The 64,303-nt window shown below is 39.8% G+C and overlaps 1 protein-coding gene across 1 annotated transcript; it reads right to left on the bottom strand.

Annotated features, from left to right (window-relative positions):
• Positions 1-16,413: 16,413 nt before the first annotated feature.
• On the bottom strand, positions 16,414-32,541 carry LOC131230949 (uncharacterized). Its single transcript, XM_058226972.1, has 4 exons — positions 32,419-32,541; positions 17,748-17,962; positions 17,512-17,660; positions 16,414-16,692 (listed from the first exon to the last, which is right to left on the bottom strand). The coding sequence occupies exons 1-4, from the start codon at positions 32,465-32,467 to the stop codon at positions 16,605-16,607; spliced, it is 501 nt and encodes a 166-aa protein (XP_058082955.1). The 5' UTR covers positions 32,468-32,541; the 3' UTR covers positions 16,414-16,604.
• Positions 32,542-64,303: the final 31,762 nt, after the last annotated feature.

Raw genomic sequence — 64,303 nt, 5'->3', positions numbered from 1 at the left:
ACGGTGTCCCATACCACCATGCCCGGCTCATGAGTCTTAGCGGATCGAGGTACCATGGTTAACGGGATTGCACTGGTAAGTTTGGTACCCTTGATTCAAACAGTAGCGTCTATACATGGTGAACATTTACCGGGACAATCGAGTTACTTGACGAGCTCGACTAGCACGAGCGCACGTTGAGTTGAGTGACATGAAGTACGCAAACACTCCGTGTGGCCAAACCACTGCCGACAACCCTAATACGACTTGGGTTCGTCAAACACGTCCTACGTGACGAGAGCGGGCTCAGCCACGAACTCAAAGCTTGTTGCCGATTGCCTGGACCATAACGTGGCCCCATACACATTCAATTATAACAGATAATCATACAAGCCAATCAGAACAGTAATGGATCAACAATTCCATTCATACAAGCATGTGAGCATTTGATGGATTTCAACTTAAATATGAATTCACACATAAGTAGTGTCTAAGTAAAACAGTCAAAGAATGTAAGTTACATGGAGAAAATCATACACATCGTTAAGGTAGTTGAGAATCTCTTCTCAATGCCCACATAAAGTATAATATATTATACACTTGTTCATTCAGACATTTCTACAAACACTTAGACTACATATTCCAACATACATGACGTATGTTGATGATAGCACATATTAGGACAAATCCTTTCGCCAAAGAGTCGTTACACATACAACTAGTACAAACACATGACAATAAATCATGGCAAACACATGTTCATATTTCATACGTATACGATACTTTCTACATATACATGGAATACACTAATCTCAATATAGTTCATATATATCAGAAACGCAATACAAACAACGCATTTTGCATGTGAAATGACACCCACGTCAGTAATAAATCATTAACAGACATTGAAATCTTTGAAAACCATAACCTATACGAATATAGTCCGCACTTTAAACCAGAAATTGCGCAACGGATTCGATTTAGACGATAAGTCTTCGTCAACGGCGAATAGGTAACCTAAGGCATGAATTAGATTAGCTACTTCAACACTTAAACTATTCTAAGCTTCAAAACAGGTTAGAGTTTAATTGACTTACCCAAAAATGAGATTAAAATCGGCAGAATAACGATTCAGATGCGATGGATTATGTACGCAGGGTAACTAGAAAGAATTTCAAGATGATTCACCAACTTCTCTCTCACTTTCTCTCTCCTTTCCTCTCTCTCTCTCTTAGCTAGGGTTTAAAAAATTCGTATGAAATTTGAGAATGAGGGTTTAAGGTCTTTATATAGGCCTAAAATTGATGGAATTAGCCCCAGGGCCAAGGTATACTTAGGTTATAACCAAATCGGGTCTATTTCGATTCAATGGAGTGTTTCTGAAGGTCCTTTTTCTAAATGCGGTCGGACTTAAGCTCACTAATATTGGATCTTAAGCAAGTTAAGTTTTCAGTCCGATCGGGTTTCAAGATCGCTCATGGCGGACCAATTTCAATTCAACGGTCACCGAAACTCGATCAGGGCCACAAACACTTTGACATGTGTGGGCCATCTTCCTTGACCCGAGGGTGAATTTGGGTCAGAATCCAACGGTCAGAATGCTCATAATCGACGCGCAAGCAACACGACTCAGATTACTTAAATTCATATTTAATTTCTAAATAAATTCACCTTTCTCACACTCTTCACTTCGGACTCAAGCAAATCATCTCAGGACATCATCTGGACTTGATTTTCGAGATGATTGTCAAGCCCAACAAGATGGTCATAATTGTCTAAGTTTCGCTATAGGACTTTCAACGTGCGGTCCAGGTCTGTTACAAAGTTTTTAAGTACTCCCGAGAGCAACTGGGTTTAGCGTTGAATCCTAGATTTCAGGGTAACATAGCGCTAATGATTCTACAGGTTTTGGGTCTTACAGATCGTATTTAACGTGGTTGGTCCTAATTTTCACAAGTAATCAAGTTTAGCGCTAGTTAATCCACGTTTAATTTCTAAAGGATCGGGTCCTAAAAGAATTCTAGTTGAGGTGGTGCTCGGGTCTTTGTACGAAATTTTCCGGGATGTTACATCATACTTTCTCGATATCAGGGCAATTCATCGCTTCTAATATATTCTCGACTTGCTTAAGTCAATCTTTTGCTACCGAAGAATCTTAGCACCTTTGAACACCAGTGGCCGAAGTTTTATGAATTTCTTGAGTAAATCCACTTCACATGTCTGCTCGGTCCTAATTAGTAATGTCTGGTAATGAGCTTGAGGTGCTGGGCTTAGATTGGCCAATGTGTTCCATTGAATCGTAAATTACTCTTGTTGTTGCTTCATCATGGAAGCTATTTTATTTACTAATCCAAACGCAACATCCCATGACTGAGTGCTGGGTCTGGCGAAATTGGCACGCATTGCAAATGGGGACAAAGTTAATTGGGTGGTTGGTTCAGCCCCACCTTGATTTGTTGCAGGTGGAGGTACAGGATTCTGTGGTCCCTCTTCAACCTTGTCCCCTTCGACTACATTCTCATCATGTTCTCTATTCGTCATTTCACATTCTTCTAGAATAGTGGTGTCCACTACTAGGCTACAAGAAAGGGTAGCGCTAGTAGAAAGGACTCAGTCATGGATGCTACGTGTCTTTTTTGAGGCCATAGTTTTCCTATAAGAAAGGAATTTTGGGATTTAATAGGGATTATGGATTTTTAATTTTACTAAAAAAATATCTAAATAAAGTACTTCATATAAAATCATTAATTTAACCCAAGGTAATTATCAAAATGAAAGACACTGTTAGTGAAACCAACATGACACAAGTTTTGGGCAGATTCAATTTCTATTTGTCAAATGTGGTTATAATCATTGTTTAATGTACTTAGGAACTTCAAATTAAATTCAAATTCTTTTTAGAGATCATATTACAAGTCTATAGTATCTCTGTAAAATTTTAGCTTAACATTCCAACCACAAAATTTGTTTAAATTCATGCAGTTAGACTTGTCCAGAATTTGATGAATTCCGACCAGCCTGTACTAACTCCCTGAATCAGCATAGTGAATATCATATTCGAGTTTTTAAATTATTTTAATTTTAATTTAGACTTGTCTATCTTCGATCAGGCTTTGAATTGCCTTGATTGGAGTAGTACTTTTATAGTTACAAATTTTACAAGTGTGATTCTGGCTGCTCATTTTTGTCCAGCAAGACTTTGTGGACTAAATATCTTGAAAATTCATTACAGTTCAAATTAACCCATCTCAATATAAAATATACTCAAATCAGAGTGTACGTAGCATCCCACTTAATTTCTAAGGGTTTTTTTTTTTTTTTTTTTTTTTTACATATCAACAAATAGGGAACCCTAAATTTTATTTCTATATTCATTATTTCACACAACATTCAGATAGAAAATCCTAAGTGTTATATTCCTAATTCCAAGGGGGCCTACCAATTATGTATATGAGTTGGGAACATAACCTACAAGTCACACTAGGTTTTTTGATAAAGCCTCTCTTTGATACCATTCTGTCACGCCCTGAAATTTAGATCTGAGTTGCACCTCAGACCTGAGTTACAATGCATGACTGGTACACTCAGTGTACTTAAATCAGTAGTCATGTCATTTTAGTAAAGGCATAATATAATCTAAATTATATGTTCTTATTAATATCCATCAAAATGCTCATATTAACCATTTATCCATTCACAAACATTCACCGCCACACATCCATGACAATTAAGAATAAAATATAAAATATTTCTGTCCAGCCATTTGAGGTTTTATCTAAGTTATTATTCAGAATCATCAAGTTATTCAAAAAAAATTATAAAATCTAAATAAGAAGTTATTTCGAAATAGAAATGAGAATAATAATAGGAAACACATGTCTCATTTAATCATTCTACTGATCCAGCGAAGTAAGCTTGTCTTCGGTTAAATATGGCTATTGTTCTTGTGGATCATCCACTGGTTTGGTCTCATGTTCTTGCTCTTAAATCGTTGTATCTACTTCAATTTTATCTGTACAGTTTTTCCATCAGTACACCTTCAGCTAAACAGACCCTGTGAGTGAACCCATCATGGTTCATGCACGATAAAATTAAAATAATGCACACAAGTAAAGCATAATAGTTGAGCATAAAAAAATAAGAAATACAATGCAAATAGTGCAATTAATGCGAATGCTATGAATGTGTTGATGATGCATCAAGTGGGTATAAATATAAACCATCCACATGCTTGGATTGGATATCCATAACTCGCATCTGCACTCAACAAGATTCTACCATTGGTGGGCATGAGCAAGGCCCGCATCGCTCCTCCCCAATGGGTAGGCTTCCACATATAGTTTTCTTCTAGTGGGTACAATGGATTTTCCCAAAGTAATCATACAAGTGCGTTAACGATGCAACGCATAAATATTTTGATACATTAATAATCATATAAACTGTCATATACATCTCTCTATTTATAAGAAGCATTTCAAATGTTTATAATTTTAAGAATATCTCGGCACTGATCAGCCTGTAATTAATTCAATCTAATCATTTACAATCATAATTATAATAAAATTAACCATAGCAATACAACAATTTATTTTAATCAGATGGAGATGAAACATGTTGGGATCACTTACCTGATAATTTTGTGAGGAACGTTAGAGAGAAATCTGGTGGAACAAATCAGGAAAAACTTATAATCCATATACAGTGCACCACAATATTAACAATGAATGGATGACAAAAGATCAAGTTCATAAAGCCCTTGATTCGTTTTGATCACTCAGGCCATAAATGTGAGTGATTCTTAGGTTCTACCAAGTAATGTACCTAATGGATATGGTTTATCTAACCTATCCCAACCAAAAAGGCAGACTAGATATCTTATAGATGACCCACTACATAGATGTCTTGGATCTTGTAACAACATGATATGATGATACATATTATAGTATGTGGATGTGTTGTCCTATACACGCCTGTGTCTTGGATAAGTTTTACCATACAACCACGTATGGTAGAAATATATTATATAATATATATCTAACACATTTTTTCAATGTGGGTCCTACTACAAGGATCAAAACTGATTACATGGTTACCACCACTGTGGTGAACCTTGGGAAGAAATTTCACTCTAATTTGAAATATGTGGAAGCCACAATAACCTAGAAGATTATCGTATAACCACCATTGTTTTCTTACTGTATGAGCCACACAAATTTTGGATATGTCCTAAATTTATAATCCGAGCCCAAAGTGGCCTTCCAAACCAAATGGATGGGGTGTATACAACACATATATCACTTTGGGGTCCACAATCTTATGCCCCAAGATGGTATCCAATGTCTAGAAATCGCACTCGGTTTCCAACACTGGAACTTAATTTTTATTTTTATTTTTTATTTAATTTGAATAGGTCCTATGATAATTTAAGCCATGGGTGAGATGGGGAATCCCTATATAAGGGGTGAGCTTAAAAATTTCTTCAAAACAAAACTTCTATGGCCCAAATGAATGCTCAAAAGTAACTGTTCATTTTTCACCATTTAAGGCACTATGGTCCACCTAAGTTTTCTTTCGAGTAAAAATTTCAACCTCAAGTCTCTGATTAAGTGACAAGATCAATAGACGACCTAGATTTTTCACTCGCATAAAAACAACCCCACATAAATGACCCACTTATCAGGATCAATTTCGGTTCTATAAATACATAAATTTTGTTTTTGCAAGCCGTAGAGTTTTTAGTTTATATATTTTATATTTTTTCTAATGGTCCACACATAATGTATGTGTACTAAATCTATTACATTCACCCGTTTACCAACACCATTTTAGGACACTGGTAAAAAATTGAGCCAGATTAATGATTCTGGTGGACCGTATTATCATGAACAATGCAGACTATTCTTCCACCATTAAAACATATACCATCATTTTCTTCGGCCTTTCTAACTGTCTATCTGAGATCTGAGTAGTTCATTGGTTCATTGAATTGTTTTTAAAAGATTAAAAAAATTAGTATCTTCATTGGAAGTTGTTGTGACCCTGATAGATCTTCCAACATTGAATATATCCTTAATTCTATTTTGGATATTATGGCCCACCCAAATGTTGATTGGGCCTAATTTTTGAAGATTTTCCACGTTTTGATCATTGGAATCTAACAGACCGAATCGATCGGGCCCCACATGTACTAATAAGCCCAATATACAATCGAAAAATAAAAAAACAACTCTTTACGTGTTTACATTTCTTCTTTGTTTTACATGCGTGAAGTGCTCCAAGGTGCATCGTGCATATACACACTTATTGATATATGTGCACATGGGTTGCGACCATGATAAATCAACCTCATCCATCATGTAGGCCCAAAGTATAATAATATAAAAAATAATAAAATACCAGCCTTGCAAGCCTTTCTTCCCCTTTATCTATCTCTCTCCCTTATATTTTCTCTCTTATTTTTTTTTGCTTTATGCTTGGAAAGAACGTCCACCCTTATAAAGAGATAATGGTTCCTCAGATAAGATAAGTGTGATAATTGTTGCAACCAATTTGATATTTTTTTAAAAAAATAAAATTAAAAGTTTAAATTTTATCCTTTGTAAAAATTTTGGGTTGTTACACATATAGCATATATTACAAGGGTTATCGTATGATTATAAGCAAAATCAACATGATCGTTATATGTGAAGACTATCACAAAATAAAAAAATATCATAGGAAATCTTGAAGGGTAGATCCTCACCTTAGAAATGGAATCTCTCAATTTCGATGCAACCTATGCATTAAAAAATTGGGAAAAAAGTTCCGAACCATAAATTAATGGTGAATCTATCATTAATAACTTAGATTCTAACTTAATTAAACTTCTAATAAAGATTTAGGAGCTTACCTACCTCGATTTGAATGATTCCCAATTAGATTCGGCGAATGGAACCCGAGCTCAGCACAAAACCAAAGCTCACATGAAGCTGCAATCAATTACAACTCCCGGATGAGGATAGGCCGCATCTAATTGCTTATTGGGACCTTGAAAGCTAACATGAACAAACCCTAATATTTATATTTCTAAGATTCGGACGGATAAGAAGAATTTCTTACCCTATTTGCTTCAAATAACAAGAAATTGGTAGAAACGACACGCATGCATAGTTAGAGGACCTCTTACCTTTCTACCCAAAGATTATCCAGCCTGCGATTAAAAGTTTTCGACTAGTAAAGAAGCAGGACAACATGCATAGTGAGAACTTGGAGAGGAATGGTGTCACGCCCTGAAAATCGGCATTCGAGTATAGAGACTCCAATCCCAAGTTTCCGGGTGTGAACCTAACAAAAATGCACATGGGCAAATTCCCATGTGCCTGTACAATACAGTTAACTTTCACCCATAAACAGCAATCAGAGTAGCTTTAAATTAGTAACATCAAAAGTTAAGTAAAGATAACTAAACTCAGAAATAGATGGCTAATATTCAAAATGTACAATTTCAAAAGTAGTGTCCGCACAAATGGGGACTATACAAGACACAATAAACATTCTATGAAACAACTAATGGAGTCCACCAACATGGGGACTCCAAAATACATATCCTTAAAATGTACAAAAAGGAGAGAAGCGAGTTACTCCTACCAAACCCATCCAACAACTGGAAGTACGAAGTGCCATCAACAAGGTCCACCATGTCTCGTTTAATGTGTTGGTTTCAATAGTACCCGTATCAATAGTATTGTGTAGTTGGTGTTTTAAAACATCGTCCCAAGTAGGAGTAAGTAACTAACTCAATGGTTTCATTTTTTAAGTTACACATGTTATCAAAACAATCAAGTATAGGTAATGATAACATTACAAAATAAACAATCTAAGTTATAGTTAAATGCATTAATGACATGATGACATGCGCAATGATTGGTCCGCAACCCAACCCAACAATGTTTAGCATGATGAATGCCCGAGAACAAGACAGCCATAAACTTTTCCCATCAATGCTATTACTAGCGAGGACAGCAACATATGCGCAATGGTTGACCTGCATCACAACCCACCAATATAATGATATGCATGGTTAGCCAAGTAATTATTATTTTCAGTTCAAATAGCTGGTTAGTAAAGCTGGTATACCGTCATCATATCATGGGTCTCTACACAAATTGCATGGCTTGTTGCGATACTAGGAAACTCTTCACTAGTGTTCCTTGATCCAAAGTTGGGTTCATCACCCAGTAGTCTATATAACTTAATCATATTAATAGTAGAGCTCGTTGCTTAAGGACATTCACAACTCGGGGCGAAGGTCGTCACCCAAGCCCCGAATGTGGAGAAGACATGTCACACAAACCATTAATAATATAGAAGGCTCGTGACATTCATTGGTACTCAGTGGTCACTACAGGGAGGCTTGTCACCCAATGTTTTACTAACATGGCCAGCTTATCACTCAATGTTTTGCCTATGTGGTGGGTACGTCACCCCATTGTCAGCCGACAACTTGTACACAGTGTCTCATACCTCCATACCCGACCCTCAAGTCTTGTCAGATCATAATGCGTTAATAGTTATAAATGAACCTAACTATCTAATAACAGGGTATCCCAGATTCTGTATTATGTCATACAATCACTAAACATAAAAGGTGATCGAGATAGGCATTAGACTGATCTAAATGACCAAGGGATACCCCATTCCATGTAGTTCTGACTACTGTTGATTGCCCATATTCGCCTCGGTCAGCCACATAAATCGGCGATGGCCAACTATGGCGGTCATCCCTTGCTTTAACGATTAGCAAGGCTCGATCTCACTCCACGACAATTTAATTTTTAAAATGTACTTAAACAATAATATAACAATGTATTAACATTAATAAGCACATCAAACTTAAATCCATAAGAAGTATATAATATGTTCTAGGGTATGTCAAATAGAATCTACAAATGATCATCATCATGCCAAAACACAAGTGCATGAAATATGCCCAAAATACACTAAACACCATTTGCCGTCAACAATCATCACAAAACTCTAATGAGATAAATATTTTATTGAGCAAGCATTTCATCAAACATGTTAGCTAACAACTGAAATTGTGTGTGTTGGGCCCACAGGCTATGCGTGGAAGTTTGGCGGAGTTAAGGAATTATGGTTAACTTATGCCTTTTAAATCCAATTGTCTACTTAAACTAATATATAAATTAAACTAAGATAATTAACTCTAAGGCTTCCAAGCCAATAAAGAGTCCAATAAGATAGACTACAAAAAATGTGGCAATTAAGTAATTAGTCTATAAACATGATAGTGTACATGTGTATGTGGGATGTGCTACCTATCAACTCTCAGCATTCATCTAATGATGCACACATATAATTAAACATTCATCACATAAGCATAATTATACAAGTACTTAAATAACAATCCCAAACACAAGCATGTATAGTGGTTCGATTTTCCTATTCTACTCCCGGTGGATGCACTCAACCCATGAGTGTACCAGATTTTATTATCGAAGGTTTTAAATCAGGTTCACCTCTAACTTTTACAATCCTACACAAGGACCCTAGCAAACACTCCCGCTGGATGCTCTCGCAAGAGGCTTTAGTTGGTTTTCTATAGGTTAACCAACAACCTCAGTTCTAATCCAAGGACCTACTTTACTCTCCTTGGAGGCTCCCTCGAAAACTAACACGTATACACCTGTGTTTAGTGGCCTACACAAGGACTTAGATTTAGGCTCTATACAAGGGACAATGTCCTACACAAGAACCTAGATTTAGGCCTTACACAAGAGCTAAGATCCTACAAAAGAACCTAGTCGAGTCATGTTTTACTCGTTTTTGGTCAGACCAATGATCGGTTCGGTGGGATCGAATGTTGTTGAAATTGGGCAGTTTTCTCAACAACTCAAAACCTCTAAAGTCAATCTGAGGATGATTAATTTACGCTCCTATGGATTAAGGGATGATCAATAAAGGATTTACCTATTGGGTTTAAGATCATCTACAGGTTTAAGTTGTTTTGGGTCAAGGGTTAGGATCACCAAGGCACCGTATATACCCGTTCCCTATTCCTTAATGTTACACCTTCACTTGTGTCTTTGGTGTTCAACTTCTAAGGGCTCAACCAACTATATGATATAAGGACTCACGTGATTGATAAATATGATGATTAATTTAGTGCATTAACAACAACTTTAAATAACATTGAGACGTAATAATAAAGCAATTTAAATATCAATAATATACGAAATCCTAACGATAATAAGAATAATAATAATTTATTATCTAATAGTTTCAAAGGTTGATAAAAAGAAAATATAGAAAAATAGTGTGCACCTTAAAGGATTTCACGAGGTTTAATCATGCATAAGGTTAGGATTTCAACAGGAAAATACCGAATCTTAATCAAGGTCAAATGAAATCTTAGACATGGTTGTTTGATGCACCCTTTTAAAAAAGGCGGGGCAGACGATTCCAGTCCAAAGAGAATGACCACTGCCTTCTGTGGTGTGGTCCACTAGAGACTTGGATATGTTTCATTTTTAGAATAATGCCGAAAATGATATTGAAAAACTAGTGGACGGCGTAGATATATAACACATACATCAAGGTGGGTCCCACAATGAGGGAAACACCCACTACGGTCTTACCCGGCGCTCCCACTCCCGGAATCTTGCTGCGCACACGGCTCACAATATATTCGCCGTTAGCAGCGAGATTCTTCAATCGGATTCCGTGACCTTGTTTATTCCAACAAACGGAATGGGAATCCTACCTCCCACTAATTTGCGCCTGGTGGGCCTATGTTCCGGTGAAAAGCTTTTACTCAGGCAGAGTGTGGTGGTTGATGCGCTTGCACCATAAAAGTTCACACTTGACGTACAAATGACTTAAACTAAACCGTCCAAGGGGTGGATCACAACTTAAGTGGTGGATCAACCCAAAAAAAAAGAAAAAAGAAGGCTAATTTAATTTCTCAACTGTACGATTCTTGGACATTAAGCGATCCATCGAAAGATGAAATAATCAACAGTCCAAATTCGATAAAATATTCTTATTAATCTGAGTTTAGTATAAAATCATTTTATAATTTTGGAATAAACCTCTCTACAGCAATTCCCACAAATTTGGACGGTGTAGTTTTGAGGTAGTGTATGACACATGCTTGATTACTGAGTGCCGGTCCATCAACCATCACACTCTACCAGAATATTAAATTCCTCTCCTAATAGTCTATTATTAATAATCTCGCCTTAAATAATAGCTGGCTGTTGAAAATAATAGAATATTAGGAGAGGATTCTTCCAACTCATTAAGAAATTTTACTCCATGGGCCAAAGGCCATCCATAGAGAAGTATAAAATAACTATGCCATGATAAGGGCTAACCTCTTGAATCATCCTCGCATGACTACAAGAAGATCGCACTACAGTTCATTTGGGCTTTCAGACCTTATGATAAGGGCCACCCCACTGTAATCTAATCCATTGGTATAAATGGCCTCTCTGTGGATAACTATTTCTTTGCTGGGCACCAATAGAAGATTTTCGATGCATCGACCTTACAATGGGGCCATTAAAAATGCTTTGGATCACTGAAAAAGTGGGCCCCACTTGCATGAATGGAACCGGAAATGGTCTGATATTCACACATGACCAGTTAGAATGAGCACAACACCAACATGATAGGTTCATAACTTGAATCTGGGCCTTTCCGGGGTCCCTCCCATTGCAAGTGGGAATGCGGCACACATGTGAAAGATTTATGCAATCATTCGGTGGGTCCTACCTTGCAAGGACCCTTGTGAAAAAATCGAGGTCGATCTGCGTTGGAGTTAGTGCCCTAGAAAGCCCATGTATACCCTAATTCAATGGTTGTGTGGATGTAATAGGGTTGATATTGATTATCACGGTTCCTTAAAGGACATGTAGTATGGCCTTAGATGAATTTAGTGTTGCCTTAAACTTAAATAATATGGACTGTGTGAGGAGTACATTTTTAGGTCATTGGGAACTTGAGATTGGACGCATTGGTCACTGACTAGGAAGTTTCGTGTTGGATAGATTTCAGTACCCTAATGAGCTATAACCGATGCAGATGCTATTAGAAAACTCTAAGGGCTTTTTGGTCCATGAGATTAAATAGCATGGAATTGTATTAGATGGGATTAACACTATTATTATCCAATGATTGCTTGTCTAGAAATATTATGGTATTTGGGCCATTCAATCCCCACGTTTGGTATAAAATTCTTGCTATGAGGAAAATACTAGATTAAGCAAAACCCTGTTTGGTAGACCATGGAATTGTAATCGACGAACCAAATTCACAACAAATGTCAGTTACTTATACACATGTATTAACTAAAATGTCACATGTAAAGGGAATATATGGACGGATGGCATGGATAAAATACATGCATCAATGTGGGGCCACATGTATAGTGGATTTCAAAATCCACATAAATTCCACATGAGACCAAATGCAATTCCATCCCACATCAAATACCATGCGCCGAACACCCCCTAAGATATTGTATATTTGATACAAACCCTAAGTCAATTCATGAACTTAGAAAACCTCATTGGGATGTCGCACTTCTTGTGTTTTTTAGAATAAAATTAAAATTTTAAAATAAAGTTATTTTTAGAAAGTAAATAAATATATTAATTATTTAAACTTTTCATAAATAGTGTGTATAGCCAGTCGGTAAGAGAATGGGTTTTTGCTTATGCAACTAGGGTTCAAATCTCCTTGAGGACGGTGTGCGCGCGGGGCGTGGGCTGCTTGGGCACTTTTTGGCGCTTTATTAGGCACACTTAGCATTTCGCACGTGCGCATCATCGAAAGGAGCAAAAAGAGCCTTAGTCTTTTTGGCACATGGGTCAAACTTTTTGGGCCATGGTACAACTGGAATTGGATTAGGGTTTACCCTGATGATTTATTACCTTTTGTTGATTGAGAGTAATTATGACATGATTATACATGTAACACCTATGCCACGTGTCGCTTACGTGGATACAGTTTTTATTATTGGATAACTGTTTCTGTCTGAATAAGTACAAATAACTGCCATAGGACAAAGAGTCATGTCCTTTCATGAAAGGATATTGTTTGCTATGAATGAGTATGAATTTCTTTAAGAGACACCTTAACATCTCTTCAGGAAGAAATCCTGTATACTATAATCCCAAAAAAAAAAAAAAACTCTTAATTCTTAAAATTATATTATCTTCTGTACAATTACTCTCGATCTGACTTCTTGCTAAGTTTTTTTTGAACGTATTAAAGGCATATCGGTGTCAAAACTAGAGATCTGTTCAACACTTAAATGTGCAAATTTTCGTGTTGAAATTTGAATTGTGAGTTCATTGTATCCTGAAGACAATTTGCAGATTACCTTTATTTGCACTTGCTAGAACTTTCAGAAAAAGGGCAGCAAATCTGTCTTGAGAAATTGACTATTCAAGTCAAGCCTTGAACTCGATAGATCTGATCGTCTCGTTATCTTTTTTCTATCCTCCGTTGTGTACAAGAATCACTTACATTTTTAACAGCACTTCCTTTCCTTCATTTTCTCAAAGGGTTTCCAAGGCAAGGTTTACCCATGTCATCTTCTACATCCCTTCTCCTAAAAGGCTCCTGTGATTCTGATTGGGCTAGTTGTCCCGTGACTCAATGCTCTCTCACTGGTTATTGTATATTCCTTGGCAACTCTCTTCTTTCAAATAAAATAAAGAAGCAACAACAGCTTCTCGATCTTCTGCCAGGGTAGAATATTGCTCCATGGCTACTACAAGTTATGAATTAACATGGCTTCTCTATCTTCTTCACAACGTTCACGTTCGCAATGTTCACCCAACCGTTATGTTTTGTGACAACTAAGCTACTCTTCACGTTGCTGCTAAACTGGCCTTTCATGAAAGAACCAAACACACTAAACTTGAATGTCACACAAAAAAAAAAAAAAAAAAAAAACCAATGTAGTTTGATTCAACCATTTTATCTTCCATCACAACTCAACTCGCCAAGTTATTTACCAAAACCACCCAGGCAATGAGTCATTTCAATGGTTGAGTTCCAAGTTGGGGGTTCTTAGTGTTCACTCTCTAACTTAAAGGAGAGTATTAGATTGTTATTATGTAAGATTTGTGTAAATTGATTCTAGGATTTTATAGTTAATCTTTGATTAGGAGTTTACTAAATATACATTATAAATTTTCTATAAGAGGACTTCTCTCTTCTTACTGTAAATACAAGGAAAAAAAAAAATCAATCTTTTTAAATGCTTAGGATATATCGGTGGATATCATTCTTGAGATGTATGGTCATCCTGTATGAGGAGACTGACTTGGGTCAGGATTGAATGTCTCCACTATTGGGAATTGGCTTCGTGTTGGTTGTGCATTTTGCTCTTACCTTACAGAGGAGTGTGGGTGTAACATGGGTATCATGGATTTAAACCTTTGAACATTTATATTGGTGGATCAAAGTTCAAGTCAATAATCTAGAGGCCCACTAGCCTAAACTATAATCATTTAATTATGAATTGGTAGATTGAAGTTCAATTCAATAGTTTGGGAACCTACTAGCCTAAACTATGATCATTTAATTATGGACTTGATGATATACGTAAGTTGATCAATCTTTAGGCCTGAGGGCATGTAAGGATCTCTCGATCTTGACTGGGTAACTTTAGCTCACTTTACGAGACTTCTTAGAAGCTACTGAAAGTGGGTGATGTAGATTATGTCTATTAGGGTTTATTAATTCATGCACTAAGAGTATTCACTGAGTTTACCATTGAACTTGTTTATTGCATAGATTTGATTAGATTAAAAAAAATAAAAAATTAACAAGTGATTTTTCAACCAAACCCAGTATTCAAAAGGCTTTAAATAACTTTCTAAAAGGTTATCAAACATTAAAGTTCTGTTTTAACCGTTAAAACTTATTTTACCACACTTGATGGTGATCTGACAACTCAAATTTGATAGCTCACCTTTATAATCAACATAAGATCTAGATCTTAGGTAGATGACCTAGATAGTGAAGGAATTAGATCACAAGTATATGCATGTATGAGACAGATCAATTGACTTCCAACACAATAAGGTACACCAAAGTTTGTAAGGCGGTGGATTACCATAACGAGAATTCTCCACCATGACTAAAATTCTCCTAACACCCTAACCTCTCCTCTATATATAAATCTTATTGCAGAAGGGGAAAACCTTAGGAAGAGAGCAATTGAGTGTCACCCCCTTGGATGTCAACCTTTCATGAAGAGAGAAAAGTAAAAAAGAGAGAGTTCACCCTCCTCCCTCCATCATCATCATCCATTTAACTTGAGTGGACAAATTGTGTCATCCTTAGTGCCAACCAAAGGTTAGAGGTTCTCTCTTGAGATCTCTACCCTCTACGATAGATCGGAAAAAGACTTGTTAGGGAGATCCCCATCAACAAATCTTATAACTTAAATTTTATACGCAATCACGCAAATGTATGATGTAAACCAAACCTTTAGTTTGCATACTTCTAGAAATTTGACATTATGGCACACAGATTAATCTGGGAATGAATCCATTGTAAATCATAAAAATAATGTGTATCTTATTGGTCATTCCTTTTTACCATTATTTTTACAAGGGCAGGATTCTCTCTTTAGTTGCAAATAACAGTGTTTAAGTGCGTGTTTGGATGCATCATTGAGTCTAATTGCAATTACTAGCCACCAAAGTGGATATAACTAAAGAGGGCGTTTGGGAAGGGGAAGGTGGAAGACCTGGGAACTGAAATGGGGTTCCCTTTCCAAGCTTTTCATGGAAAATTACCCTTCGAAACAAAAAACAAAAATTGCTGTTGGAATCCGCAGTTCTCCACTTTCCACAGGAATCCTTGTTAGTTCACATTTCAAGCCTCCTCCAGTTCTACTTAGCATCCACAATTCCATAATGAGAATATGGGCTCTAAATTGCAATTACCTTACTTTCAAGTTGCACCTGAAAGAAACATGATCACAATTCAAGGCCCATTCCTCATCAAGAAGACTTGGAAAATTCATTAGGGTGTGTTTGGATGCCACCTATATTTGATTTTTCTTTAAATTTGCTCCATTCCCATGTTTTCGAAAAAATGGGGCTAGCGAGACCTTGCTTGACCACCCCTCAAACATCAAAATATGAGATGTTTTCAAAAATATGAACCGTTCATCAGACCGACTGTCACAGAAAAACACATTGATGCAATCTCATATTTTATTTTAGCCATTGGTATGACTCCAACAGTTGCCGGCACACCTGTCGAGAGAAAAAAAATGCATAAAAACAAGTTTTTAGTGGCATCCAAACATGCCCAGTTTTCTTAACTTCCTCGTGATCAAACTCAATGTTCTCAATTCGATTCACTTGAGCATCCAAACACAACCTATTTGAAACCATAGAAAGGTAAGAGTAAATATTCTCCTATCTTCAACATTTAAAGAGCCTTTCCATGGTAAAATTGCAATTACTTGGAGAATATACATAAACATCTAAAAATAAGATCATTGTTGATCAACTTGAATTTGAGCAATTTGTGTTCTTCAGTAAATCAAGGGTCTCTACTGGAATGACAAACATAGATGCAACAAGAACTAGTTATGCACTTACCCGCCCACGTCCGCCACAAGTACTACACGACCGAGCAGAAGTGCATTTTGAACAGTAACTCCATTTCTTTGGAAGCCTGATAGAAGCCAGAAGGATGATTTTAGTACCGAGAAAATGTATGCTTGACCGAATGAAGACGGAACTGTTTTGTTTGGGCAGAAATCATGCAGGACAGGCCATCTTCCACAGCCCAAACTGTTCATCCCCAAGAGTATCATGGACTGTCATGCCCAAAAAAGGTTTCCCCAAGAGTATCATGAACATTAAGATTGCCGAACATGTGTATTTTTAGGGAAGGACTGATCAGTACTGGGAACAATCAGATTAGGAGTGGCAATGGATTGGGTTCAGGCCGGGTCAGATCAGCCCAAGCTGGTCCCCTTACCTAATTGGGCCATGAATTCTAGCCCAAACCCAAACCACGAATCATTACCTTGTGGCCCAACCTGACCAATTTAAAATTCATCAAGCCCAAGCCCAACCCAATCCAACCCATTTAAATGCAATTCGGTTGGACCCGGCCAGACCCGACTTGCGATGACCCGACTCATGTTTGAAAATGGAATATGAGGCTAAGGGTACGCAAAGCGTAGCCTAATCTGTACATGCATACACATATGAATAAATCATCCATTCTTTTCTAGTTTATTCTGTTATGGATGTTGGTCAGGTCAGGTCATCTGGCCTAGCCCATTGATAACCTATATGGGCAGGCTGTGTAGGGTAGGGTTCAACAAGTCTGACCCATTTACTTAAATGAGTCACTTTTCTAGCCCAAGCCCTAACCCGCCTCAAAAGCAGACTGAGCCAGCTGACCCACAGGCAGCCCCATATAGTGCCTCTTTAGTAACATGGGTTGATTCGAAGAAGAACAGAACAGGAATCTCGGGCATACCCAGCTGTGTATCGAGTAGCCATATTCTTGGCGGACATTCTCGCCTTGTCAGCACTTTCTTCTGTTAGTTTCTTTAGTATGAAACCTTCTCCCTTGCATTCTGAACAGATACCAGAACCGCCGCAATCTTCACAAATTTTCAACGAGCTCTGTCTAATGAAAAAAAGAAGCATAGTCAGAATAGATGTCTGGGTAGCCATGTTTTGAACATTTTTCATGATGAAATCAGTACCCACGTCGACGGGTTCGGAAGCTCTTGTTCTCCTCGTAAGCAGGGTTGCAGCTGCACCCACAGCCACAGCTGCAACTACAACTGAAGCGGCTGTTTCCGGTAATGCAGAAGATTCGACGCATCTCTTTCTTCTTTGTTCATGTGACTTCAGGTGACATAGAGACCGAACTGTGGGTTCATTGACGGCATTTTGGAACTTGGGTTTGCAGTACCTAATTGCTTCAAGGCATCAACAACAACATAAGCTCTCCTTATTCTCTATTAACTTCAAAGAATAAGATTAAAGGCTATAATTATATCAATCAGAAGTAATTATGGCTGTCAACTTGCAGGGGTCGGGTTGTGTTCAGCCTGATTTTGGATTGGTTGGACCAGGCCAATTCAAAATTCTGATTTTGCTCAGCACAGGTTGTGGCATTTTGAGAGTCCTAAAATAAGTCTTTTTTGCAATATAGTAGGAAAAGGGAAGAGAAATATGATGGCTACTCACAGGCTGCCTGGGGAGGAAACATTTGTGAGATCCAAGTCGTTGATCAAGCAGGACCCACTGCATTTGTTTGGTGGCCCAAAATTCTGACCAGTCTGCTCATTAGATGAGCCACACATATGCACTTCATCTCTGGTCAATATTATTATATTTTGAACTGTGTTGAACTTTGTTTCACACCTTGTGAATGGATTAGCAAGAGTTTCAGTGGGTCCAGCGTGATGAACAGCCAGGATCTCAAACATGTGTGCCTCACTGGCAGGTTCAACAATGGATTTAGTAGGAAATGACTCAAAGCCATAAACTACCAGAAACTAAAAGGCTGTTCGGATTGGTGGAAACCAAAAAAAGTTAAGTGAGGAAATGGAATTAGTTTCCTCAAATGTGATGGTTCCCCTCTTTTGTGAAAGGGGGGAGGATTGAGGAAATCAATTTCCTTTCCCTCTATAAAGGGCCATTTCCTTTTCCACTCTTGAACTTAAAGAAAAGTCTTTTTTTATTCTTCTGCAGTTTTCCTTTAATGTGACATTTTCCTTTTCTCAGTTCTTTTTCTTTCTTTTTTTTTCCCACCAATCCAAACAGGCCCTAAAGGGGAAAAAAAATCATGGAACCATGAGGGTACAATAACAAACACATGACATGTGCATGTGTACACACAAAATGCTACTATCCCCACCCTCATATGGATGTTACCAATGCCTACAAAGATCTTCATTGACGCGTGGGACAATGTATCATTGATCTAGATTGTCCATCCATTACATACCACTAGGGGCAGAAGCATGCTGCAAAAATATGTATCATCTTTGATAAATGATCATTAAGAGTTAGGGTCAATAGTATTTGATCAATCTGTCTTTCTTTTTTCGGAATTGAGGAAAACTGAACCAAGTATTCTCTTTTCTTCCTAATCAATTGAATCATCGTTCGCCACATGGGATCCTATTTTATCATCAATCTAATCATTGTTCATGTTTGTTTCTTTTTCTTATATAAAAACAGACCGACTCAAATGTCTCGTATTTAATGCAACATTGCAAACATTTTCTTTAGGGAAGTGGTTCGTTTGCACGGCTTGCCGAAGTCCATCATGTTTGACAGAGATGTCGTTTCGTGAGCTAATTTTTGGAAGACACTGTGGCACATGATGGGAACGAAGCTTCAGTTCTTGTCGGCATACCATCCTTAGAGTAATGGTCAGACGGAGGTGGTGAATAGAAGTCTTGGTAATTTGTTACATTGTCTTGTGGGAGACTATATTAGGACCTGGGATGCGGTGTTACCTATAGCTGAGTTTGCATATAACAGTTCTGTTAACAGGTCCATAGGCATGAGTCAATTTGAGGTCGTTCATGGTTACAAAGCTAGGAAGCATGTAGATCTTGTGCCCATGTCTATCTCTCATAAGCCATCGGAGTCCGGAGATGCATTTGCACGACACATTCATGATTTGCATCGCGAGATTAAAAAAAATGGATTAATGCAAGTAATGAGAAATATAAGATCACTACTGACTCTCACCGCATATTTAAAGAATTTCAGGTGAGTGATTATGTCATGGTTCGCATAAAGACTGAGCGGTTTCCGCAAGAAACCATAGAAAAAATTACATGCCCGTAGTGCAGGTCCTTATCAAGTATTGAAAAGAATGGGCATTAGCCCCACATTCAATGTGGAAGACCTTATGTCTTGTCATGGACCTATAACTCATCCACTAGCCCTCCTACAAACCCTCACCTTGTTCCAGATGGTGATGACTCCGACCCTTCTCGAAGCCTCTGGCCCGAGCCTGACTCTTCCCATCCTTCACCTTCTCCACCATCTATATTTGAACGAAGAGAAGAGATAGAGGATATTCTAGATCACGTTGCGGTTTCCACCCAATATGGAGGATACCGGAGGTACCTCATGAAGTGGAAGAACAGGCCAACATTGGATAGCACGTGGATCACGGAATCAAAGTTCGTCGTTTGGACCCAGACCTCCTCGAGCGCTTCAACAATCGTATTTCGCTAGTGGTGAATTCTTTTCAGTCGGGGAGAATTGATTAGGACATCAGAGCATCATCCTATCATGTCTAACAATGGAGGAGTTGAGGCCCCAGTTTCACTATGGTTGGACGGTTGTTACGTGGGGCCCAACGAGCTGCATGGAAGACCCCACATGCATAGTTTGTGCATCTAGAAGATTCCATATTGGGAAGATGCATGTGGGTTGCTTTTATTGGAGATTTTGACTGTTGGATTCCGTCTGCTAGCCCATCGGATCGTCAGATCATGGTGATCGGGCCATTGGGTCTTTTGGACCACCAGATTTTGAACTCTATGTGTCTCGGTTTTTTTTTTTATTTCTCTAGTTTATTATTTATTTTGGACATGTTGAACATTTTAGATTGGTCAATAGTGTTTTAGATTGCTTAATATTGAGTGGACCACTTTATTTAAACTGGAGTGGCATTTTTGGAATTTTTGAATATGAGAATATAAAAGTTATGGGGGGGTGTGGTTTGGTGTTTGACATTTTTACTCTTGTTTTAGAGAGAAAAAAGAAAAAAGAAAAAGGAACTCTTTCATGGCTTTATAAGAAAGCCTCCTTGCATCTCCAAATATTGGAGAGGGTGTGAGACCCCACGTGAAGTGATTCCACAAGTATCTTTCTTTTGTTTTATTCAAGGTAGATATATCCTCTCTCTCATCCTTTCTTCTCTTCTCGTCATATTCTTTCTTTTCTTTTCCTTTCTTCTTCCATCAACAAACATCCCCCTCTCTCTCTTTCCCCACGTCTGCACGCACGCATGTGCGTCCGTATGGTCAACCATGTGTGGGCCCTCTTTTCCCTTGTTTCTTTCCTCATTCCCTTCTCCAAACCTCACACACTAAACCGAAAAAGCCCCTTCTTTAAAACCCCTAAACCTGGAATTCCAATTAGCCCCAATCTGTTAAATCTCCAAATTCCCCAAATCCCTAATTTCTCATCTTTCAAATTCATCACCCTTAGCCATCCAAAAAGCTAATTCCCCCATCCTATATCAACACCCCTGAATTTTCCAATCCCAATTTCAAACCCTAACCCTAAAAGCCTAATTCTCCAATTCTATCCTCCCTAAACCTAGCCATCCGCACTCTAATTCCCTCCAATCCAAACCTCATCCATTCAAAACTACCCTGCAATAACCAGACAACCCTATACCTTTAAATCTTTTAACTTGCCGCATGTCTTTTATATGAATGTGGGTGAATCCTATGCTAGATAGGGAGTTTTACTTCCCATAGGGCTTTTCTTAACAATATTTTATAGCTATGTGCATTGTGAGATGTTTGTGGTTTAAATTTATGCCTTTGTGTAAATCTAATTTTTTTAATTTGTGATAGAAAAGCATGAATTTTGTATTTTAGTTACTTGAATTGAATTGTTTTATGATCTTGCTATTGCATATTAGTCTAGGACATTCATCCTGCATCCATTTTAGTATTAGAGTGGGAGGTCTCGTGTTCGACTCCTCACCGAGTATGATTAATGCAGGGGTATTTTCACATTGGGCTCGAGTGAGGTGGCATGTGTGAAGCGGGGGCACACTCGGGTTGGGTGGCCCGTGTGATGTGGATGGCTCATGTGAGGTGAGACCCATATGAAGTGAGCCTATTTGAAGTGAGGCCCGTGAGGGGAGTTTGGCCGAAGGCCTAACCTTGGCTATGAGATAAAGGGATTGATTCACCACACTCTATCAGTTCAAGCTTAGTTCGAGCTTTTAGAGCAAGTGGTTAGCTGTCATGCATATGTTAGTGCAATGATTTTTGCACCTTATTTGTCAATCACGTGAGTCCATGTGTCATGTAGTCGGTTGAGCCTTTGAAAGCTAAAAACTGAACATACAAGTGAATGTGGAGCATCAAGGAGCAAACAATATGTATATGAGGAGCCTTGATGACTCTAACCATTGACCGAAAACAACCTAAACCTTTGGATGATCTTGACCCTAATAGGTAAACCTTTTATTGATCATCCCTTAAGCCATATGAGCCTTAATTAATCATCCTTATATTGGCTTTAGATGTTCAGAGTTGCTGGAAAATATGCACAATTTCAGCAACCTTCGATCCCACCTTCGCTCTCACCGAAATCAGCTAAAACAAGACAACATGCTATGGCAGAATTCCATGTAATTCAGTTGCAACCGAATGTCATATTTGATCCCACCAAAGACCATGTTCGGTGTGACCGAAAGTGCCCAAGTCTGTCCAACAACTTCTTTGTCTAATTCGGTGTAATCGAAGACTAGCCGTTTCTGCCCATTTTATGACCGTTGGATCTCGATTCCTTTATTTAGAAGATCCAGTCTTTGAGCATTTTGATGAGTTTTTGGTGTAATAGAAGCTTAGGTGAATTCTCACTCATATTCCACACCCCAAGCCTCTAATCTCATGAGATTTGATTAATCTTCTTGAGCTTTACCACTCTAATGAGGATTCTAACCTTAATGTTGAAGATGAACTCAATGTACACCATTTTTTAGAGATTAGACCCAACCTTATTGTTATACCATATGTCAAAATCCTTTAGAAGACCCATCTAAGTGAATTCCTTAGTATTACAACCTTCCATTAGTTGTAAGAGATTCACCCAACCTCCCATCACCTTGGTCACCGAAAGAAGCATCACATGCAAGGTGGACAATCTTGGAGCTGAAGCATTGACAACGTATCGGCGTCATGATCGGTGGAGCAATGGGAGTTGATTGAAGCACGGAAGAGTATCAATCAAGTAACCCGAGAAAGCACTACAAAAGGGGCTCAATCCGACAAATAAGTTGTCATTGGTAACCGTCCATGTACACTCCTTCCTTGTCTAGAATTGAGTGTAAAGTTTGAATTGCTAAACCTGATTGGGTTCTTGTGTAGGACCTAAATCAAAGTCATTGTGTAGGCCACTGGACATGGGGTGTGTACGTATTAGTCTCCGAGAGAGACTCCAGGGGGAGTAAATGTAGGTCCTTGGACTGTGACCAAGGTTCGTGGCAAGCCTATAGAAAACCACGTAAATGTCCGATGGAGCGGGTCTTTGTGTAAGATTGTAAACATTAAAGGTGAACTTGATTTAAAACATCCAATAGTAAAATATGGTACACTCATGGGTTGAGTGCATCTGCTAGGAGTAGAGTAGGGAAATTAAACCACTATACATGCTTGTATTTGGGATTGTCTTTGAGCACTTGTTTAATTATGCTTATGTGATGAATTGATGAATTGTATGTATGCATGCATGATTAGATGAATTTTAGGATTAGATAGGTAGCGCTATCTTATATGGGCTAGGTGCTTCATAGGAATATGATTAGTAGTCTATGTGATTGGACCCACTAATGGCTTAGAAGCCTTAGTGTTAAATTGCTTTACCTAGCTTGAATGCATATTATTTTAAGTTAAGCAATTAGATTTAAAATGCATAATTTTATTTGGTCTTAATCACTCCCTTCTATGAGATAGCCTTCATTTCGTAGCTCCGCCAATCTTTTGCATGCATAGCCCCTGGTATCCTATTTCATGCGCAATTTTAACATCAATATTTCTTGAAAAAAGTGATTTGCTTGATGGGATGTGGTAGATAATGATGAGACTAATAACATCAATGGGCTTGATATTGAAATATTTATTCTTAGAACACATAGATTTGACCCCATACACAAGATCACCACCAACTACTATGTCGCTGCCAGAAGCGAGGATCTCCTAATTGATCCAAAGAACTAGAAAGACGCTCTTTAAGCAAAAAAAAAAAAAAAAAGAAAAAAAGAAAAAAGAAAAAAAGAAGCAGTTTTCACAAGAAGAAGAAGAAGAAGAAGTTCAGTTAAGATGCAAGATACCTATCTAGAAGTTTTCACAAGTGAATCACATAAGACTAATCAGCTACTAGATTTTTCCTTGCTAGAGTCTTAGGAAAAAACAAAGAATGTGTAAGAATGACATATTCAGTGACAAGAAGAAGGATAAGGATTGAAAAGAGGAAGTTTTGAGTATTTGGTTGTCTCAAATGTGTCCATATCAATGGAATAGATGATTCATTGTTTTGATGAACCATTTCTTCAAACAAAAGAAGCTTCTGTAAACACTTGAAGTTTCACTTATTAGATTCCATAGTGGAATAATCACCCAAATTTTTTCCAAAGGAATTGAGCATGGTATATACGATTCATGCATCATCATCATCATCATCTAAGCCGTAGACCAACTCGGGGGTCAGCTACATGAATCTTGTTCAGCCATTCCACTCTATGAAGTGCCATAACTTCAGTTAGACCATAGGTCATCAAGTCTTTTCTTACTGCTTCCACACGTGTCCTTTTGGGCCTTTCCCTTGCACTTTCAACGCCTTCATTGTACTAGCTCACACCTTCTAACCAGTACAATTCTTGATCTCCGTTGCACATGACCAAACCATCTAAGTGTACTTTCCCTTGTCTTATTACTTATTGGTGCTACTCCTAAGTTCCCTCAAATGCATTCATTTATCCAATCCACAGTAGTTGTTATGTAATGTGACGCAGGGATGAACGTGATGAGGTTGATCACCGTCTTCCTCAAGGATAACAACTCCGAATCCACGGAGCTTCTCTGGACTCCTCACAGAGACTTCTCGAATCCACGAGGAAATAAAGCAATAAAATAGAAATAAATTCTAATAAATTTGAAATTTGACTGATTGATTGAAATAAACGAGTTCACAACCCTTTAAATAGGGATACCAAACAATATGAGAGAAATCAGAAGCAAACTAAAACTAAAACTCCTAGAAATTTGTAACTTACTATAAATAGTAAATTTACTTTTTATAGTAAGTTTCCTATGTGACTCAACCACGTTATTCTCCTAATTATTCTAAGCACTTTTCATGTTGGACAGAACTCCTATAGCCCAACGGATGAAGAGTTATAATCAAATTAAAACTTACTATTTATAGTAAAAATGGAAATAAACATGGAATTTGACCGTCGATATGATGGAATCTCGCAAATTCGGCGTGGGCAACCTGGAATAGCCGGGTTGGTTGGCTAAAGTAGCTTGTCCTACCCCAAAATCATATATGGTACGTCGAGTAACTCATTCCGGTTTGCGAGATATGCCTGTTTTAAGGTTCTGACGGTCTTGATAACTTCTATCTCTGATCGGGCCTTCTCTGATCCGTCTTGGACATGAATGTGTCCGCGACCTGCTCTACATCATAATGGTAATGGTGGTGCCCATTACACGATACGGGGCCGTAACGCCTGGAAAAAATGGCCTATAATGGGCCTCTGTACGGGCCCCTAATAGGCCAATATGGGGCTGATCCATTTTTTTTTTTTCTTTTAAGAATAATTTTGACCATTACAAGGCTGTAAGAATATGGGGTTGATCCATTTTAATCAATGCATGGCATCATGAAAAATGGATACAATAATTTTAAAAAAAAAATTAATTGCTACTCACTATTGACAACGGGACCAAAGAAGTATTTAAAAGAGTGAAATTAAGATATATTCAACATGAAGAGATAAGGATCCATGGCACATATGTTTGCAGGAGACCACTTTGAGAGATTAAAAAGAAAAAAGCACCATCTTGTTGAAGGTTTGTATACATATACCGTTTCTCAGCACATTTCTTTAGAGAGACATCATTCTATCCTCTTTCATGATGAATCAAAGCCATATTTGAATGAAATACTAATCCGATTTTTTCCTTTCTAGATATGATAGATTCGTAAATGAAAGAGGATACTAATAAGTTCTTTGAAGATTAGCATGTGTTCCTCTATTAGAGGCGTTCAAAATTTTGTTTGCGATAAAATAAATAGCTCTACAAATGGAACAATTGGATCAAAATTGGAAAAATGGAAACATTTTTACAAGTTGTACATTTTGTCAACACTCTGAAAATCATTGTGTTTTCACACAAAAGCATCATATATATGCATATGAAAACACTTCCAACCAAAAGGAAATGGAGTTTAACCCATACATACAGACACGTTGATTTTTAAGTGTATCATCTCTCTCTCTCTCTCTCTCTCTCTCTCTCTCTCCATATATATATATATATATATATATATATTATGGGTTTTCTCATTTCAAGCCAAAGGTAATGGAGCTTAAACCCCACCAATACAAACATATCCACACTTAAACATATAACATTTCCATAATGGCTATTCTCACTCCCCTATTGAAAGTAACAGAGCTTCATCCCCACCTTCTAAGATGAGACCTTTTTCATGTGTTTTTCCCCCCTTTTCTTTTCTCTTTTGAAAAGCATTGGTGTAATGCAATAGGTTTTTTACTCCAAAATCAGTTTACCAATCAAGAATGCTAGTTAGTGGTGTGCAATGGGTATGGTGTTCCTTCTTGTGTGACTTGTCAGGCGCCAAATGAAATAAACCACCAGTGCATTTTCCTAAAGGTAATATCATGCAAAGGGATTTCCAAGAGCTGGAAAAAAAAATATATACAAACTTGGTTCACCTTATCTTTTGGGTACTTTTCAAATTTCTACTCGTAGAATTTTCATGAAACACGAAGGTGGACACCTAAAGGCCCATTTCTAGATTCCCACATGAAATTTTCAGAACTAATGCAGATACCACTGTTGTGGGTTTTGAATTTTCCAGATCATTCTGCAAAAGAACCAAACCAGGTTTTTTTTTTTTTTGAAATTTAGAGAGATCCATCCACTTCATAAAAATAAAAATAATAAAAAGTAGGAGGTAGAACACATTAAAGACCTCTTTTAGTTTCATTCCTAGAGTTGAGTGCTTCATTAAAGAATTTTTTTTTTATATCCAATCTTAGGAATCAATAGAAAATGTATTCCTTCTGATATGGCTGAGTAACAATGGAGTATAAACATTTTCCATTTCTTGAAATCTCCCTTCCGATTGAAAATGGTGTAACATGTATCCCCCTTTCTTATGGTCATGGAATGGATGAAAGAAACTAAAAAACTGAATTTTCTTCAAGAAATAAATCTCATAGCCATCATTTATTCTGATAGGTAGATTATCCTGGATGTGAATTTCTTCCAAATGATGTATCACTCCACTCCACTTCAATGTCTAGTTTTTTCACAAAGAAAAAAAAAAAAACACTCTTTCACACAATCCACATGGCACTTGTTATCTCAAACAAGGTATTATACAATATCCGGACTGAGATTTTGTACAATAGCATTCAGGATTACAGTTTGCATGAGGGCCCATGGTTCAATGCTGCAAGCCGACAATAAGTGCCCCGCATTATGTATGGCTCATGCACTAAAAGTCCCCCATATTGGAAGATCCTAGCTATAAGACCTTAGGCCTTTATTTTTTGAACTAAACAATTGTAATATTTCTTTCTTAATTATATTTGCTCATTTGCTGGCCACCTGTTGAAGAGTTAGGATTGTTCCAATCTGGGAGAGTTTTGGTGCATGAGCTATCCATAGTCAGCCCGTAATATCGGTGCTTGGATCACTGCACATAGGAAACACAGCTCCATATTTGATTCGAAGGCCTAATTTTGCAACACTTGCAGTATCCATTGGAGGAAAGACCCATCTTCTTTAACATGCAACCATTCGGCAAATGAACTAATAAGAAAATGGGGCCATTGACATCATCAGAAATCCACGTTGGCAAAGACCAAATTAGCAAATGATCCGAAGATGATGCTGTCATGAAGCAACATGAATTGCATAGGTGATACCTAGGCAAATAATAATGAGGTAAGTCATTGAATGAGATGACAATACAAAACAAAATTGTCAGTTGTGTAGTATTCGACATCGAGTACTATGTGATCAGCAGAAGCTTTGTAATACGGAGCAATCGAGTCCTTGTCAAATGCAAGTATGTCCTCTCTAATGCCATAAAGTTAGAATTCCTCTGCTACCATGGAACCGTGGCAACTAGTATTTCTTCTCCTTCAAATATCTCTTTCTCTCAAGTGGGAAAAGAGGCTAATGTTGAGTGTCAAATATTGCATATTTTCCCCCATTTATATCTTGGTTTTATGAACATGATACTGCTTAATGTTATATTTTATGCATGTTTGTGTTGCAAGGTGAATCTGAGAGCTTGGATTGAAAAGAATGCTAAAAGCATGTATTTAGTACTCAAGAATCACTAAGGCAAAGGAGGGATCTTAGGAGACCAAGAACAGAGAATTCTCATGCCAAAGATCCAAGGAAACCAAGTACAAAGGATGGAGAAAAGATTTGCAAAAGCACAAGTTAAACAAAAAAAAAAAAGGACATTTTGATGCCACCTAATGCTATTTCAGTGCCATCGAAAGTGCATGAAACAGTCCAGCAAGAAAACAGCTAAATTCGGTGCCACCTAAGCTTAATTCGTTGCCACCTAATGCCATTTCAGTGCCACCTACTGCCATTTCGGTGCCACCTAAGTACTCTACACATACAATTTCATATGCGATAAATTTCAGATACTCGATTTTGGTGCCACCAAAATCACGCAGAATTGTCAACGTGGATTGCGTAACTTGAGGTGGTTTATGAAAATTTCAAGTCGGTGCGAAAGGTGGAGCTTCACAACTATAAATAGGAGTCCCTAGGACGTTCCTAGGCATCTTCTAGGGTTCAAGGAGTGGAGAAAAGGAGTGGAGTCGCTGTCTAAGAGCTTTCTTCTTCTTCCTTTGTTGGTCTTTTTGTTTTATTTAAAATTTCTTAGTTCAATCATGTCTATGGTTGACTAAACCTCTTAGCTAGGGCTAAGAGGTGAAGCTTGTAGCGTGATTGGGATGTTTACTTTACTTTGATTCATGTTTATTTTGAACTTCATTGATTTCTAGTTGATTTTAAGAAATATTTTCAGTTTTCAATGGTTTGTTGTGATTGCAATTACAATTGAGTCTGTGATAGCTTTGAATATCTTCTTTTCCTCTTTAAGATTATAGAATTGGTGAATCCTGTTGTTCACCATCATCCCTTAGGCATGGTTGGATGATGGTATCCCTTCCAAACTCCATAATTCTCTTCCATTGAAACCGGATCAATGAGGAATTCAGAGATTTGACCATCTCTTTCTTCCAACTGAATAAGATTGGACTCTGATTCCAGTTGTGTCCCTTGAATCAAGCAAGGTAGCTTCCTAATTGCTACAAGTGGATCATTGGCACCCTAATTCTCACCTTTCAATTAATAGTTTAACCTTATTCAAAATTACTCCTTTAAATTCATATTTCTGCTTTAGAATCTTCTTCTAATTCTGGTTCTAGTTAAATTCAGAATACATACAAGTTTAGTTCCTGTGGATTCAACCTCGGTCTCATCGAGTTATTACTACATTGCGACCCTACACGTGGGGTTGTGAACAGCTAAGGACAGAATGATGAGAGGGTCACTCATCATTGGCAATGTTGCTCCTTAGCATTATGCTTCTTTTCTCATTAATAAAGCTAGTCATCCATTAAAAAAAAAAAAAAAAGTCCACCGTCTTATGTAGCCATCGTTTCTAGTTATTTCTATAGATAAAAATGTTCTCACAATTGAGAAAAACAATCCACTAAGTCCTTCTGCCCTTTGGCCCCTAGCATGCAAGGATCAATAGCTCAAAACTGATGAAAAATCCGGCAGTCAAGTTTCGACAGTTGGGGCCCACAATGTATGGTTTTGAAGCTATTGGCCCACCTCATGGATGGTGAGGAGGGCAAGTCTTGAAGGTTAGGAACCTCTGGACAGGAAAACCTATGTAGTTGAGTAGCATGCAGAGGTCCTTCGGAAACCCCTATTCTATATGACCGAATTACTTGCAATCGAAGGGAATCTAGTACCATGCGATTCGTGATCATGGGTAACATCGAGCACATGCTTATTGTTGCCACAAGATCAATGCTTAAGTTCTTCAATGGTTGAATATGATAGAAGCTTTGCAGTCTAGTGCAAGTACTACCGTTGATCAAATTCATGCATTCCCTGGAGTGAAAAATAAAAAATTCAGCCATCCACCATACACATGGCAGGATGCAGCATGCATGCCAATCTGGACTGCCAAAAGTGTGGGTCCCATCTGCGAAGGAGCGCAAACCCGAAATTAACACTGCTTAGATGATCGCAATCTCCCAATTGATGACCTGAAATGAACACTTAGAAGGAAAACTTCTTCAGCTAACATCCGAAATTCATAAGTTAAGACCATTTAATCAGTATTGTTTTCCAGAGGCCACAGTTTCAACAGATTGGATTTGTACGCATTTATTCCACGTGCACTGGTGAGAAATGAATAGGAAGAATATGATCATTTCACCAAGGTTATATTGTCTAGAAATCAACAAATTCCTAAAATCTATCATTTGAAGGGAAAGGAAAAACAAGAGCCACCACTCTAGATCGGTAAGATACTTTCTGAAGAAAAATGCTAATCATTAAAGATGGGCATTACACAAGATATTTATGTACCTAAACAACACAAATAGACAGTTATACAACACAAATTAATAGATTCTGATGATGAAACCGCTAATAGATTCTGATGATGAAACCGCTATATAAGTGTTATCCAAAGATGGGCAGGGCTGGTGTGGGATGGGCCCACCAGCCAAATACTCAATCGGCGAAATGCTGAATGACCCAGGCCAGGCCTAGTTATCAGGCCTTTGCGCAGATCTTCTGCTTCTTAGTAGGCCTTTTCACTCAGGCGGGACACAATGTATAGAGTAAACTAATAGTCAACACAACTTTTTATATCCATTCATTTGGTTGTATGCTGTGGCCCACCTGAAGTGTGAATGGCCTAATCTTAAGGCTAGAAGATCTAAACTATATAACTCACCTGACAGAAAGCTAAGATCTCACATGAGTTCCATATCAGCTGTGTGCCCACACATGGATTGGCAAGGCTGTTGACCACATGTGGAATTAGCAAACATCTACATAGAAAACACAAGTACGTTTTGCTGAACAAGAGCTCATTTTGCCCATGTTGCGACTCATGATCACCAGCATGTGTCAACCCATGGGGGCCAAATGCAGAGATGTTCCAATGATTGTGATCCTCCATCTTAATGCTGCAATTTGGTTCGGGTCAATCTGAACCCGACTAACCCAACCCGAGTTCGGGTTGGGTTGTCAAGGTCCTTGGGTTGGGTGCGGGTTCGAAAACGTCAACACGACCTGAATTCGGGCTTGTTTCAGGTTGAGCAAATTCAGGTCAGGTCAGTTCGGATATAGAGAACTTTGGTTGGAATTCGGGCCAGTTTGATCTCGGGTTGACCCTCAATCCAACCCAAGCTGCCCGAGCTGCAACCCTAGTCCATCTTGTCTGCACTGCTACCATAAATAACCTATAGCCCAATAATCACGCTTCAAGGATGATCCCAACCATCAATTTTTGGAATGTGAGATACTGAAATTTTTCTTTACAATGTTCTACATTTCTCGATACCTATCAATGGTCAGAATTGCCTATCCATCTTAAATTTCTTACAGCAGCCCATAGAGCATAGCATCCACAATATGGGACGGCTCCAATTGTCAAACCATCTCAGATGCGGGCCCCAATGCCTTGACGCATGCTGGTGAGCCTGAGTCTCAAAATTAGGCGAAAGGAACCCGCTGAGCAAACCAATTGTTTGGGTGCACAAGTGAATCGAATTGCAAACATTCACTCCAATGGGGAGAGGAACGAACAAGAAATAACGACATTTCCTCATATTAATAATCAAACAAAATAGCCAACAAATTGAATTTGCATTTCATTCCAAGTACAACTTCAGAAAAACAGAATTGCAATTTGCAGCCTAGTAATAACAAATTCGGTTCTTTCCACTTTATATGAATAGCAAATTCCAATTCAATTGGATAGCGCATCCAAACGCTCCCCATTGCAAATTTCCACCAAGTTGGAATTTGCCAAAAAATTGAATTTGCATTCCATTCTATGTCCAAAGAAACAAAATTGCAATTTTCAGCTTAGTAATGGAAAATTCGGTTCTTTCCACTTTATTGCAATTCAATTTGATAATGCATCCAAACGCTCCCCCTTTTATATTTCCAGCAAGTTACCAGATTCTCACAACCAATTAAAGAACTCTTGAAAGGGCAAAAAAAAAAAAAAAAACCATTTTCTCAATTTTCATTTCTAGGATTTTCCCAGTGATAAAAAATAAAATAAAATGTTTTTTCAGAAATTGAGGGAATTTGATGAGATGGGTTTTTCTTACTTTTGGAGAGGCAGGCAACAGATGATGGATTGATTAATGTCAGCTCCATTTCAAAGATGGAATGTAAGCAAAGCCTTTTCTTCTTTCAGTTCTTATCTTGGCGAGTATCATAGAGTCCTGATGCACCAGGACATGAAGTGTCCTGATGAACCCATTTGGCACATATGAACTCCATAATTCATTGATCCAGACCGTTGATATTTTTGAAATCCACATCTAATGGGGAATAAACGAAAAAGACCGGACCAGGGACGCGGATTACCTGGTGACCCGGATCTGTGGGGCTCACTGTGATGTATATATTTTATCCACGCTGTCCATCCGTTTTTTAAGATCATTTTAGTGCATGAGCCCAAAAATGATGCAGATCCAAAGCTCAAATAGACCACACAGCGGTGATTGAAAGCCTACAGTTAAAAACTTCAATGAAGCTGATATTTGTGTTTTCCCTTCGTCCAAGTATCTGTGACCTTACGGACCGATTGGATGGCAAAAGTAAACATAAGGTGGGCCCTGGGAAGGTTTCAGGGTGATCGTCCTTATCCAGCTGTTTTCGTATGGTGTCGTCCACTTGAGCTTTGGATCTGCCTCATTTTATCCTCATGCCCTTGAATGATCTGTCAAAATGGACAGAAGGCATTAATAAAACACATGCATCACAGTGGGTCCACATATATCTCGATAATTAAAATTGGGCATGCCACAACTCGGCTTGGTAGATTCCACTCGACTCGCCTGATTCTTTCAAACCTGCAATGATCTGTCAAAATGGGCAGAAGGCGTGTATAAAGCACATGCATCACGGTGGGTCCACATATATCTCGATGATTAAAATAGGGTATGCCACACCTCGGCTTGGTAGACTCGACTCGACTCACCCGATTCTTTCAAACTTGCAATGATCTGTCAAATGGACCTAAGGCGTGTATAAAACACATGCATCACGGTGGGTCCACATATATCTCGATAATTAAAATTGGGCATGCCACAACTCGGCTTGGTAGACACGACTCGACTGCCTGATTCTTTCAAACCTGCCTTGACCCAAACTAAGTGGGGTGAGTTGAGCCGAACTGAACAGAGGACTGTCCACGCCGAACTCAAATCAAGTCAAATTTGGGTCACCCGGTAACTTGACTTGACTCGAATCGACCTAAAATCAGACTCAATAGTGACTTGCCTTGATCCAAAACCCGACTCGTACATCTAAAAAAAATATTTTTAAAAAAAAACTAAATTTAATGATTGCGGGTAATAAGGGTTCTTGGAAGTAACCCATGCTAGAGATGGATTCTATAAGGGTATATGACAGATTTGGTGATGGGTACGTGGAAAGATGTAAATGCCTAACGAACGGTAGTAAATAGGTTTCATAGTCGGGCCCAAAGAAGATGAGGTTAATGGTTATAGAACATTTGAACCCAAAGAAGATGGTTGTGCTGTGATCAAAATAGATTTTTCTTGCGCAAAACACAAATGAAGCTAATGGTTGTAGATCTAAATTGGAGACAGGTCCTCCAAATATTGATGCCGAGGTAGTAGGTTACAACAAGGCATACACTCAAATTTGATGTTTTAGATCTGATGGAGAGGTTGCAATTCTGACAAGTGCACCTATGTTCTGAGCTGTGATTTTAGCCCGCAGATACCTGCCACACCCGACCCAACTTGGTGCTGACTCGACTCAACTCAGTATCTTTGACTAGGTCGGACTCAGTTCGTGTTAGTCTAGGCCAGACCCGGACTCAAATCGGGTCAGGCATGCTAGACTCAGTACTGAGTCGGGTTTGAGTTTGGGTCAGGTCTATTTCAAAACCAGCTCGAGTCCAGTCAGCCCTAACTTGGTCTGACTCGAGTCGATGCCTAGCTCTACCGGTATCCAACACTAGGCAATTCGTGTCCTTCAACCAAGACAATGCTTTGTCGAATAGGAATTTTGTATTGGAAGGGCATTTTGTCCAAGCTCATTCCAAGACATCATACTAAAAATGAGGTTGATCCAAAACTCAAGTGGGCCACAGGAGAGGAAAGCTGTGGGGATTGAATGACATCCGTTGAAACATTTGTGTAGCCACAAATTTTTTTTTTATCAGGATGTGTTTTTGTGTTTTTAGTTCATACCAATGGAAATGATCTAAAAAACGATTTGGATGGCATATAAACATCAAGTGAACCCAAGAAGGTTTCAATGTAGACATTTCTTTCCCCACTTTTCCCTCTTATGTATCCTTTTTAAGTCTTAGATCCACCTATTTTTTGTCTCATATCCTAAAATGAGTTGGATCGGGTAGATTTAGCACATGAACATCATGATAAGCCTCACCTAACTTCCAAGTGCAGGAACTTCCCATGAAAGGCTTTAGCAAGCAATCTATTGGATTGGTGAGGATGATTCCCTTAACATGTCTTGAGGCATATCTTTCCAATGTGCACTCTCACTTTGGGAGATGCTGTTCGGGTCCCTCCTCACATAAAGGTGGGACCTACATTGTAACGTCCCAGATTTTTGCTATTCTAAATTACCAAAAACCCTTGAAAATTTTTGCTATAATTAGCATATGTCGTCAGTTACTGACCCTTAACGCTCGAAGTGAACTTACACGTGGGTGGTGACGATAAAGAAACATACAAATCTGATTAATCAATTGTAGGAAGATAACGAATTCACCGTTCACGTAAATCTCGAGTTAAGCCTCGTGATTTGTTCATCTAGGACTCAAATCTAGCTGACCTATCACTAACTAATCAAGGAAACTGTAACTAAATAAAAACCTACCTAAAGTCGGGACAACAAGTGGTCAGATCTTAATTAACAAACCAAATCAACACAGTTACTCCTCTAGCCTGAGAACTAATGGTTTAGAGTGATTAGGACCGAATTGTCTTTTTCGTTGATTCCGAATAGGGCACATTATAAACTTGGATAATTCACACCTTAATCATCGCGCAAAAGAAATTTCACTAACCAGTTCATTCTGGAAATGCCTTAATTATCTGAACAAACTCTAGACTACTCGTTAGTGGGCCACTAAATCCGATACTATAGAAAGACGTTCTTCTTAGTGGGCTTAACATCCATCGCGGGACATCGAGCCAAGATCGCTTCTTGAATCACTCAACTTAGGCCCGCAAGCCAAGTGCATGGGATATACGAATGACTTAAGTCAAAACCTGAAATTTAAGTGAAACTAGCTCATTACTCTTTCGTGAAGTTATAACTTTTGGACCGTCAATTCGTGGCCAAAATTGGGGTACCAACTAAAGATATTTTTTTCACACATATTCGTATAGCCACGGCCCCGATCGATCATCGATCTAAGTTAAGTCCTTCCTAGTTAATCGGCATGCCCGATCATTGTATGTTTGTGTCCAAACATAGATCACTTTATAGAAAACCTATCTCATGACTTAAATTGACCCATATGCCTTTTGTCGGGTTCCATTAGTGGGAAACAACTTCCCCTAAGGTTAATATAATGAATAATGGGCCATTAGTGTCATTTGTGTACCTTCTGGCAATATAAAACTCATTTTATTTCACTCCCCCCCTCCCTATACGAATTTGCCTTTGCCAAAGGAGAGAAAGAGAGAAAGAGAAAGAGAAAGAAGAAGAGAAGAAGAGTGAGAGTATGAGTGGGGAGGTTTTGGTGCTTCCTTTCATCGGTTTCCTTCAATCAAAGCCCTAACCTTGATCGTTTTCCTCCGCTGAATCCACCCCACTCATGATTGGGATGTAAGAAACAAATCATACTTCCCAACCTAGATTTTTCTAGGATGAATTACATGAATCTCATATAGTTCTTGGTGTTTATATAGGAATTTGTGATTTTTCCCAAATTCCTGACCTTGAGAGCTCAAAATCAGAGATTTTGTCGCACTCCAAACTCGGAAACAGGACTCAAAAATTTTCGATCCCGAATCCGGTGCCGACAGCCTCTGTAGTACCCAATTCTCGGCTCCCAACTCGTATATGCCAAATTCCAATCCTGGGATCCCACAAGGAGGATTTTCCAACGTACATTTATCTCGTAAGAAGCATAACCACAAGTTTACCCAAATCACAAAGGCAACATCATCATCACATATCTACTAATATAAACAGTTAAATACAGTGCTGAAAGGGAAATACATATAACAAAAATTTAAGCTCTAGAAGACAGCTGCACACTCTAAGCTCAACGCTGCTACGACCTAATGCCACATGCACGCATCTATCATGCATAAGCTTATAGAAAGCTTAGAGGGTGGTGAAAGTGTGTGCGATGCAAGTGCTAAGCATATAAATATCAGATTGGTCGCACTCCAACCGAAATCCTAGCCATTGCGAAGGTACACATATCAATTAGTCGCACACCACCAGCCCGAGTGGATAGTGAATGAATGAATGAATGAGTAAAATACTGAGTATGCAACTCTTACTCAATAAGTTCACATATCAGTACCATACATCTCTAGGATCATCACTGGGGTCTATTACACTCTACGCCAGCTTGCCGCCCCTAACCGAGTGCACAACTGCGTAAGTGGAAGAGACCTCACTATCCACCTGCCAATATCGGGCTCAGCTCGTCGATAGTAGACCCATTCCTCAAGCTAGTCAAACTCAACCTAGATGTTGCCCCCTCACTCAGGTGGATAAGGTCATATCCCCTCCCAACCGACTACGACATAGTGGGAGACACGACCTACTAGTATACGGACCTCATGCGCTCATATAGGGACATCTATGACGCCCGTATGCTAGAACCAAACATTTTCATGTCCCATGTGACCATCCATGACATGTCTATGAAGGCCACGACCTTAATGTCTCTAGGGCGTACGGTGGTCATATCACAAAATGCAAGATGCATGAATCACACAGTCCAATCATGCATCAATCTTGCACATACCATGCACTCATGTGAGACGACTCCGCCTATCAGGGAGTCCCATAAATAACCTGCCCTATGGCATATGCAATGGTTAACCACATCTCATAACAAACATGCAGATGATGCTTATGGGCATGTATCATGATGTTATGCTATCACATACTCATAATCAATATTGATAACCGGTATCAATAATTGACATCAATAATTGGCCTCGATAACTGACCTCGATAATTGGCTTAACAAATGGCCTAAGGGAAGGTCACAATGTAGACATTTAACCATCATTGTCCATCAATATAAATATTTAACCAACATTGCTCCCAAGGAGTAGCCCACATAGAGCTAAACGTATAGTGGGCCCATGGCCTAACATAAGGGCCTAATACACATCACTATGTGGCCTCACTCATGGGCCGCATATACATCACAATGGGCCTCGACACATGGGCCATAAATTCATCACATTGAGCCTCATCATATGGGCCTCATATACACTAATTGGGCCGCAATACATGGATCTTATATACATCAAATGGGCCACACTATATGGGCTCATATACATCAAATGGGCCCATCAAAATATCATCTGGACCGCACCACAAATAGTAGTGGAGATAATGATTTCCACTGATTGAAATCCACAGGGCCCACCATAACATTTATTTTCCATCCATTCTGTTCATAAGGTCACAAAGACCTGAATTAAGAGGAAAAACTAATTTCATATTGGTCCAAAATTTCTGAGATCCCCAACGGGATTTCAATAGTAGATATTCAATCCCTCACTGGTCTTTACAGTGTGATCCACTTGATAGGCGGTTTGGATATAACACATACATCATACGGGACCCACAGGGCTTGCAGACGTCAATACAGCAACTATGCTGCTCGTGGATCCCTAGCAAATGGATGGTACAAATAAAACTCATACGTCACGAGTGGTCCATACAGATGGATAGTGGATACAATGTCACGCCCCAAACTCAGAAACCGGACTCATAAAATTTTCGATCGCCAAATTCGGCGCCGACAGCCTCCGTAGAACCCCATTCTCGGCTCCCAGCGCCCATTCGTCAGGTTCCGATCCTGGGATGCTACGAGGAGGATTTTTCACATCAGTTTGATTCGTAATAAGCATAACCAAAGGCATAACCCACAAACAATAACCAAAAACTTCATCACATTTCCACTATGATCAAAAAACTTTACAAGTACAATGAGCATAAAGGAAAATACAATGATGATGAACAAAACTCCAAAATAATCTGCCACGTGCTCAAGCCACAGTGCTGCTGCGATCCAATGTCACCTACACGCAACGGTCATGTATAAGCTTATAGAAAGCTTAGAGGGTGGTGAAAGTATGTGCTCAAGGTGGTAATGCAGTTATGTAGTATCAGAGTAATGCGGAACATGCTGATAAAAGCCAAGAATACCATTAGCCGTACCAAGGCCATGTGGTGTAAAGAATGATGTCGGCCATACCAAGGCCATGCAATGCGAAATGCAACTCAAGCATACAAATCCTCATCTAAGTCCACATATCAATACAGCTCAAAATCTGAAATATCACCGGGGTCTAGTACACTCCAAGTCAGATTGCCCCCTATCGCGTGCAATAAGGTGAGTGGAAAAGACCTCACTATCCGCCTGCCAATATCGGGCTCGGCTCGTCAATAGCGGACCCATTCCTCGAGCTGGTCAGACTTAGCCTAGCATTGCTCCCTACTGTCGGGCGGGTAAGGCCGCACCCCCTTTTAACCGACCACGACACAGTGGAAAGCACAACCGTCTGGTAATCGGCACTTGGCGCTCATGCACCCACTCGGTCTAGACGTTAGAGCAACCTCTTGGTACCATAAGGGTTTAGGGACTTTCACCCAGGGATATCTATAGCACCCCATGTAGAACAAGATTTTCAGTATCCAATCCTGCCAACCATGATACGCCTGTGGAGGCTATGGCCCTGATGTCGCTAGGGCGTAAAGTACCATATCACACAATGCGAATGCATGGATCACACTATCTAGTCATGCAGCAATCCTGCGTGTATCGTGCGCTCATGCAGGGTAGCACCGCCTATCCGGGAGCCCATAAACAATCTGCCCGAGGGCATATGCTATGATCAGTCACTCCTCATATCAAGCATACATATGATGCGTATGATCGTGAATTATAGAACTATATTAAGCAGGTTATATGGTAATGGATGCAGTTCATAACGAAGATGGGCTTAGAAGGCCTACACATTACATGTATGGGCCTATAATGAGCCCTAGGATGAGTCATAATGTGGACATTTAACCAACACTATACTTGCAATGTGGACGTCAAATCAACATTACTCTCAAGGCATAGCCCGTCATAAACATCATTGCATAAACCATGATGGGATCACACATTACAATGGACCTTAAGTACATCCCATTGGGCCTTTAATATATCAAATGAGCTGTATCACATGGGCCTTACATTTATCAAATGGGCCGCATTAATGGGCCACACCAACGGACCTTATGTACATTGCAATGGGCCATAGCCCATGGGCCTTAAAATACATCACAATGGGCCTAATCACATGGGCCTTATGTAAATCAAATGGGCCACACCAATTAGGCCACATATGTACATCAAATGGGCCTCATAACATGAACCTTATAAATGCCAAGGTGGGCCCTAAAAAAATGGCCACAAATACATACATACATATATATATATATATATATATATATATATATATATATATATATATATATATATATATATATATATATATACATGAATCATGTCAAAGGATCCACCGACCCTCACTTCAAATAGTAGTGGCAGGACCCACTTGAACCACGGATCTGACTCATTCTTTAGCTCATGCCTTAAAATGAGCTTGCAAAATGGATTGACGGTTGGGGGTGCATCACAAGCATCATGGTGGGGTTCGCATGGATGGGCAGCATGGAGAGAACACATACATCATCGGGTCCCACCGTCCAGCCCTGGACGGTGTGGTGAAGACGCATGCACCATGGTGGGTTCCACCGTCCATGGTGGACAGTGTGAATAAAACAAATACATCACTGTGGGTCCCAACAAATACATCACTGTGGGTCCCATGTGGGGCCCACCATAATGCTTATGTGCCATCCATTATGTCCATAAGGTCACGCAGACCTAGATGAAGAGTGAAAACAAATTTCATCCTGATCCAAAACTTCTGTAGACCCAAAAAGAGTTTTAAAGGTTGCCATTCAATCCCACTATTTCCTACGGTGTGGTCCACTTGAGCTCTAGATCAAGCTGATTTTTGGAGTGGGCCCACTTCAGGGAGTGGCCCATCTAATGAACGGGTTAGATGACATATATACATCATAGTGGGGCCCACGGCAGGGGCCGTGGGTTGCTGTCGTCCGCCCGTCCGCTGGTGCGCAGGCACCGCCTGCTGCCTTTTGACACAGCAGCAGCGCCTGCTGCTGCTGTTTATATTATATATATATTTTTGATTTGCTATTGTTTTTCACAGGTGGGGTCCACATCCTGAGAATCCGCTCCGTCCAATGGCCCTCCATGGCTCAAGACAAGCAAAACAAGCCCAATATTGAGCCTATTTCGGTGTATAGAAACAATAGGGAATAATTCAATGGTAAACCCGCTGTTTGCCATGCTATGGCCCGCCCGAAAGTTTGATTGGTCCCATCTTTCGGCTCAATGCCTAAAATGAGCTTGGAAAAGGAATGGACGGCATGGATTGATTACATACATCAAGGTGGGGCCTATAAGAGTGGGCCACCCCATATGCTTGTTAACAAGCTAATATTTGTGTTTTCCCTTTTTATCCAGCGTCCAGGGACGCTGGATGGTTTAGCAGTCCACATGCATTGGGGTGGGCCCTGCTTAGGTGGGCCACCAAATGATGGATGGTGTGGGTACTACACATATAAGGTGGGCCCCACTCATAGACGGCTTGGATAAATTACTTACTTCATGGTGGGGTCCATTCAAGTGGGCCACACAACCTCATTATCATCACAAAAAAAACATAAAAGGGAGGGAGAGAGAGAGAAAGAGTGGGAGTGGGACACGCGTGATGGAGGGACCCCGACACTATGGGCCCTCCCATGAGATTAATCATACATCAAGTGGGTCCCATTACATATGGGCCCATTAAATCAAAATCCAACGGTGGAGATCCCTTCTCCACTAAAATATACGATCTAGATGACCCTAAGTATGCAAGGAAAATAAACATCATGATGGGGTCCATGGAGAATGGCCCCATCATGGAATGATCATGATGATCCAAGTGGGCCATCGGCCACATCTTAGGGTCCAAAGTGAAATCCAAACCATTGATCGGTTGGCCTCACTTGGCCCATCTTAAAACATTAAAACTACCCTATCAAAGCGCCTACAGCTTGATCTTCTTGCTCCCTTGGCTTCCTTAGCTCCTTAGCTTCGATTCCAACGGAGGAGATGAGGTTTGGATGGTTGAGATAGGAGATGAAGGGGTAGGAAAGGTGGGCCACACTTGTTGCTTGGAAAAGTTGGAGAGGCTCATACGTATGGATTTTCTCTTGCTTGGGAGAGTTGGTTTGAGAATGAATGAGAGAGAGAGACTTGTAAAGGGAGAGAGATGGGTGATGGATGTGTTGATGTGGTGAGTGATGGGTGTAAGAGCCCTTTTTTTACTTTTGTGGCAAATGGTGTAAGAAAAGTATGGGCTTTGTAAGAACTTTTTGACTTTGGGACTTACTTGGGAAAGGGTGAAAGGTGATGTGTACTTGACATGTACTTGACATGATAGGATTGATGGGTTGATTGATTGATGTGACATCTTGTAGAGATTCTCTCAGAATTCGCATGCGCGGTGTTTTCCTCGCACCGAACGCTAGCCCACATCTCCTGGCCCGAGCATCGCATCGGCGTGCGAGTCGCGGCATCGGAATTGCGGCGACGACGCGGTCGCTAAGATACAAGTCCTGGGTTGAATCGATTCAGGTTGACGGCATGTGAATCAGGGTCGTGCGCAAATACCGGTTGAGGGTCGAAGATTGTCGGAATTCGACCTGGAAGACCGCGGAAGTCTATGGAACGGTACGGTCTAGGATACGGGTCTTACATACAACACATGTATTAGATGGGACCCACCGAATTTGCTGACGTCCATACTGATGGACGGCTAGAAGAACACATACATCATGGGGTCCACGTAATGGACGGCTGAGATAAAACACATATACCAATGTGGGCCCCACCATCCAGCAGCTGTTGAACAGTGCTAGATAAGACCCATACATCACGGTCGGCTGTACACAGCAGCAGATGGACAGTGTGTATAAAACACATACATCAAGAGGTCGGGTCCACATCCCCAAACGGATCGACGGTCTGGATATAACACCTCCTCATGATCAAATCCACGGAACTTGTTGGCATCAAGTACAACAACCACATGCTGTTGGTGTAGACACATACCGGCCAATCCTTCTTTTGTAAAGGTGGGTCCCATGTGGGGCCCACCATAACGTTTATTTTCCATCCAATCTGTTCTTAAGGTCATAAAGACCTGATTTAAGAGAAAAAAAATAAATTCTATATAGATCCAAAACTTCTTTGACCTAAAAAAAAGTTTGAATGGTAGATGTTCAATCCCCTCCTGCTTTGTAGTGTGGGCCACCTGAGTCCTATGTACTGCTGATTTTTGGGATATCCCATAATCTAAAGGGAACCCATCAAATGCACAGTGTAATGATGACAGACATCACGGTGGGACCTGCAGTGGGACCCACATCCCTGCCTTTCTCATGAGCAGCAGGACGCTGCTTGCCAGCGTCTTCTGGACGCTGGCAGCAACAACATCCAGCAAGCTTATTTTTTATTTTTATTTTTTTGTTTATATGTGGTTTTTCATAAGTGGGGCCCATATATAGATGATCCAGTTCCTCTGTTGGATTCTATGGCTCATGACAGACCCAATGAGTCCAATATTCAACATGTTTTGACGTGTAGAAACATTACAGTGAGCCCTAATAATTTTCACTATTAAAATAATGTTTTAGATGGTGCAGCCTACCAGAGTTTCGGATTGGCTCTAGTTTTTGGCTCAACGCCTAAAATGAGCTGAGAAATGGGATGGATGGTGGAGATGTAACATATTTCTAGGTGGGGTCTCACTTTAAGCAAAAAGGATGGACAGTGTGAATGTAACACTGGTTACGTAATGATTCCACCGTCCAGTCGGTGTGTGTATGAAATACATACTTAAGGTGGGATTCCACCATCCTTACCTGGACGGTGGACAGCATGATGGACGTATGCTACAGGTGGGGTCCACATACACGTGGCCGGTGTGAATAAAATGCATAGATCAGGTGGGGTCCACGTCAATGTGGCCCACCCGAGCTCGGGATCAAACTAATATTTATTTTTCCCATCCAAATAGACTCAAGTGGCTGCTGGACGGTCTGGATTCATTACACACATCGGGTGGGCCGAAAAATATGGAAGAGAGAGAGAGAGAGAGAGAGAGAGAATCATGTGGTGGAGGGAGCTCCGCCACTATGAGCTCCCTTACCATGCTTTACAACATACATCAAGTGGGTCCCAATACATGTGGGCCCTAAATCAAAATTAAGATCTAGCGCTACGATCACTCACCGATGGTGCTCCTTCTTGGCTCCTTGATCTCCTGAGCTCCTAAGCTTGCTCTTTAACAGAGGAAGATGAAGATTGGATAGTGGAGATTGGGGTAGGGAAGTGGGTCACACCTAGTTTCTTTCTCTCCTTGGAAGCCATGGACGGTTGCTTAGGAGTGAAGAGAGAAATGAGAGAGAGATAGATGTAAGGAGAGAGGGATGGGTGATGGGTGGAGTGATGGGTGTACTTGACATGAGGGGTATGGGTGTGTATTGACTTTGGATGAGAGAGGGATGGGTTATGATGGGAGGTGTACTTGACTAGTACATCGATGGGATTGATGTGATGCTTGGTAGAGATTCTTTCGAAATTCGCAACGCATGACATTTTTCTCGAAATAAACATGGGCCCACATCTCCTGGCCCGGGTATTGCATCGGCACATGAGATGCAGCGTTGGAACCGCGACGACGGTGCGGTCGCACTGGTACAAGTCTCGGGTCAAGCCGACTCAGATCGACAGGATGCAACTCAGGGTCATGCGCAAATGCCGATTACATATCGCAGATCACCGAAATTTGATAGGGAGGACCGCGAGAGTCTAAGGAACGATACAGACTAGGATATGGGTCTCACAGATTCCTTCTTTGGGGTGTGGACCATTATTCCTAAGTTGTCATTTATCGACCCTTAAGGGTCTCAGTTAATGATTATGTTGTTTGTAAATAGGTTGATGTATGCTAACATATTCATATTTTGATTTAATCGCAACATGTGTTATTACTTGCTTATGAATGTTCACATATTTGATAAAATGACTGAGTGATTGAATGCAATGTTCTATTGATGCTTACATGTTCGATGAAATGCTTATATGATTATGTTATATTATTGATACTCACATGTTCGATGAAATGCATATGCAATTGTGTTACGTTATTGATGCTTACATGTTCGATGAAATGCTTAAGTGAATGTGCTGTTAGATTTAGGCTTTACATGAAACATTATTATGATTGACTAAATAATTGTTAGCCCTTAGTGATGTTTAAAATTTCTTACGATGTTGGGTCAGTCGGTAAATCGTCCAAACCAAGGGGTGGCCTGAGTTAGGTCGGCCACCCTAGGCTTGTTCGATCGACCCAGGTTGTTGATTTTTAGGGGAGTGACATACATATGTGGGCTTATTTTTTATTGCCATGTGTTTGAGGGGTATTTTGGTCTTTTGGCCAAGCAAAGTAAAATGAGATAAAATAGCTTTTTTTAGAGAGAATTCTAGCAATATTTAAAGGTTTTTCTTTCCTAGAGAAAAAGAGGAGAAAGAAGAGAAAATGAAGTTTTATAGAAAAAGAAACACCTTCTATCACCAAAATCTTTTCATCAAGATTCGTGAGGCTCCATCCACAATGTTGGTTTCTTCGATTGTCTTCTCTAAGGGTTATGTTAGGAATTTTGTGCAATCCCTAGTTAATGAGAAAATTTCATTCTTTTGTTCTTGATTGAAATCCACCTTTGGGTGATGTGTTTGCATATCCAAGAGAGATTTATCTCTTGATAATTATATTTTCATTATCACTAATATAGTGGATTTGAGCCAAACTAAATCCTGTGGTTTTTCCTTCACAGTGTAGGGTTTTCCACATAAAAAATCTCAATGTCTCGTGCACCATACATGTTTGATTATTTGCTTGCTTATGTTGGAAGTGATTATCATTCTTTAAATCGTCTATATTGATAATCGCATTGATTTGCACATAAAACGAAATGTGTTTGGTTTCTCAATAAGTGGTATTAGAGCTTCAGATTTAGTTTTAATTATTTCATATGTCAATCATGGAGGCAAGTACAGGTCAAATGATTAGTATAAATGGAAACAACTAAATGATTTGGAAAGCTAAGATGGAAGATCTATTGTATTGTAAGGAGTTGTACACACCTTTTAAAGGTGTCGAGGCAAAACCAAAAGATATGACCGATGATGAGTGGAAGAAACTAGGTCAGAAAATTGTTGGGTTTATTCGACAATGGTTGGATGATAGTGTTTTTCATCATGTATCTACATAAACTTTGGCAAACTTATTATAGAAAAAATTGGTAGACTTGTATGAGAGAAAGACCTCAGGCAACAAGACTTTCTTGATTAGGAAGATTATGAATTTAAAATGTAAATATGGAAACTCAATTGCAAAGCATTTAAATGAAATTCAAAATATTGTGAATCAGCTCTCCTCTATGAAGATGATGAGTTGCAGGCTTTGTTACTACTCATGTTGGCACTCGGTTTGTTTTCTGTCACGTACAATGTGTGTGGGCGTACCAAAATCGATATAACGAATTGATTCAAACTAATCAACTTTGACCCTAAGCATTGAAACAAGTAGATACGTCTAACTTGATAATATATGACCAAAATCCGAGGAGATCGGTCTCTTACTTAGCCACTCATAAAAATTTTGTAATAATAAGGCGATAGTTAAAGGGTGGGGTTATTCCTCCAAAGATGCGTTGTGCCTTTTCTTTCACAAGAAAGGACTTTTTAGTATACTGGTGCAATCAAACAAAAGGAAATACTTACAATCAGTTACAAAAGAGCAAATGCAAGAATGCTTCTTATGAAAGAACTGCTTGTATTGGATTAAGGGCCAAGTTCAGCGTATGAGCATAAACTTATATTACAATAAGAAATTACAACTATTGGATTATCACTACTCTTAAGATAGACTGAGCTAAGATAAATTGATAGATTTGATTTATTTGTTGGATTTGATTGTATTATGTTAATCCTATAACTATTTATAGGTCTCTGTCATAGCTATTCCTTTGGATGTTTCTCTTCTTTATTGGATGATTATAGCAACCAAAGAGTCGCCATCTTGATCCTTGTCTTGTTATTATTATTTTTATAATGTACCTCTTCTCTCGACCAAACTTTGTTCCTCTCAGTCACAACTTGCTCTTCGACCACGCATCAAGCTTCTATCTTCTCGGCCGCATTACTTTGTCGGTATTCTAAGGACTTGTAACATTAAACCAATGCCAGCTATGATTCTACAAAAAGTGCTCCAAGTATCTTAGAAAATCTTTTCATACATACACCTCCTATCTCTCATGTAATGCCATATATCACCCTCTTATTGGCTTTTCCCAGAATGGTCAAAAATAGGGTATAACATTGCCTCCCATGTCACTTTGCTTTTAGGTAAAAGGTGAAAGCAACATTGTTTGGTTGCCCAATGCCATTAATGCAATCGACCGTCTATCCTCATATCAATTCCCCATTAATTCCATTTGGCTGAGGCTAAAACCGAATGATAGTCTTTGCCCATTTTCTTTCAATTGTCCTTGTGACACGTTGCATATGATCGTCTTGTACGAGAAGTTATGATTAACTTTTCATTAATGTACACGTATCGTGGCCGATATATAAACTTCTGCACGGAGTCGATTTTCGCCTTTCTTTACTTCTTGCTTCTACTTTATCATTCACTCAGACCCCTTTCCTTGTCCGATTTTCTTGCAATCACCATGGCTATTTTTTCCTCTACAACTGCTCCAATCTTCCACCAGGAATCTTTCATAAAGGGTCTGAATGTTCTTTCTTTAGGAGTCATCAATAACCTCCTTTTCAATGGTCTTATTGAATCGAACAAGGCATACTTATGCTCGATCCGGCTTTTCATTCCGAAGTCACCCACAAACAACTTTGTAAAATAAAGGCATGTTTCCCAAGGTGCCCTGATGAACTTCTGCTCATTCAATCCGATCATTTCGTGGATTCTACCAATACTTTTAAGGTTTCGAGATTGTGGGCGAAACCGATGAATGGTTGGGCAGAATGGTATACTCGTGTTGAAGCACAACATGGTGACACATGGAGACATGATGGAGTCTTTCTTTGTACGAATATCTAGCCAATGCTTTTCTCTTTCTAGCAGCCTCAATCTTGTAGAGTCGATCAATTAATACCTTCCATTTTGGATGTGGCCCCATGGGTCCAACAATCATGAATGTTTGTTCGTTTACCCATCTTTTACCTTTCGGTGAGCCTGTCTATCATGATTTTGTCTTAAAGGATAAGCATCCCTTCATCCTTCTAAACAAGACCGGCAGAGCCTATTCCACTTTCGTGGCTACCCAACACAAATCTTATGATGAAGTTGATGATCAAGAGTACAAGGCTTTTCTCTTGATTTGGATTTGTCGATATTTGCTTTGTGTGGGCGCTCTTTATATTACAAAAGAATACATTCACCTAGCCAAGGTACTTACTCAAAGATGTCAGCTTTCTCTTGCCTCATTCGTGCTCGGTCACTTGTATCATTGTATGTTTGAAACAACCACCAAAGGTTTTCACTATTATGGTGGACTATTTAGCTTGTTCAAATGTGGCTTATGAGTATTTTGGGGCAATTTTCGTCAAGTCCATTCCTATGGATTTGGATTTTGCCTCTTTTGGCCACGGCAACATCCTTTGCCCTAAATTAATCATTCATGTGCCGAGTATATGAACTTCTTTCTTTCTCTTAACCCTGATAAACCCAACTGCACTTTCTGTCCATTCAATGATAAAGAATTTGGTTTGGCCTGTTACATAGAAGAATATGAATTGACCGAAATCGAGATGGCTGGTCTCAGAGATCAAGCTTGAAAAAATTATTTAATTTATAGAGACCTTCCATATGGTGGTACAGTAAATTTAGGTGCTACTACCAGGTTGGGATTGATCATTACTGCCCTAATCTCCTTACTCGTCAGTTTGGTTTGTCTTAAGGCATTCCCTATCTGTTCATTCATCAAACTTGTAATCAGCCTTCGAATCATCAGCCAGTTGTGGATTCAGTCAATATGTTCCATACCCTTTACAATAATTTTAATGTTGTTAGCTCTACTTTTCTGCTTCCTCTCTTCCCTAGCTATCTCCAACAGCTATCTTCATTTTACCATTGGTAAAAAATTGCTACGAGACTTTACTCAGTAGATCACATGAGTTAATCATTGCCCAACTCTCTCCTGCTTCATCCAAAGTAGAGAAACCTATGGTCGAGAAGAAAAAAGCAATGATCGAAGGTACTAAAAAGTCCACAATATCTCAGTTGGTCGTCTCCTATTTAAGCATCTACAACGTCTCTGACTATTCTGAAGTTTTTAGAGGTTGGACCTCTTTCAACCCCTCTTCCTACATCTCTTGCTGCTTCTGGTCAATTGGCCCCAAAAAATTTAGGTATTTCTTCTTCAACCAAAGCTATTGCAACTTTCAAAAATATTATAAAACCAAGTTTTAGCTAGGTGTTCCTTCTTTACAATATTCCTAGGAGATGGAATAGGCATATAAATAACATAAGGATGCTCACTTTAACAAGGCCTTTAGTAAACAACAGAGAGAAACAGAAAGATTGAATGATCCCAATATCCCATTTGAACATTTTTTTTCAAGCCATATCGGCCTAATCCTCCTCCCTTTCCACGTTCTAACCAAGTTTTGGTTTTAATCGTCGAACCCACCCAAATTTCACTAGCAGTCGATAGATTTTCCACTGTTGTTGTTTAGTCTGATTTAGGTGGATGTCATTTGTATTCCCTCATTTTTTTTTTCATATTCCCTCTAATTCCCTTCTTTTCTTCTTCACAGTGAGCGGGGAGCTCTCGGCCTCTAAGAGACAACCTATTTCTGCATCGCCTCCTCAAACTGAAACATTGATCTTAGTTACTCCGGTTAATCCAGCTTAGTCTCCCACAGAAAGACTTAATGCTTCTGACTCTAAAAAGACTATGAGTGATATTCGTCGACCAAAAAGTCATACTTAGGAAGAGTTAATAGTGTATTAGCATGTGGAGTCTTTCAGTGTCCCTTTGTATTATATGACTTTGTCGCTCACTCATGATTAGGATTAGGGGGTTGTGGAGTCAGTTGCACCAATGTTGCAAGATTCATCTAAAGTGGTCGTTTCTCATGTGATTCCAGCTTCTTCCATTCAGTATATTCCATCGCTATAATTGATCAAGTAGACAGATTCGATCCATATCAACGGGCATAGGGTGGTCATCTTAGACGAAGCAGAAGAAATAGAAGAGGAATTCTCTCACCCTACTGAAGCTTTTCATGATTGATCTATACCCACAGAGATCCCTGCGACCGATGCTCCGGCTCCATTACCCGTGCCAGTTGATACTTCTAATGCCCTCCCTTCATCACCTGAGAATACCCTTCCTATAAAAAATATTTTATCCTCCTTCGACCAAGCCTTTACCGGTGATACCTTGGTGGTTGAGTCCCCAACGCCTTTATTGGAGCTCCAACAAGTTCAAGAGGAATTACGAGTTCTCATTCATTCCGGGGCTTCTGACATCATTTCTTTAGGATCAGTACAGGGACTCAATCTTCTTATCTATCGCTACCAAACTCTCTCAGTATAACGAGTCCTTGTCGATCAAGATGCTTGTACTCTATAAATTTCTGAATTTAATTCATGAGTACCAGGATAGAGTCATGGCGGTCGACAGACATCATTTTAAGTATACAACTGTCCCTTAAAATGACCAAGGTCACAACTGCTAAGAACAGCTTTCCACTATTTATGGCAAACTGAAGAAGTCAAACTCGACTCTAACTGATTTAAAGGCTCAAATCTCAGTGATGGAGGATAAACTAAAGGCATTAAAAGAGGAGAAAAAATCACTGATCGAGATTAGATGTGTAAAAAAGTTGTTGTCAAGGCCTCAAGTGTTTTCATGCAAGAGCATAATCCATTGATAGACCGATAGTATGCTTGGCCTCAAAGACTAAAACTGTCTTCGATCAATAGGAAGCGAGACGACCAAAGCTACAAGTGACGATTGCTACTTTTTCTTCTTTTGAGTTCCCATTGCCATAGATTTGTCTACCTCTTCAACTGCTTACTATCAGCTTGTATATCTCTATTTTTAATGCAATCAGGCACAATGCCTTCGATACTTAGTTTTTTTTTCTTCAAATGCTTAAAAGGAATAACCATCTTGATGACGTGGCACAACATGAAAAGTCGTGCACCCCCACTCATTCCATCTTCCTTGGGAATGTTTTTTACCATTAATGGGCACTCCAACCGCCATGACGCTTCGACTTTGGGCACGCTAGGCTTCCCCGAGCCTTATATAAAGGAGTCAATGGTTCTCTCTCCACTGCGCACTCAAATTTTTCTTATTTCCAAATTCAAAACTTCTATTTTCTATCATGACCACTGCACCCATTTTTCCCATCGATCGAGCTCAAGCTTTCTTGAGAGAAATTCTTTCCCTTAAGATTGATTCTTTTGCTCATTCATCTCTCCAGTTTGACATTTACCCATTTGTCTGTGAGTTCCAGGACATTGTGGAGAATGATGCTTTAGTGAAGGAATTCTTGGATGCTCTGACGAAGCTCCAAAGCATTGACAATGCTTATTTTATTTCCGAAAAGACCTCAAAATACTAGATACTCATGCAAATGAGCATGCCACCATTCACAGGGAGTCAAACATACTCTCTAACCAATATGATGCAGCCTAGTATAATCGCCTACATTGGACTAAACAACATCATTTCAATAAGGTGATGTTACAGACCCTCCAAGTTCAACACAAAGAGGTCGATAATGATCTTCAGGAGACTGAGCACATTTACCCTAGGAGGGATTTAGACTACTCTCAGAATCTTTTGAATTTCATCAACTCTCAGCTTGATATTTATCAAGCTCAGTTGTGTGAAAGCAATAACGGAAGAAAGAAGCAGAGCACAAAACCAACAATATCAGTGGAGAACTTTCTCGACCATATTCTGAAGAGTGGAGAACTTGAAAGGCTCAAAGGAAGACAACTGAACTCATCAAGGAGTGTGCCTTTAAGGAGTTTGAAGAAATGAAGGCAGCTTAATTATGCCTAAATGCATCTCGACTAGGTCTCTTTTTTGTATTTTTTATATGTGTAATCAGCGTAGGCCACACTTTCTCTACTCTTATCATCCTAACAATAAAATTTATATTTCCTTACATCTGTCTCTAATTCTCGACCAATTTTAGCCTATTTTGCATGAACTGTGATTAATTTGGCCATCATTTTACCTAATCTCGCCATATGGATGATAGGTCTTCAAACATTGACCATTGATATTTTTTTAAAAAAAAATATCTCCAAACACATATCACGAGTAACATAAGCACCTCCCTAGAGAACTTTTCGACAGCAAATGGTCCGTCCCAAGTGGGTGACCATTTGCGAAAAGTAACATCTTTAGTTTTGAGAAGTAATATTACATTCCAAACAATATCGCCTTCTCCAAAAACTTTCTTTTCATCTTCTTATTATAAGCTCGGGCTACCCTGGCTTTTTTGGACATAATAGAGTCCAAGGCTTATAACCATATTTCATTTAAATTCTCGAGTTCGACTAGCATAACTTTTGGAAATTTAGTTGATGTGAGATTACCTTGATAAGCTACCCTTAAGGATGACACAATTATCTCCAAAGGTAATACTGTTATGCCCCAAACTCAGAAAACTGGCTCACATAATTCTCGATCGCCGAATCAGGTGCCGACAGCCTCCGTAGTACCCTATTCTCGGTTCCCAGTGCCCATACGCCAAGTTCCGATCCTGGGATCCTACAATGAGGATTTTCAGTATGATTTTTTTTTGTAAATAAAGGAGTATAACCACAAGTGTACCCAAATCACAAAGGCAACATCATCATCACATATCCACTAATATCAAAAACTTAAGTACAATACATGAAGGGGAAATACAAGATAAATGCTAAAAGCTCCAGAAGCTTTACCGCACGCTCCTGCCTCAACTCGACTGCGTCCTATCGTCACCTGCACGCATCTATCGTGCATAAGCTTATAGAAAGCTTAGAGGGTGGTGTACGTGTGTGTGCAAGATAAGTGTCAAGCACATAAATATCCACGTAAACAGAATATTGGCAAGGCTATAAGTCATTCAATATCAGAGTATGCAATGCAAATCGGCTATGTAATGTGGAGTCATAATGAGCCAAATATCATATACCGAGGATGCAATATAATATGCAATTTTGAAGAGCAACGAATACCATCAGCCTCATATAAGCCATATAAATGCAGAAACATAGCAACCCAAATGTCATATGCCGCGGATGTAATGCAATATGCAGATCTTGTCAAGTCCATAATACCATCAAGCTCATTCAAGGTATGCAATACAAAAGCATAGTAAACCAAATGCTATGTGCTAAGGATGCAATACAATATGCAGTGTGAAAGAAATAACTAAAGTGGAGTGTGAAGTCGGGATGATAGTACGTAGTATTGCAAGCTGTGGGTCCATCACAAGGGACTTCTATCCAAACTAGTCCCATACCTAAATTCGAATAGCTAGACTTAATGTGGTAGACTCTTGATCTCAGGTTGGTCGCGTGCCCAACTGAAATCCTGGCCATTGCGAAGGTACACATAATGATTTGGTTGTGCACCACCAGCCCGAGTGGATAATGAATGAATGGATTAATAAGTCAAATGTTGAGTACGTAACTCCTGCTCAGTAAGTCCACATATCAGTACCATACATCTCTGGGATCATCACCGGGGTCTAGTACACTCTACGCCAGCTTGCCGCCTCATCAAGTGCACAACTGGAGAAGAAAGAGACATTACTATCTGCCTACCAATATCAGCCCGGCTCATCAATAGCTGACCCATTCCTCAAGCTGGTCAGACTCAGCATAACATTGCTTACTTCCTCAGGTGGGTAAGGCTACACCTCCTCCCAACCGACCACAACACAATAGGAGATGCGACCTACAGGTATACGGCCCTCATGTGGTCATGAATATCTACTCGGTATAGACGTTGGAGCATTCCCTGGCTTTAGAAATTTTCACCTAGGGACATCTATCGCGCCCGTATGTTAGAACTAAACATTTCTAGTATCCCATCTGGCCATCCACAACATGCCTATGGAGGCCACGACCCTGATGTCACTAGGACGTATGGTGGTTATATCATAAAATGCGAGATGAGTGAGTCATACCATCCAGTCATGCATCAAACATGCGTGTACCGCGCGCTCATGTGGGGCAACTTTGTCTCTTAGGGAGTCCCATAAATAATCAGCCCAATGGAGCATGCTATGCTCAATCATTCCTCATAACAAGCATATGGATGATGCGTATGGCCATATATCATGAAGTATACAAAGCATGATTATAATTACATACATCATAGTGGGCCGGTGTAAGATGGCCCATGGCCCATATAGGTGAATTAGTGGTGTGCAATAATCACCTACACATGGTGGGCCTCACACATACAATGGGCCTCAAGTATATGATGGGCCTCTTACATTACAATTGGGTCCCATACAATCATAATGAGCCTTATACAATCACAATGTGTTTCATACAATCACAATGGGCCTCGTACCATCACAATTGATCTCATACAATCATAATGAGTCTCATACAATTACAATGGGCCACATATGATCATAATAGGCCTCATACAATCATAACGAGCCTCGTACCATCATAATGGATCTCATACAATCATAATGAGCCTCATACAATCATAATGGGCTTCATACGATCACAATTAACTATACAATGACCTTACACAATCATAATGTTATACTAACACATACTCAATGTGTATACTAATATAGTCGTAATCAATAATCGGCCTATATATGGCAGGGTCCATAGAAGGACAATAGATCTAATCCATGAGATGAGGATTGGTCCTCAACAGTGGATATACCAAATCTAATACCAGAGATTCTTTTACCTATGGCCAGAGGTGATGATGCATCCTCCTCATAACAAGGATGGGTCTAGGTGGCCTACTCATGGGCCTAAGAGTGGGCTTCCAGGTTTAGGTACTTCTACTAGCATCAATGAGGACCTAAAGAATTAGGATAGCCCAATAAGGCGAGATGGATCATACTAATAATAATAGAGGCCCATCAATTTGGGTTAGCCCACTAAGGGGAAATAAGAACGAGCCTAATACAATTAAAATGGCCCTCATACCATCTCAATGGCTTGCATCATGATGTTATACTAGCAGGAACTCATAGTCGGCATCGATAATCGGCCTATAGACAAGGCGGGGTCCACAGCAAGACCGTGAATCTAATCTATAATATGAAGATCAGTCCTCATCAGTGGATATACCAAATCTGACATCGCAGATCCTACCATCAATGGTAACGATATACCCTCCCCATATCAAGGTTGGGTGTAGATGGCCTACGTATATTTTTAAGGATCCGGAAAGGGTTCCTTCTCCGTACTGTCATATAGCTCGTTAGATGCCCTAGGGGGCCCAAATAAATGCTAGATGGACTCCAAGATTTTAAAAAAAAAATCCTACTAACAACCAATGGGGGCCCAACACCTTGGGATAGCTCAATATGATTAAATGGATCGTACAAATGGGGCCTAATATTAGGGTTAACCCACTTAGAGAATGACGAGAATGGGCCTAACAAGGCCTAAGGGAAGGTCACAATGTGGACATTTAACCATCATTTCCCATAAATGCGAACATTCAACCAACATTGCTCTCAATGAGTGGCCTCATAGGGCCGAACATATAGTGGGCACCATGGCCTCACATAAGGACCTCACATACAACATAATGGGTCTTACACAAGAGCCCAGTATACATCACAATGGGCCTCATATAAGGGCCTAATTATATTTCTTGATGGGCCTCATATACATCACATTGAGACTCATCATATGGGCCTCATATACATCACATCGGGCCTCATCATATAGGCCTCATATACAACACATTGGGCCTCATATACAACACATCGGGCCTCACTCATGGGCCACATACACATCATAATGGGCCTCATCACATGGGCCAAATATTCATCACAATGGGCCATAAATGCATTACATTAAGGTGGGCCCTACACATTCCAAATGGGCCACAAATACTTCACATTGGGCCTCATCAGATGGGGCCACAAATACATCACATTGGGCCTCACAGTAGGTGGGCCCTGCATACACCAGTAAGTGGGCCTTGGACGCTACAGGCGGGCCCTGTACACTGCAGGTGGGCCCTATAGATGAATGGCCTGCATGAAACACATACATCACAGTGGACCCCACATCTCATGGATAGGGTGGATACACATCATAGTGGGGTCCACGTCCAAGGATGGACAGCTAGATAAAACCCATAAATCATGGTGGGTTCCCACCGTCCAGGGTCTGGACGGTGTGGATATACAACACATCATCAAGCTGGGCCCCACCCCCACACGTGCAGCGCATGTGGGGTGGGCCCCACGTCCAAAACAGATGGACGGTGTGGCTATAACACATACATTAGGTGGTGTCCCACTGTCCAGAGTGTTGGACGATGAAGATCAGACCCATACATCATGGAGGTGGGTCCCACGTCCATCTCACAGACGGATGACGTGTATACATCACATACATTTGATGGGGTCCATGTCCCAGCTGGACGGTGGGGACCCCACACGACACGTCCAGGAATGGACAGTGTTGATATAAAATACATACATTAAAGTTGGGTCCCACCCGTCCAACAAACAGATGGTGGGGATGAAACCCAAATATCAAGGTGGGTCCACACGTGTGGGATCCACCAGCTGGATGGCGTGATATAACACATACCACATAATCAAACCACGGGACTTGCTAACGTTAGTGCAGCAGCTACTGCTGCGTGGGACCCACCGTCCCTTGCTGGATAGTGTGGGTACACCACATATATCAAGTGAGCCATGTTCAAGGATGGACGGCGTGTTGAGGATCAAATATTGCATATCAGACCCAGTTATTGCATAGATTTACAAGCATGATACCGTTTAATAGCTTGATTTAATCGTGTTTGTGATGCAGAGTGTATTTACAAGCATGAACTGAAAAATGGTGCTTAAACCATGGATTTGACGCTCTGATGACACCCAAGGCAAGGGACGGACTCCAGGGGACCAAGATCGATGGAATTACACACCAGAGATCCGAGAAAATCAAGTTATTCACGTTAAAGAGGCCCGAAATTGGTGAAAAATGCAAGATCACATAGTTCTCGCCATCTGATTGGCTCAAAACTTCATACATGGCCTGAGGGCCATAAATTAACCGTACATATCAAATTTCAGCCCTCGGATCACTGTGGAAGTGCCCCAACTGACATATCAGCCCATAAACCGTTGATTCTGGGCCCACCTGATATCTGGAACTATCTCAACTTTGGTCTCGGCGGTTTAAATAAGATGAGAAAACAAATGGATGGATCAGATCTTGCATATACGTTATAGTGGGCCCTGTATATACAGCGTGTACATAAGGTACACAACTGCCGCGAGCTGCACCGAATCCACGTACAGCGGGTCAGCGCTGCTGACCCGCGTCTCCTTCCTAAAACGGCAACTGCCGTATGGGCGCAGGAAACGGACGGACACTTGGCCGTTTTGCGGACGCCTATGGGCCCCACACATTGTCCTAGTGAATGATCCAAGCCGTCCATATTGTAGAGGGCCATGAGTTCTTCAAACTCATGCTAAACTTTTGGACCCATGCAAGCACACGTGCACGATACAGAGGCCATAAGTGGATTGCCCTGCAACGTTCAAATTGATGTTTGGGTGATTTCTCCTCTGATTCCGTGTCAATGGACGTTCAAAACTACCCATTCTTTATCAAAATTTCGTTCTGAATCCAATGGACGGGGTGGATTTCTTCGAAAACACCTCTGTGGGGCCCACCGATCACGTCAGCGCCGGACGTGCGAAAGGCTACGCACGTCCGCGAAATCGGATTTTCCAGGCAGTTGTGGCCCACCATCTTTGATCATATGGCAGATCTGAACCGTCCATCGTGTAGACCAGCAAAAATACTTCCAAGAGACGCTGATTTTATAAGAATAACGCAAGGAACGCGAGAGTTATGAAGCTCCGAACTTGGCTGCGAAAAGGCTTTCGCTGCGCGTGCAATAGCTTCCCAAATCCGATTTCCACCACTCCAAAAGCTATAAAAAGAGTTCCAAACGTGGAGAAGAGGTCATGCTTGAATAGGGGACGTCAAATAGAGAGAGAGAGGCAACAGGAGGGCTCGTTTTGGAAGGCTTCAACGTGGGATGTTCGATAGGGAGCTAGGAAAGTAATTTTTGTTTTTTTCTTTTTTCTATTCTTTTCTTTCTATTGTATTTGTTTTGGATCCAGCCCATTCATGTTGGAACCTCTTAGCTAAGGCTAAGAGGTGAAGCTTGTAGCGTGATGGGGGACCTTTTTGCTTGTGCCTTTTGTTTAGACTGAACCGATGTTGATTTTAGTTGATTATTAAAGGAATATTTTTCTTAGTCTTTAATGGTCTGTTGTGACTGAAATTACAATGAGTCTGCAATGGCTTTGAATATTTCTTTTTCCCTTTTAATGTTTATGACGTCAGGAAGCCCTGTTGTTCACCATCGTCTCATGGGCATGGTCGGATGGCGATACCCTTTCTAATCTTCATACATTGTTGGTTGGTTGGTAATTAGTTTAATTCTGTTGTTTACTTTGTCTCTTGGGCATGGTTTGGTGATGGAATCCATTTTAATTCATATACCTTTCATCTTTTGAAAATCGGATCAAGTAAGTTCAGTTTAAATTCCATAATTCTTGATGCAGGCATAAGATCTCCCTGATCTCTACAAGTGGATCCTCCGAATCCCTAGTTTCCTTCCTTTGAAATTCCTTAAAGTTTTAGATAATTATTCCACAATTATTCCTTAAAATTCTATTTGGTTAGATCACATCTTAGTCTAGTTCTAACTCTACTTGGCTTCAGATAACGTACAGGTATCACTGTGGATTCGACCTCGGCCTTACCGAGTTTATTACTACATCACAACCCTATACTTGGGGAGTGAACAAGTTTTGGCGCCGTTGCCGGGGATTGACGGCTACGTTTTCTGAAGATAACTGGTTTTAGGATTAGTTTAAGATTAGGACTTTTCTGATTTTTAGGATTTATTTTAGAATTTTCTAATTCCAGGTTTTCCTTTAATTTTTTTTAGAAATCTTCTATTTAAACAACTTTCTATTTTTAGATAGTTTTCCTTTTTTTAGAAACTAACCCAACTTTCTTATTTTGTAGGATTCTGAGATAGGTTTCTAAATTGGTAATTTCTCTCTTCCTTATATTTCTAGATTAGGATTCCTTTTTAGTAAGTTTCTAATTCTAACTCTTTTGGAATCTAATTTTGTTTTCTATTTTATTTTTAGAAATTTTCTATTTTAAGACTTTCTGTTTAGAAACTAACTTTTCTGTTTTATAGGCTTATTAGAAATTTCTAAATTTGGTACGCTCTTTCTAAATTTCTACTTTCTAATTTAGGAATTCTTCCTTATTTCTTTTTATTTCTATATTTCTCTTCTTAGGAATTTTATAGGCTTGCTATTCTTAGAAACTAACTTATTTTGTTCTATTTTGTAGGATCTTAACATAAGAACTTCTCATTTGGTAACATCCTTCTAACTTCTCCTCTTACTTTATGTACTGCTATAGGAATTTTTTATTTTCTTCTAGGATTAGAATCAGAATTAAGGTTCACTATGGAAGCTTGGGTACGTGTCTATGCTGAGATGGATAAGCATTTTTGGGGAATGCCTGAGGGTTTTGGAATTCAATGTATACATCAAGATTTTTCTCCATCGAGAACTGACATTGAGAACCGACTAGAACGTTATGTTTCATCGGTTAATAGGTCTGTATACGATCATAATTATGGGAATGAGGATTATTATCAACCATCATGTTCTTCCATGTATGATCAGTATGACTATAACCAGTGGAACCATCAAAACTGGGAAGATGAACCAACAACATGTTGTAATGATTATTCTCTTAGATACTCTACCTTTGAGAACCAACCAGAAACGATCCAAGAGAATTCATTTCAGCATAACATGGAGTGTCTTGCTGAAATTAGAAAAGCAATGGAAGCACTCAATTCGCGCCTCGATAGGATAGAGGAAGCTCACTCATCTCAACTACAATCCAATCCAGAAATACAATGCGAGGAAAATGATCCTCACTCGCTTTTGAAGAAATCTGAAATTTGGAATGAGGAGTTGGATTCCATTAATGAGCATACGGTTCAATTCCCCGATGAGTCGATCTCAATGACTGTTCAAAAGAATGGTGGAGATAAATGGGTGTCTTTCAAATATAATGATGATGATATACTTCACTCACAGGATACACTAGATTTCAATGATGAGAGAGAGGTTGGTTTATGTGAACCTCAACCCAATCTGGGAAGAGAATGCGAGGAAAGTGATTTCATCCCAAATGTACACTGCACTAAACTAGAATATGATGAGTATTGGGATGACGATCATGAATGTGCAGCCCCAGTTCCCCTGGAATTAATCTCAAGTTTGGTCCAGGTCAATGATCAAGAAGTGCACGAAGTGAGTGGTCATAATGAGCTACTCCACTCACCTGACATATCTGATTTAAAAGTGGATGAGCTCATTACAACTAACCCTCCTATCTCTTGTGAGACATGTTTGGACCACTCCCTTGAATTACATGATGATATGATTCAGGAGATGGACGAGTCACTCAATACGACTCTGAAATTTAAAACCACCCAGTTGAGGCCACCATCTGAACTATTGGATTTTGACGATTCACTTTCTCTTCAACAGAGTCCGCACATCAATACTTCGTCTACTGACCCTCTATCTGTTTGTGTAGGGCTGGAGCAAGAGAGCATGCGTCCATCCACTTCAAAAGACGATGGAATCCTTGGGCTCATCATCACAGATTTCGATGCAGGAGACGAGTCACTCCCAGCTGACTTTCCCACATCTTTGAACTCATGCTTGGCACACCTTGTGGATTCCAATGACCTCATGATACAAGAAAAGGTGGACTCCTTGTATGACAATATCTCGGTGGTTGTCACGGACCAAGCGAACCCTTACTCTGAAGCCCCTTCTTCCACAGATCCTGAATGTTTACCATTAAGGGAGGAGGAACTGAAAATTGAACCGAAGACTGACACTTCGGAATGTGTTGAGACTACATTACTTCTTGCGAAGTTTTCTAAACTTTATCTACCTGTAGTTTCTGATTCACTATGGCATACTAACGATGAAACTTCTTCTGTCACAGGTGAATCGTATATGCTATGGATACCTCAAGCACTTCAACGGAAAATTTCTTATGAGGTACATAAGTTTCTCTAGAAGGTCATGCTCCAAGGCGTCCAAGCCTATTGCAAAAAGGGCTTTTGGATGATCCTATTGAGGAACTTACTGAGAAACTTATCAAGATATTGGCCGAAAGAGGAACCTTGCGGCTTGACTCAGTAGTTTTTCCTTACTTTCTTAGGACTAGGGTAGTTTCCTTTATGCTGTTTTAGGATAGACGGTAAACTTAGCGCTCATGGGAGCCAATCTAACTTTTCATTCCATTTCATTTTCCTAGTTAGTTAGTTCAATGTTTGTGGGTAACATTGCTGCAAACCCTCACGAGACTACAACTCGTCCACTAGGGACAACCTAGGGGTTTAAAGGCTTGTTGCATACGCTAAATGCAATCGAGAGTACCTGCGAAAGTGGTGTAGGTAGGATTTCATTTTTGTTATTTTTATTTTACTTCTGTTGATTTCTCTCTTGTGCTGACTCGCTTTTACGTTGATATTTTTGAGAAAGCCTCTTGATTCTCCATCCAGGTACTATCTTTCCATCACTCCTCTTATATTTTTGTTGTCCCATGTGCATTGCATGCTTATTTTTTTACATTGAGGACAATGTAGATTTTAGGTTGGGGGTGGGAGATTAGGTTTCCTAATCAGCATTTTCTTGGTCTTGAGCAAAAATTGTGAAATTTTTAAAATTTTTCTGGACTTTCTTGTGAATTCGAAGGGATTTTTGACGGCCATCTAGGGCACTTGGAATTTCAAGATACGTTATGTTGGTAATTTAAGACACTTGGATTCAGTATCTGTTGGATTTCATAGTTAAGTTTGAATTGTTAATCCAAAATTAGAAGTTGTAAACATTGATTGAGTTATGATCTCACATGTCACATCTCGCTTTCACGTTAAGGTTTCAGTTTGATATTGAAGGATTTACTTGGTACTCACTAAGCTTGAAAGGAACTAACCTGAGAAATTGAAAGGATTGGGCGAATGGTCTATACCATAGGTTTGCTCCCTATAGGTGTAGATTTAATTCCCTATGAATGATATGTGAAAAATTTGGGTGTACAGTCTTCATCATAGGTTTGCTCCCTGTAGGTGAGATTTTGATTCCCCTTCTTGGTGTCACTTTTAATGGAAAAACCAAAAGCTGAAGGAATGAAAAGATGATCTATGAGGCAAGTTTTGGTTATCATGAATTTTTTTATTAGTTACCAGTGATATCCTGAAATAGAGAAGTGAATTTTAATGATGATAAGCTGAGATTATAATGTATGCTCATAGATCTCAATGATTAGAATTTTTCTAATTAATGGAATAATACTTTGAACTTGATTATGAAGTTTACCGTGTGCTTGAGTCTAGAGAAAGTAATATCCAACATTCATGAATCTGGGAAATTCTCATATCCGGATTATTCTACAAAAATCACTCGAGTTTATAAAATTGTTCGTAATTCTCAACTTACTTTTTCGCATATTTTGCTCTGACTAGCAAAATGCTGGTTGGGGTTGTGTTGAGGATCAAATATTGCATATCGCACCCCATTTATTGCATAGATTTACAAGCATGATACCGCTTTAATAGCTTGATTTAATCGTGTTTGTGATGCAGAGTGTATTTACAAGCATGAATCGAAAATGGTGCTTAAACCATGGATTTGACGCTCCGATGACACCCAAGGCAAGGGACGGACTCAGGGGACCAAGATCGATGGAATTACACACCGAGATCCGAGGAAATCAAGTTATTCACGTTAAAGAGGCCCGAAATTGGTGAAAATGCAAGATCACATAGTTCTCGCCATCTGATTGGCTCAAAACTTCATACATGGCCCGAGGGCCATAAATTAACCGTACATATCAAATTTCAGCCCTCGGATCACTATGGAAGTGGCCCCAACTGACATATCAGCCCATAAACCGTTGATTCTGGGCCCACCTGATATCTGGAACTATCTCAACTTTGGTCTCGGCGGTTTAAATAAGATGAGAAAACAAATGGATGGATCAGATCTTGCATATACATTATAGTGGGCCCCGTATACACAGCGTGTACATAAGGTACACAACTGCCGCGAGCCGCACCGAATCCACGTACAGCGGGTCAGCGCTGCTGACCCGCGTCTCCTTCCTAAAACGGCAACTGCCGTATGGGCGCAGGAAACGGACGGACACTGGCCGTTTTGCGGACGCCAGTGGGCCCCACACATTGTCCTAGTGAATGATCCAAGCCGTCCATATTGTAGAGGGCCATGAGTTCTTCAAACCCATGCTAAACTTTTGGACCCATGCAAGCACACGTGCACGATACAGAGGCCATAAGTGGACTGCCCTGCAACGTTCAAATTGATGTTTGGGTGATTTCTTCTCTGAGTCCGCGTCAATGGACGTTCAAAACTATCCATTTCTTACCGAAATTTCGAGGGCAATCTAATGGACGGGGTGGATTTCCTTGAAAACACCTCTGTGGGGCCCACCGATCACGTCAGCGCCGGACGTGCGAAAGGCTACGCACGTCCGCGAAATCGGATTTTCCAGGCAGTTGTGGCCCACCATCTTTGATCATATGGCAGATCTGAACCGTCCATCGTGTAGACCAGCAAAAATACTTCCAAGAGACGCTGATTTTATAAGAATAACGCAAGGAACGCGAGAGTTATGAAGCTCCGAACTTGGCTGCGAAAAGGCTTTTGCTGCGCGTGCAATAGCTTCCCAAATCCGATTTCCACCACTCCAAAAGCTATAAAAAGAGTTCCAAACGTGGAGAAGAGGTCATGCTTGAATAGGGGACGTCAAATAGAGAGAGAGAGGCAACAGGAGGGCTCGTTTTGGAAGGCTTCAACGTGGGATGTTCGATAGGGAGCTAGGAAAGTAATTTTTGTTTTTTTCTTTTTTCTATTCTTTTCTTTCTATTGTATTTGTTTTGGGATCCAGCCCATTCATGTTGGGCTGAACCTCTTAGCTAGGGCTAAGAGGTGAAGCTTGCAGGGTGATGGGGGACCTTTTTGCTTGTGCCTTTTGTTTAGACTGAACTGATGTTGATTTTAGTTGATTATTAAAGGAATATTTTTCTTAGTCTTTAATGGTCTGTTGTGACTGAAATTACAATGAGTCTGCAATGGCTTTGAATATTTCTTTTTCCCTTTTAATGTTTATGACGTCAGGAAGCCCTGTTGTTCACCATCGTCTCATGGGCATGGTCGGA

The sequence above is a fragment of the Magnolia sinica genome, chromosome 17 (genome assembly GCF_029962835.1).
Source record: "Magnolia sinica isolate HGM2019 chromosome 17, MsV1, whole genome shotgun sequence".
NCBI lineage: Eukaryota > Viridiplantae > Streptophyta > Magnoliopsida > Magnoliales > Magnoliaceae > Magnolia > Magnolia sinica.
Note: the sequence above shows the minus strand (reverse complement) of the source record. Positions and strands in the feature narration are given on the sequence as shown.

What these genes read in the sequence shown, in the direction of transcription:
- LOC131230949 (XM_058226972.1), bottom strand. Translation starts at nt 32,467, where the DNA reads ATGGAGCTGACATTAATCAATCCATCATCTGTTGCCTGCCTCTCCAAA. An exon ending in TGTTGCCTGCCTCTCCAAAA is followed by an intron (nt 17,963 to 32,418) that starts GTAAGAAAAACC and finishes GATGCCTTGAAG; the next exon opens with CAATTAGGTACTGCAAACCC. An exon ending in GAGCTTCCGAACCCGTCGAC is followed by an intron (nt 17,661 to 17,747) that starts GTGGGTACTGAT and finishes TTCATTAGACAG; the next exon opens with AGCTCGTTGAAAATTTGTGA.